Source organism: Magnolia sinica, chromosome 4 (assembly GCF_029962835.1).
Source record: "Magnolia sinica isolate HGM2019 chromosome 4, MsV1, whole genome shotgun sequence".
In the NCBI taxonomy this organism is placed as follows: domain Eukaryota; kingdom Viridiplantae; phylum Streptophyta; class Magnoliopsida; order Magnoliales; family Magnoliaceae; genus Magnolia; species Magnolia sinica.
In genome coordinates, this window is record NC_080576.1 from 83,566,024 (window position 1) to 83,638,112 (window position 72,089).

Sequence of the window (72,089 nt, forward strand, 5' to 3'; positions counted from 1 at the left end):
TTATTATCATTATTTTATTTATCATTATCATCATTGTTATCTTTATTATTATTATTATTATTATTAACTATACATTGCCATTTATTTATTTATCTGTCTTTATTTATTATATATGTTTGTAGGTTATGGGACCACTCGACGTGTGTAATTTAGCTACGTGTGTTACCACACACATGAAGGCTAATTTAGACCCACGTGGTGACACCCGAGTACTGAAAGTACGGGGTGTTACAATCTACCCCCCTTAACAGAAATCTCGTCCTGAGATTTGGTGACAAGGTGTACCTATTTCGTGTATTCCTATGTGTGAAACTTCAATGCTGTATTCCAATCTACCACAACCCTTAATTCTCCATCCTGGCAAACGTACTGATGCGTTTAGGTCCCACTAAATGTTAGAAATCATTTTAGTATTAACTGGAACTAGGGGATCTTACTAATGCTTGTCAACATTTGGATTTCTTATAGCACTTACTAAGATTTTAAGTTCATTTGGGTAGCTAATACTAATATCTTAGCTTTGCTTTTATCTTCCTTTACCTTTAATGATAATTCCCAACATGTGAAGTACAATACAATTTTCTGGTTTTAAGTGTTCGAGCTGTAACAGATAGATGGTCGTAGTGGGTTTGATCCCGATACCTCGATCCTTTGCCTACGTATAGCAGAGGATTTAAGTATCAATTCATAATCATGTTAGACCTCGGTCGTTTGCTTGATCAGGGCATTGGAATCGTTGAGATTTGTTAGGACTTAGAATTTGAGTCAAACTGCGCACACATCGCGTAAACATGATTTCATCAATCTGTGACCCCATTACTCTAGATTCCTGGAAATGTCATGAAACCTTATATTTTCACTATGATAAGCCTATGTGGCCCATTACACATCCGCTGCGCACTCTGATCATCTAAGCATTACTTGGAAACTTCAGGTCCAGGGTTCCTATGTGAAACCTAAGTTTAAATTTTCTTACGTCGTATTTGACTTCCTGAACCTGGCTCCCACATGCCTAGTCTAAGATTAATAATTCACCCAAAATTCTATAACTTCACATTTAGTTGATCCTAAGTGCTGAAATTTATGAGAATTATCGTTTTCCAATTAACGATAGGCATTAGGAAATTCAAGTTGTAACTTCTAATAAGTTTTTTTTTGGAAGTCAAGTATAAAAATGTTCTAGTTGGTCCTTTTATACATCATAGTGGGCATTTGTACATCCACAATAGTTAAGTTTAGTTCCAAATTTCGAATGACTAAACCTAAATTTTTTTAAGGGAACCTACACTCATTTCTAAGTCCTATAGTTATCAAAACAATCTTTTAGGGAGCCTAATCTTTTGAAGTATCTATGTTCTCAAAAATATAATTTTTGCAGGGAACTTTTCATAAGTTCAATGACTAAATGTTCTAAGGGTCCTAAGTTCATGTCTAAGTTCTTCAGTCATTCAAACAACTTTTCTAGGGGCCTAAAATTTTGAATCACTATGTTCTCAATTCCTCCTAATTTCAAATGGCTAACTTAATAGTTTCTAAGGATCTCTACATGAGTTTGAAGTCCAAAGGTCTAGTCCTAAAAATTTCAAGGGTCTAAAGTTTGAAGTACATATGTTCTCAAGTTGTCCTTAGTTAAGATGGAATTTCATCTGCCATCCAAATCACTTATAAGGGAACCTAAGTTCATTTCTAAATTCCATGGTTATCCAAACAACTGTTCAGGGGGCCTAACATTTTGATTTTCTACGTTCTCAATTCCTCTTAGCTACAGAGGAAATTTTCAATAGTTGCTCTAATAATTCTAAGGGAACCTAAGTTTGGGTCTTTACATTCCCAACCATTCTTCTAAGTCTAAGGGAAATTTTCCTAAGTTCAAATTTCTAATTTCAAACATCCTAACTCGAGACATGTAAGGCTTGTATAAGATCATTTTCAAAGGCCAAGTTTGTCCAAACTATCCTTTGATACCAACTGTAACGCCCTGACTTTTCAGGACCCGAGTATATGACCCGTGTCTCAAAAAACCGAGTGTTAACTTTAAAGGATGGTCAGAGACAATATTTTTCTTTTATCAGAGTTAACAGATGAGTATAGGATGGACAAATCAATATAAGGAAAAATTTCAAGTTTCATTTAGAGTATATAAGGGAGTGCCCATAATGACTTATACAAACCAATGTCTCCATTCTTATCAATACAAAATGAAATAACATTACATGTGAAACAAAGTAAATTGCAACAATCTTGAGCTGTGAAATCTTGTAGCAACCCTTAGCAATTATAATCATACACCATTGTCAACCATGGCCTGCTCCTCACCAGTATGAATGTGAACATCATCAGGGCCACATGTGCTACCTGTACGGTTGTATATTTGATGGATGAGTGGCCAACTCAGTGTGAATTTTTCTCAAGATTACACACCGCCGTATTAGGTAAGAAATTGTATAAAACATCTAGACAACCAAAACAAAGTAAATGCAGTCTTATTAGATGCATGGATGCGTGAATGCAATCAGTCTCGGATAAAACATCCAGACGGACATAGGGGTCATCACCCATGCAGTCATCGACCCGGATAAAACATCCAGACGGTCTGTGCCTCGGGTAAAACATCCAGATAGATAAATATGTACGATAACAACAGATGGTGGTTGGTGCCTCGGGTAAAACATCCAGACAGGTGAATTTGTATGTTATGTATGACAGCAATGTATGATAACAATAGATGATATTTGGTGCCTTGGGTAAAACATCCAGACAGGCGAATCTGTATGTTACGCATTTCAGCAATAGATGCTGGTCTGTGCTATGCATGCATGATTAGCCAATCCGTTATTAGTCCAATTGCAACCAGCCAATTTAAATAAGCTCAAAGGTCACTACGGGAAGTGTATAGCCCAGCGTAGGCCGACAGCTCGGGCATAGGTCCCATACTACCATCCCCGGCTCATGAGACTACCACCTTAGGATGTTTAATGGTATCCCGTCGACTAGTGGCCAATCATATTAAATATATGGGGCTTATCATCGCATGGTTGCACTATATAAAACATCGAATCCATCTAAGGCAAGTATCAAAATAAAACCACGTAGGGCAAGTATCAAAATATGCCACATAGGGCCAATATCAAAACCATACGATAAAGACCATCCTTAAAAACCATTGGGCACAACAACCCTAGATGGTAGGCCCACATCAATGATCCATCTAGACCATCACTTAATAACCACCAAGTTAAAGGTCCATTACAATCACAACTAGTCAAGTTACATCCCAAGTATGGGTGTACATTCATATGTGAAAATTTCCCACTAATGTACCAGTTTAAGTTTCATAAGCAATCCACGAAAAGAACACAAGCATGAACAATTATACAGGATAATCATAAAGCATGTAATACAACAATTTAATTTTCACCAGCTAACACATGTAATTATAAAGGGAGATATCAATTATGAATTTAAATAAAAACTATAACTTACGCTAATGAGAAGATGGAAAGCTCAAGGGGAAGAATTATCACCTTATACTTTGAATCGCATACCAGTGTTGCTAGAGAGTGTGAGTTTCCTTATAATCAAACCCTATCATGAATTGTAAAGTTATACAGTTAGGTCTAAGCTTACACGCTATTTAGGGTTAGGGTTTTAACCTAGGGTTTAGGCTTAGGCTAGATTTTTAGGTTTTGGTTATGGGATTTGAACCCCATTTTGTGTGGCCATTTATGATACTATCAATGGAAGAAATTAAATGGATAAAATTAATCAAGTGAATTGGTTATTAATTTTAGGAATATTAACAATGGCTACTATTATATTAAATTATCTAATACAACCCACGATGGATAATAATATTAATAATTCCAAAACAATTATTAATATTAATAATATACTTAACATTTAGCCAATGTGATACTAATAGTCATTTTGATGAAAATAAATTGTATGTTCTAACATTAATAATAATATTTTAAAAATGACAAGGCAAAGTATTAATATTTTAATAATGTATTAACTAATATCCGTATGAGAAAATTTACTAATGATTAATCATATTTAAATTTAATAATCCTAAAAACAATAATAACAATTAAAATGAAAAATTAAATCTGGGAAGAATGGGGATTCACTTAGGATGGGACTCAAACTCGACCCCAGCAAAGCCTGAGCGCGGCCCAAGCATGACTTCGCCTAGCTGGACTCGGTCCCAACCGTGACTCGGTTCCAGTTAGTTGACTCGGTGAGTCAAATAATCTTATCCTTCTCCTTTCTTCCTCATTTCTTCCTTTTCTTTTCTTTCTTTCTTTCTTACATTCCTTACTGGAATTACAACTCAGCCCGAGCATTGAGCCCAACTCAGACCAGGACTCGGCCCACCTTGAGTTCATGATTCGTCAGTGAGTCAGAAACACATATGGACTCGGTAAGCGTGGATCGACAACAACTCTCCCTTTGATCCCCTCCTTTCTTCTTCTTCTCTGATTCATGGCAGTCTAGACGCAGCCAGACTCGACCTAGACACACCCCAAAATCACCAGACCCGGTCCAATTGGGCGCACGACTTGGTGCAGCTTGAGTTTGGCTCTTGGAACCCAACTCCCAACAATAACTCCCTCCCTCTTTATCTACTCTCCTCTCTCTCTCTCTCTCTCTCTCTCTCTCTCTCTCTCTCTATTTTTCCCTTCTTTTCTTGCTTCCCTCTCTGCTGGAAACACCCAGTAAGGGACGCCCGTGTCACGCCCCAAACCCAATCGAATTCATATGAATTCCAATCGTCGAATCTGGTGCCGACAGCCTCTGTAGTACTCCATTCTCGGCTCCCAGCACCTATATGCCAGGTTCCGATCCTGGGATCCTACAAGGAGGATTTTCTAACATATATTTATCTCGTAAAAAGCATAACCACAAGTTTACCCAAATCACAAAGGCTCTATCATCATCACATATCCGCTAATATAATCATTTGAGTACAATGCTGAAAGGGAAATACAATATAGAAGTATTAAAGAAAAACTCCAGAAGCTCAACCGCACGCTCCTACCTCAGCTCGACTGCATCATAATGTCACCTGCACGCATCTATCGTGCATAAGCTTATAGAAAGCTTAGAGGATGGTGTAAGTGTGTGAGAAGTATATGCGTGCTCAGAATGTAATATAGGAGTAAATGGAGGTACTGATAAGTCCATGAACCATACAATATTAGAGTATGCAATACAACTCAACTATGCAAATGAGGAATTCAAGAGAGTCAAATACCAGATGCGAAGGATGCCATGCAACATACAATTTGAAAGAGCTAACGAATACCATCAGTCTCATCTAAGTCACATGTATACAGAAACATAGCACCCCAAAATGCCATATGCTGATGATGTAATGTAATATGCAATATGTGGTGCAAATGAAATGACCATGCTAGAGTGTGAAGTCGGGATGATAGTACATAATATCGCAGGCTATGGGGTCCATCACAAGGGACTTCTATCTAAACCAGTCCCATACCTAAATTTGGATAGTCAGACTCAATGTGGTAAACTCTTGATTTTAGGTTAGTCGTGCCCCAACCGAAATCCTGGCCATTACAAAGAAACACGTAACAAATAGTTGTACACCACCATCCCGAGTGGATAGTGAATGAATGAATGAATGAGTATGCAACTCCTGCCCAATACGTCCACATATCAGTACTATTCATCTCTGGGATCATCACCGGGGTCTAATACACTCTACACCAACTTGCCGCCCCATCAAGCGCACAACTGAGTAAGTGGAAAAGACCTCACTATTCACCTAGCCAGTAGTCGGCCGATATCTACCCAACACGTCGATAACGGACCCATTCACGAGCTAGTCAAACTCAGCCTAGCTATGCCCACTCCCTCAGGCGGGTAAGGCCACACCCCCTCCCAACCGACCACGATACAGTGAGAGACGCGGCCTATTGGTATACGGCCCTCATGCGCTCATATATATTTACTCAGTCTCGACGTTGGGGCGTCCTCTGGTACTAAAAGGGTTTAGGAATTTTCACCCAGGGCCATCTATGGCAGCCCGATGCTCGATCCAAACATTTTCGGTGTCCCATCTAGCCATCCACGATACAGGAGGCTACGGCCTTAATGTCGCTAGGGCGTACAGTAATCACAACATACAATACAAGATGCATGAGTCATACGATCCAGTCATGCATCAATCCTGCGCATACCATGTGCTCATGTAAGATAACCTCCACCCATCAGGGAGTCTCATAACAACTTGCCCAATGACATATGCAGTGGTCAACTACATCTCATAACAAACATGTAGATGATGCGTATGGGCATGTATCATGATGCTATGCTATCACATACTTGTAATCGGTATCAATAACTGGCATCAACAATTGCCTCGATAATGTGGACATTTAACCAACATTGCCCCCTTAGAATGACCCACATAGAGCCAAACATATAATGGGCCCACAGCCTCACACAAAGGCCTAATATACAATATGGCCACATATACACAACATGTGGGCCCTGCTCATGGGCCTCAAATACATGACATGTAGGCCCTACACATGGGTCTCAAATACATCAAATGGGCCATACATCATGGGCCTAATACATATCGCAATGGGCCTTACATATAGGCCACGAATACATCACAATGGGCCTTACCCATGGGCTTCAAATACATCACAATGGGCCCTATCATATAGACCTCCTATTCATCACCTTAGACCTTAAACACAGGCTGCATATACATCACATAGGCAAAATGCACATCACAATGCGTCTCAACTGCGGGTTACATATACATCATATAAGTCTCGACAATCGGACTTGGTAATTAAAATTGGCCTCGACAATCAAAATCGGCCTCAACAATCGGAATCGACCTCAATACTCAGCCTTGACAATCAGAATCAACCTATACAATCGGCCTCGACAAATTGAAATCGGCCTTGATAATCGGCTACGACAATTAGGATCGATCGATAATCAGAATCGGTAAATCGGTCACGTCAATCGGAATCGGCAATCGGTCATGACAATTGGAATCGATCGATAATTAGAATCAACAAATCGGTCACGTCAATCATAATTGGCAATCGACCACGACAATCAGGATCAATCGATAATCAGAATCGGTAAATCGGTCACATCAATCGAATCGACAATTGGTCACGACAATCAGAATCGATCGATAATTAGAATTAGCAAATCGGTCACGTCAATCGGAATTAGCAATCGGTCACGATAATCAGAATCGATCGATAATCAGAATCGGCATATCGGTCACGTCAATTAGAATCGGCAATCGGTTACGACAATCGAAATTGATCGATAATCAGAATTGGCAAATCGGTCACTTTAATCGAAATCGACAATCGGTCACGACAATCGGAATCGATCGATAATCAGAATTGGCAAATCGGTCATGATAATCGGGATCAGTAAGAATGGGCCTAACAAGGCCTAATGGAAGGTCACAATGTAGACATTCAACCATCATTGCCCATTAATGTGGACATTTAACCAACATTGCTCCCCAGGAGTGGCCCACATAGAGCCAAACGTATAATGGGCCCATGGCCTCACACAATGGTCTAATGTACATCACAATGGGCCCACTCAAGGGCCAAATACACATCACGACGGTTGAATACACGGGCCTAAAATACATTACCATGGGCCACGACCCATGGTCCTCAAATACATCATAATGGGCTACGACCCATGGGTCTCAATATACATCATAATGGGCCTCAAATACATCACATTGGGCCACAACCCATGGGCTTCAAATACACAATAGGTGGGCCCTACACATGGGCCTCATACACATCAAGTGGGCTGTATCAATGGGCCCCACTAATGGCCCATGAAACAAATACATCACGGTAGCCTTCAGAACTTGCTGACGTCTGCACAACAGCAATGGCTACTAGGCTAGCCATCAAATGGACGGCGTGGCTAAAACGCATGCATCAAGGTGGGCCATACATCCATCAAAATGGACAGACGGTGTGAATATAACACATTCATTAAGGCAGGCCTTGCATAATCAGGGTGCATCCATCTGCTGTGATGGATGGTGGATATAAAATAAATACAATCAAGGTGGGATCCACTCACAGACGGTGCAGATAAAACACTTACATTATGGTCAGCCTAAACAGCAGGTGGGCAATCTGGATATCACATTCCCCAGATCAGACCCACATAGCCAGCTGACGTTAATCACACCAGCCATGTATCGGATGTGAGATACACCATCCAATCTCCTCTCACGCATGTGGGTCCCACGAGGGCCCACCATAATATATATTAATATATTATAATATATATATTCTATCAGGTGGGTCACACCGTCCAGGAGATTGGACAGTGTGGAGAAAAATACATCATGTTGGGTATCCACGTCCTTCACCAGGGACGATGTGAATGTGTAATACATAAATCAAGGTGCGTCCCACCTGCCACACGTGTTACACGTGTGGGGTGGGTCCACCTTCTTAAACAGATGGACGACATGAATAATACACATACCTCATGGTGAGGATCCACCGTCCCAACCAGGGACGATGTGGATAAAACCATACATCACGGTGGTCCTCACAATAGCAGAGGATGGGTGGACGGTGCAGATAAAGCCCATACCTCGTGATGGGGCCCACAAGGCTTGTTGTATCAAAGCAGTAGATGCAACTACTTGCTACAGGCCCTTCAGAAAAAAATAATAATAAATAAAAAGGGATGGACGGCTTTGATAAAACACATGCATCACGGTGGATTTCCACAGTCCAGATGTCTGGACGGTGTGAATGTAACATATGCATTGAGGTGGGGTCCCACCGTCCATCAAATGGATGGTGTGGATAGCAGGTGAGACCCAGACCTTGCTATTTCAACATAGCAGCCGTGCAGCTGGTGCAGGGCACTCCAGCCAAACTACCATCTCAACAGGTGGGTCCCACGTGGGGCCCACCACTCATGATATATGTATATAATATATAAATATATTATTATATTATATTCCTCTTTTTTTGATAAATCGTCTAGACTCTGGACGTCCTTGATGGACGGACGACGTGGATATGAAATACATTCATCAGGTGGGTCCCACATGCCATGTATGGACGGTGGAGACCCTACACATGCACTTGGGTCCCACCGTCCAGCAATGGATGGACGGTGTAGTTTACAACACATTAAAAGGTGGGCTCCACCGTCCAGCTTGTATCAAGCTGATATTTGTGTTTCCACTTCACACAGTCCAGCAGTAGCTGTTGCTGGATGTCTTGAGGCAGGACGGTCTGGATCACCATCATCAAGGTGGGCCCATGAATCTGGCCAAAATGGATAGATGGTTAGGATATAACGCACACCTCATGATCAACTTACCGTCTGGGAATCTGGACGGTGTGGATCTGAAGCATTCATCTGGCGGGTCCCACAAAGGTGGATGGCATGGATTGACATCAAGGTGGGCCACAAAAGGAAGGGGAGAGAGAGAGAGAGAAAGAGAGAGAGAAAACGGTGTGATGAGGGACCCTACCACTATGGGTCCCTCTAGGATCTACAACACATACATCAAAATGGGTCCCACCACAAGTGGGTCTTACATCAAAATTTAAGATCAAATGCTTTGAACACCCACCTTTGATCTCTCTTTCCTTCTTCCACCAATGCATGTTAGAGCTCCAAAGGTACAATTTCAACGGTTGGGATCAATTTTGGAGGGTGGGATTGGGTGGTAGGGAGTGAGCCACACCTATTTCTCTCATGGAAGCCATGAACGTTGGAGTTGCTTGGGTTGCTTGGGAGAATGAGAGAGAGAATGAGAAGAGAGAGGTGATGTAGAGAGAGAGGGGAATGGGGTGTGATGGGTAAGAGATGGGTGATGGGTGATGGATGTGTACTTGGTTGTAAGGGAGAGTTGACCTTAGGTAAGAGAGGGATGGGTGTTGGTACTTGACATGATATGATATGGTAGTTGATTGATTGATTTGATTAATAGGACATTTCTTTTGGGATTGCAACATTCGATGTTTTTCCTCAAACTGAATGCGGGCCCACATCTCTTGGCCTAGGTATCGTCTCGACACGCGAGGCACGACATTGGAACCGCGGTGACGGTGCGGTCGTAAGGATACAAGATTCGAGTCGAGCCGACTCTGATATACGAGACACGACTCAATATCACGCGTAAACACTGATAGCAGATCGCGGGTTGCCGAAATTCGACTGGGAGGACTGCGGAGGCCTACAAAACGATACGGGCAGGATACAGGTCTTACAGCTCAACTCGTCCTATCTTAGGATAGACTTGGCAGCTTGGTGCGGTATGTCCCGCACTCGAACTCACGCTCCCCCCTTCTTCTCTTATTTCTCTCTTTTTTATCTGTTTCTTCTCTCTTTTCTTTCATGTTTTTCCTTTCTCTCTCTTTATCTGGACTAAGACAGCTCGAACGGTCGCACCAAAACGTGCTAACTGCGGTGGGGAAGATGACCGCTGTTAATGGCGGATTGTAAATGACAACTTCTTCCCCCAATCCGGTCCTTTCAGAAGATTCGTAAGGGTCTTAAGAAGCTTGTGGATAGGTTCTATCGAAGCTTTAAGAGGGTTTGCTTGGTGGGTTTGCTGGAGAAAGGAAACGGTGGATATTTCATGGTAGCTGCAACCAGAGGAGAAAACCTAGCTATTCTTCCCCCCTTTATAGCATCCCTAATGATCTAAGGTCTGTCAGATGCGAATGAAAGGCTGGGATTTGATCCCAGCGCCCAGCTTTTGATACTTGCCTTACGTGGTTTATTTTAATATCTGCCCTATGTGGCTTGTCTCGATATCGCCCTATGTGGCTTTGCTTTGGTATTTTTCCTATATGGGTTCAATGTTTTATTTTGTGCAACCATGCGATGGTAAGCCCCATGTACTGAATATGATTGGCCACTAGTCGATTGGGTCCCATTAAACATCCTAAGGTGGTAGCCTCATGAGCCAGGGATGGTGGAATGGGACACTATGCCTGAGCTGTCGACTTACACTAGGATCTGAGCTCCCCGTAGTGACCTTTGAGCTTTATTAAATTGCCTGGTTGTGAAATGGAATAATAATGGTTGGACTAATCATGCATTTTCATATATTATGGTCTTTTTCGGGTGATTAAATTCTCCTTGGGCGATCTACGTATTATGGTCTTTTTTGGGTGATTAAATTCTCATTGGGCGATCTATATATTATGGTCTTTTCCGGATAGTTGGTTCTCCTCGGGTGTACATTTGTGTATTTTTTCAGGTAGCTAGTTCTCTTAGGGCGACCCTTTATTTCAACAGCGGGATGTGCATTCCCAGGTCGATGATGCATTCACGCATCCATGCATTTAATAAGACTGCATCATGTATTGTTTTGTATGCTTCGCCATGTTTTTATAACTATGCTTACCTAATGCGACGGTATGTAATCTTGAGGGGAGTTCACACTGAGTTGGCCACTCATCCATCAAATAAATATAACCGTACAAGTAGCACAGGTGGCTTAAGTGATTTACAGGTTCAGATTGACGAGGAGCTGGGTACAAGTGCCAGAGATGCATGAATGTATTGTCAAAAGAAGCTGCGCGATCTTGCGACTTATGTTTAAATGCATTTTTTTTATATATACTTCTCATGTATTAAATTTTGTAATTCTTGTAATTGTTTCATCGAGACATTGGTTTGTATAAGTCATTATGGACAACTAATTTTATATCCTAAATGTAAATGAAGACTTTCCTTTATGTTGATTTGTCCATCCTACGTTCATCTGTTAACTCTGATAAATGGAAAAATATTATATATTGAATTTGACCATCCTTTAAGGTTAACACCCAGGTTTTTGGGAAACGAGTGTGTACTCGGGCCCTGAAAATTGGGGTGTTACATTAATTGAAATCCAACTTGTTCACAAGTTAACATAGACATGAAAGAAGGGAAAAAACAAATATCAGCTTGATCAAAAACTTTTGTGGCCTATTTAAGCTTTTAATGGTGGGCGTCACTCTCCCCACTGTTTTCTGTGGTGAGGTCTACTGGAGCTTTGGATTTGACTCATTCTCTGGATCTTTACGTAAAATTATATTTCCAAATGGATGGACGACATGGATAGAAAACATACATTATGATGGGGCACACATAACTTGGTGACGTAACTTCAGTAGCGAGTCTCGCTACTCAACCTGTTAGTATCCAATCCGCGTCCGCGGAAAAATATTGGCTACTCCCTTGCCACCTGCCAATGGCTGATGGTCGGTGCTATGTGGGCCCCACCATGCTGTATGTGTTTCATCCATGTCGTCCATCTATGTTTTTAGATCATTTTATGATATGAGACAAAAAATGAAGTATATCCCAATCTCAAGTGGACCACATTACAGGAAAACAGTGTTGAATGAATGTCGACCATTAAAAACTTTTTGGGGGCCATAAAACTTTTGGACCAAGCTAATCTTTGTTTTTTCCATTCATCTACGTCTATATGACCTAATCAACAAATTGGATGTCAAATAAATAGTACATTGGGCCTTAGGAGAATTTTAATAGTGGATATCCAATCACTATTGTTTTCTTGTGGTATGGTCCACCTGAGATTTATATTCCTCTCATTTTTTGTATCAAGCCCTAAAATTATCTTTAAAAATGGATGAATGAAATGGATGAAACACATACATCATGGTGGAGCATAAAGAAGTTTCGCAGGTTAAAAGTTGATTTTGTATTGCGCAAACAATTTAAAAGAAAAAAATATTGCCGTAGTAACTTGGAAAAGGGATAATTTTGAAAGCAAAAATTTTTGTTTAATGAAAATTCACTGAGTGCATTCCGCATTCACAATTAAGCCAGACTCTAATCACTGAAAGAATTAACTGGAAAACCACTTAGCGCTTTCCTTCTTCCGCATTAACGATGCATTAACAAACACCACTTAACACGGAACATTTTCCAAAAATTCAACCTTAACAAACAGGCCCTTAGATCAGCCTCAGTTTTGAGCTCAAGCCATAAAATAATTTTAAAAAAAATGAATGGACAATGTAGATGTAAGGCATGTATTATTATGAGGGCCACACTTGGTGACATCAACACACCGTGGAAGCAGTGGGTGCATCGCACACCATACAATCCCTTCTCGAGGATTCCGTCAGTCACCTCTGTGGGATCTGGTGGCCCGAAATGGGTAGGCTAAAGACAGACGGTCCTGTTTGGGGCTTTACGGATCGTGATGCATACAATTTATTTATGCCATCCATTTATTTTCTCAAATCATTTTAGAGCAAAAGGAGATAGATGGAAGGCTCAGGTGGACCGCACCTCCCGCTGTTGAAAAGTTCCCACAGCCCACGGTGATGTTTATTTTCCATCCAATCTTTTCTTAAGGTCTGATAGACGAAGGAGAAACATAAATATCAGCTTCGTCAAAACTTCAGTGGACCAAAAGGTTTTCAATGGAAGGCTTTAAATCCCTACTGTTTTGATTAATAGGGTGCACTTGAGCCTAAAATCTGCCTCTTTTTTGGCTCATGCCCAAAAATGATATGTCAATATGAATGTTCATGGATAAAACATACACATCATGCCCTAGAGAGCCCTTACTGGATCAACCGTCTCTAGCTACGCGGCAGTGGGATGCGGATTTCTTGGGAAAGCCTTTTGCAGGAAGCACCCCTGGTGGGGGAAGCGGATTGCGTACCGAGTAACTCGGTACAGTTACCGTACTGAGTAAACTTTGTGAGGTTCATCATGATTTATGTAATTTATCCACTCGGTTCATCCATTTTATGGGATAATTTTAGAATTCTAGATCAAAAACGAAGTATACCCAACACTCAAATGGGCCACACCACAGGAAACAATGTGAATTGAAGATCTATCGTTGAAAAATTCTTGGGAGCCACAGAAGTTTTGGATCAAGCTTATGTTTATGTTTTCCCTTCATCCATGTCTGTAAGATTGTTTGAACAGCTTGGATGAAAAATAAACATCACCGTGAGGCCTAACAAGGTTTCAACGGTGGAAATCATTATTCCCACTGTTTCCTGTAGTATGATATGCTTGATCTTTGGATATTCTTCAATTTTGGGCTCAACGCCTTAAATTATATGGAAAAACGGATGGACGGCGTGGATAGACTAAATACATTCACGGTGGGGCCAACTGAGTTTACTCAGTACGATAAGAGCATACTGAGTTACTCAGTACGCAATCCGATTCCCCTGCTGGGAACTTAGGTGGGGTCCATTTTGAATGTTTGTGAGAAATTCACTCTCTTTGTCCGTTTTGTGAGTTCAGTTGAGGACATAAGGTCAAATATGAGCCGATCCAATACTCAGGTAGCCGAAAACGTGAGGATTGAACATCATACCCTATGGGAATGAAGTTATGAACGGAATGTGGTCTCAGGGAGGTTTCAACGGTGGGAATTTCCTTAACCCCAATTTCCTTGAGTACGGATCACTTGAGCCTTGAATCCTTCTCAATTTCAGTCTCATAGCCTAAAATGAGTTCATGGAACGGATGATTGGTATGAATTTTTTAAATAACATCATGGTGAGTATGTTCCAGCTCAGAACTTACTGCTAAAGTTGAAATCGGCGTATCCGGGGAGGCGGATTTCCTGCCAAACCATTTCGCTGGAAGTTACCACCATATAAACTTAGGTGGGGCCACCATGATGTTAGTGAGGAATTTGCTCCGTTCATCCATTTTGGGAGCTCATTTTAACACTTGAGACCAAAAGTGAGCAGGATATAAGACTTAAGTGGGCCACATTAAATGAAAATGTGGGTAGGGAAGTTTCTACCTTTGAAACCTCCCTGGGTTGACATTGACATTTACATGGCATTCATACCGTTCATATCGGTGTGAACACAAATATTAGACTGATTCAAAACTTCCTGTGGCCCAATGAATATTTCAACTGTGGATGTTCACTCCTTACGTTTTTCAGCCCACTTGAGTCTTGGATTCGGCTCATTTTTTGCTACATGTATTAAAATGAGCTTAAAAAACAGGTGAACGGGTTGGATTTTTCACAAACATCACAGTGGGCCCCACCTAAGTTTCCGGCGGAGGAACTTCGTGCCAAAGGCTTTCCCTGTAAATCCGCGTCCCGTGGTGTGGTGGTAAGATATCTGCGCTCGAGATTTAGTTGGTGGGGCTGCATGTCGTCCCATATGGAAGCGGATTGCCGCACACCACCCACCTTGATGATGTGCTGACGTCACCATGCTTTTGTGAGCCCACCCTGATGCATGTGTTATATCTCAACTGTCCGTCCCTTTCTGGGAGATCATTATAAGGCATGGGCATCAAAGGTGAGGCAGATCCAAAGCTCAAGCGAACCACACTACAAAGAGCAATGGGGCAATGACATACACCATTGATACCTTTTTAGGGTCAAGTATGATGTTTTCTTTTACATCCAATCTGCTTATAAGGTCACACGGACCTGGATGAAAGGAAAACTCAAATATCAGCTTGATTCAAAACTTTTGTTGCCCAAAAATTTTCAATGTTAGGCATTCGATTTCCCCTACTTTATGTGGTGTGGTTTACCTGAGCTTTGGATCTGACTCATTTTCTAGCCCACGACCGGCACTGATCTCGCAAAATATATGGATAGTGTAGATATTACACATACCTTATATCTCCGACATCTTTTGGTGAGCTCCTCACCCCGCAATCCTATCATATCTTTTCGAGGGGTACCTTTGTATATCAATTTTAGACCAAAAAACTCTACTTAGATATCAATTTTACAATAAAATGCCTTTAAACAGTGTCTTTATTAAATAATGATTTCAGCTTCATATGTGAGGGTAAAAAGACATCCTTGCCTGGTTCATTCTCATCCATGGCCTCACCCATAAGTCTTTCCCCCCAATCGTGATACCGAGAGGGGTCGACCATATCGCGTGGGATCTGCTTAGAAAGAGTGTATAGGATGATACCTACCTTCAAAACTATTTCCCACAGTGTGGCCGACTTGAATCATATATTACTTTAAAAATTGGGCCCCCGGTTTAAATTATTTTATGGGATCTAATGTTTCCAGTGAATGTCACATGATTATCATGACATTCCCTATAAAAAGTTTATGATAAAGGTCTCTTCCAATTATTTCCTTTAATGTGGCATATCTAAATCACAAGTTTAATTGATTTTTTGGACATGGGCCTAAATTGGGATTAACGTTTAATGGTTGGAGTGTATTTCATACACACATCTCATGTGGTGTCTCATAATTTCTTTTAAACATAGAAGGAAATCTAGTTAAGGGATTCGGTGCATCCGTGAGTAAAATTCTTGCCATAAAAGGAGCAGATACACTGTGTTGTCATTAAATTTTATTTTATTTTATTTTTCCTCTCTACAAGGCCGTCCAACCTTTTTCATATTATTTTAAAGCACGATCTTAAAAAATGATACAAAACTAAACCTCAGGCATAATAAGCCACAAAAAATATTGCGAATTGAATGCCCACTGCTGAAAACTTATGTCATAGGTGTTTTTGATTGAGCTTCTATTTATGTCTTTCCTTCATTTAAGTCCGTGTGACCTTATAAACAGGTTGGATGGGAAATAAAACATCAAGATGGCCCTAGGAATCTCCTATGGTGCTTTCCCGCCATCATTTTGATTGAACACCCACAATGGAGATTTCTATGGTGCTTTCCTTAATGACTATGTGAAATCCACTCGAGCCCCAAAAAATCCAACCTTTTGGTCCACTAATTCCTTTTAGGGTCTGTTTGGGCGGTGGGATTAGAAGGGATTGGGTGGGATGGGATTCAAAAAACATAATTATTATCCCTGGCAGGGATTGTCCCTATTGCCATGGGATAAAATTAATGCCATGCTATGTTGATAATACGGGGGTACATTGAATTGATATACCCATAATCATTTGAAATTACATAGAATAACACAATTGTTATATCTAAACTGTTCATTTATTTTGAAACTTCATTTTATAGCATGGGGCTAAAAATGAGGTAGATCCAAAACTTATGTGGCCCTAAAGAAGTTTTCAATGGTAAGTATTTAATCCCCGTTGCTTTCTATGGAGGGGTCCACTCGAGCTTTAGATTTACCTGTTTTTTTGGTTCATGCTCTAAAATAATCTAGATAAATAGGTGGACGGTGTAGATATAGCCCACACATCATGGTGGGACCTACACAACTTCTCAAACATTGAGTGAAATTAGCACAAGACCCAATGCAATTCCATTTAATGTAATTCCAAGCTTTTCCATTCTTCCCAAACATGGAGCGGAATTGGCACAGGAGGATCAGATGAATCCCTTCCCACCTAATTGCATCGCCCAAACAGACCTTTGGGCAGTGGGATTAGAAGGGATTAGGTGGGATGGGATTCAGAAGACATAATTATTACCCATCGCAGGGATTGTCCCCTATTGCCATGGGATAAAATTAATGTCATGCTTTGTTGATAATACGATGGTGCATTGAATGGATATACCCACCATCATTTGAAATTACTTAGAATAACATACATGTGTTATATCTAAACTGTTCATTTGTTTTGTAATCTCATTTTATGGCATAGGCCTAAAAATGAGGTAGAACCAAAACTTACGTGGCCCCAAAGAAGTTTTCAATGGTAAATATTCAATTCCCATTGCTTTCTATGGTGGGGTCCACTTGAGCTTTAGATTTACTTGATTTTTTGGCCCATGCTCTAAAATAATCTCGATAAATGGGTGGACGGTGTGGATATAGCCCACACATCATGGTGGGACCCACACAACTTCCCAAACATTGAGTGAAATTGGCATGAGACCCAATGCAATTCCATTTAATGTAATTCCAAGCTTTTCCATTCTTCCCAAACATGGAGTGGAATTGGCACGGGACCAGATGAATCCCATCCCGCCTAATCCCTTCTAATCCCACTGCCCAAACAGACCCTTAGGAGTTAATTAAGCTTTTCGCCTGGGAGCGCAGGATATTGATTAGTAAGTGAAAGCACGTTTTTAGAATATCGTGTACTTGAGGAATTTTCGGGGTTACCCCTACCCCCTAAAAATAATAATAATAATAATTATTATTATTATTATTTTTTTCTTTATTTTTATTTTTTTAAAGCATGGAGTTTTATAAGTAGGGTGCACTGCTCATGCATGTGACTAGAAGACGTTTCCAGCGCAGGAACTCCACAGGAAAGGCTTTGGCGGGAAATCCACTCGAGCCATTAGATGCCCCCCAAAAAAATTTCAACCTAGGGGATCCAAAATTCAAGACAATCCTTAATTCAGGTAGGGTCCGTCGAGCGAAGCAGTTTGGACGGTGGACATCACCCTACATTGTATTCAATTGTATGGTTCACCTGAATCACAACAGATGAGGCTGGTTTTTGACACGCATAGATAAAATTGAATCAAGCGCCTACTGATCGGATTGGATTTCAAAAATAGAACTCATGTAGCATCCAGTTTTCAGTCCTAATTATCCTACACTTGCGCTGGCTTTTGGTCCACTAATCCTTTCAGGGGTAAATTAAACTTTTCACCAACCAAAAAGTAAGTCAAAGCACGTTTTTTGAATATCGTGTACTCGAGAAATTAAAACCCCCGAGTTTTACAAATAGGGTGCACTGCCCATACATGTGAATAGAACAAGAGCCACAAAACCGTCTTGTCCTTTCTTTTCTCATTCTTAAGCACTCTCCTCCATGGATGAGGCCCAATTGTTTGAATTCGTCGTCAAGGATGGTAATGGAGTCAAGGGTCTCGCCGACTCTGGTTTATCTTCCGTTCCCCAACGTTACGTGCAACCTCCCCAAGAACGAATCGATAGGAACGATGTGATCGATGGATCACCGTACCTAGGAAAGCCGATTGACTTGTCAGGATTGTATGGGGAGAAGAAGGATGAAACCATTGATGCTCTATGTGGAGCAGCCCAGAGGCTTGGGTTCTTCCAGGTGTTGAACCATGGAGTGGGACAAGAAGTGCTCGCACGTGCTAAGCACGCTGCGCATACTTTCTTTAACCAGTCACCGCAGAAGAAGGCACTTTACTTGAAAGACTTGACACCATGCCCAAGGGTCTTCTATGGCACGAGCTTTTCACCGGAGACCGAAAAGTCACTCGAGTGGAAGGATTACTTGAGTATGGGTTACATGAACGATGATGAAGCCATGCAGTTTTGGCCACAGGAGTGCCGGTTTGTTGCATTTCTTTTCATCACGTTTATTTTCTTTATCACAGGTTTCTCTTAATTATCTTTTAGTGGTCATTTGGACTTTCGATGCACGGTAACAATCACTTTGCATGAGATTTCCATCGAAAGTTGGCTACTCCCCCTGTCACGAGCCCGGTTGCCGGATTTCGGTGCTATGTGGTCCCTACCATGATGTATGTGTTTCATCATGCCATTCATCCATTTTTGCGTATTATTATAGGGCCTGAGCACACCTCAGGAAAACAATAGTGATGGGATATACACCATTAAAATCCTCCTAAGGCCCAATGTACTGTTTATTTGACATATAATCTGTTGATTATGTCATACGGACCTATACGAAGGGGAAAAAACAAAGATCAGCTTGATCCAAAACTTTTCTAGCCCGTAAAATGTTTTTAATGGTGGATGTTCATTCAACAATGTTTCCTTTCACATGGTCTACTTGAGGTTGGGATATAACTTATTTTTGGTCTCATTCCATAAAATGATGTAGGAAAATATATGGACAGCATGGATGAAACAAATACAACATGGTGAGGCCCACAGATCACCGACCCCATCGGCTGGTGGTGGCAGGGGAAGTAGCCAATCCATTTCCGAAAGTTAGAAGTTGTCGAGGGACGCGGATTGCATGTTGACACTGCTAGTAGAGAGACGGCTACTGGATAGAGTTGTATTCGCCCCACCATTATGTATATGTTTTAATCGACGCCTTTCATCTATTTTTTCATATCATTTATGGCATGAGCTAAAGAAATGAGAGAGATGCAAATTTCAAGTGATTACGGTATAAGGAAATATTGGTGATTGAACACCCATGGTTAAAATCTTCTTATGGCCCACTGTAATGTTTATTTAACATATACCCAGTTGGTTAGGTAACAAGGACCTTGAGGAAGGCAAAAGCAAAATTAACAGCTACATCCAAAACTTTTGTGCCCCAATAAAATTTTATCGGTGAATATTCAATCACCATTATTTCCTGTGGTGTGGAATGAATCCCAATCATTTTTGGGCCCATGTCCTAAAATGATCCATTTTTACTGATGAACAACGTGGATAAAGCACACACACTGTGGTTGGTCCCACAGATCACCGTCCAGTAGCTACTGGCATTGACTTAGGTGGGGCCCACCGTGATGTTTTTCAGGAATCCACTTCGTCCATCTGTTTTGTGAGCTCATTTAAAAAAATGAGACCCAAAGTGAGTAGGATCCAAGACTCGAGTGGGCCGTAATAAAGGAAAAGGTGATTAGGGAAATTCCTACAGTTGAAACCTTCCTAAGTTATACCATGAATGAACTGAAACAAAAATATTAGCATGATTCAAAACTTTTGTGGCCCCACCTATATTTCAAGTGTGGAGATTCAATTATCATGTTTCCGGCCAACTTGAGAGTTGGATACGGTTCATTTTTGGACTCATGAACAGAAATGAACTCAAAAAATGGATGAAAGGGGAAAATTTCTCACAAACATCACAGTCGACCCTACCTGTTCCCAGTACGGGAACTTCCTGCAGAAACCGAAATCCGCGTCGAACGGGTGCGGATTAGATACTCACAAGGTCAGTAGCCAAAATGCTACTGAAGTGACGTCACCAAGCTCTGTGGACCCCACCATGATGCATGTGTTGTATCCATACCGTCCAACCATTTGTAGATATTGTTTTATGGCATGAAAAAAAGAACGAGATAGATATAAAGTTAAGTGGACCCACCACAGAAAACCGTGGGATCAGTCACACCCACTGTTGAAACATTTGTAGGGCCCACCATGATTTATTTTTTAGATCCAACCTATTCAAAAGTTAACATAGAGATAGATGAAGTGAAAACAAAAATATAAACTTGATCGGAAACTTCTGTGGCCCCTAAGAAGTTTTAAATGGTGAATGTCACTATCCCCATTGTTTCCTATGGTGGGGTCCACTTGAATTTTAGATCTATCTCATTATTTTTTCTCATGCCATAAAACGATCTCTCCAAATAGATGGACGGTATGGATACAACACATGCATCATGGTGGGGTTTATAGAGCTCAGTGACGTCACTTCAGTAGAGATTTGGCTACTGACCTTGTGAGCATCTAATCCGCGCCCGTCTAAAGGCAGTAGGATGCGGATTGGCTGCTGTACCACACCCCCGACCTGGCCGATGTGTTGTCGTCCCCACGTTCTGTAGGTCCTGTCTTGAAGTATGAGTTATATCCAAACGGTCCCTCCACTTGGTGAGCTAGTCGTATGACTGGAGCTTAAAAATAAAACAGATCCAAAGATCAACTGGACCACACAGCAAAAACAAGTGAGGGGTTGAACGTTTACCATTGAAAACCTTATGGGGCTCACGGAAATTTCTGGTCTTTCATCCACGTTTTTTTGACTTATGAATAGATTGGATGGAAAATAAACATTATGGTGGGCCCTACAAATGTTTTAATGATGAGAATCATTTTTCCACTACTATTTGTGCTTTGGTCCACTTGAACTTTGGATATGACTCATTTTTTGAGATCAAGATCTAAAATGATCTCTCCAAATGAATGAAAGGTGTGGATATAATAAATACATCATTTTGGGCCATGTAACCTTATCTCCTTTAAATCGTCCGTACAACCCGGACGGTGTATGGTACACCTGCAAATCCACTTCTGATATCGAGTGCTTGACACATGAGCCTAATAACTGCTGTACTGCACATCAGCAACCTCGCTGGTGCATAAACGTTGCCCAGGCAGAAGAGCCCGGCAGTCATCAAGCCGGCCCGTGACAATACCGATGATGGAAAGAAGAGATTAAAGTTTCGTGACCACATCATGATGTATTTATTATATTTACACCAGTTATTCATTGGACAATATCATTTTAAGTCATGTGTTAAAGAAAATAAATCTCATCCAAAGCTCAAGTGAACGTACCACAAATAATAGCAGAGATAATGATATTCATCATTAAAATATTCGTAGGGCCCAACATAATGCTTTTTCTCCATTGGATGAAAAGAAAAAACAAATATGAGATTGTTCCAAAACTTCTGTGACCCCAAGAAGGTTTTAATGGTACAAATTCAATCTCCAACTTCTTTATATGGTGTAGCCCACTTGATCTTTGAATCTGTCTTATTTTTGGGTTCAACCCTTATAATGATTTCGAAAAATGGATGGACGGTTGGATATAACACCTACATCATGTAGGGCACACAGAACTTTGGTGACGTCAACACAACAGCACAGCTGGTGTGCGGTACACCAGCTACTCCACTTCCACTGCACGGACGCGTATCGCCTGCCAAAGGCTTCCAAAGAAGTTCCTTCGTGGAAGTTAGTTAAGCCCTCCGTTATCTTTGTAAGAAATCCAACCAGTTGATCCGTTTTGCAAGATCATTTTAGGACGTGAAACAAAAAATGAGGCAGATACAAAACTCAAGTGGTACACATGAAAGAAAATAATGAGAATTACTCAAGTGGGCCATATGAGAGAAATCAATGGAGATTGAATAACCACATATGAAACATTCATATGGCTACAAAAGTTGGATTTTTGTGTATTCAATTCATTCGAATGTACACTTGGGAAGATTTCAAGGATAAGAATTCCGAAGGATGAGAATCCAGACAGAGGCCCTACCTAACTTTCCAGCGCAGGAACTTCCTGCTAAAGCCGACCAAAACCACTTATACACGTTTGAACCTAGAGATTATTATGCGTTAGAGATATCCCTACTAAATAATGAGTTCATACTAACATTTATTATTTACTAGAGATCAAGATCTATAATAGATTATTACTATTAACTAAAATGAGATAAATTCACTTAGGCACCTGATTACTAACAGAAGTTTATTTATTTATTTATTTAACATCCTCTAATACGATGTTTTCCACCTGTTGTGACAATAAAACTATTAAAGATCTCACTTAAACTCATCCTAAAATAAAGGACAAGGTTGTAAATCTTTGTTGTAACTTTTCTAATTCCTTGTTGTAAACTCTAAATAGCCCATGCACAGCAATGAATCAAAACCAAGAAAGAATTCTCTATTTTAAAGTTTATTTCTTTATGGTGTCAAAGCTTCACAAGACTCCTCTTTCAAATCCAAACTTCACCATTACTTCACATTTGGCCCTGAGGAAGAATGACCAAATCAGGTGTTCTTTTTTATTCTCTTATTGATGTAGAGAGAGCGGCTCACAGACAGTTTCATGGCAAAGATGAACGAGAAGGCTCAATCGGAGGTGAAAATGATACAGACTGTCAAAACCTTAAAACAGCTGTATCTCACAAATCGGGATGAGTTTTTCGACATATCATTTATGATTTTAGGGTAGGAGAAGCTACTTTAGCCAACCAACCTTGCTTTGCAAGGTTGCCCATGCAGGATTTGCGAGATTCTACCAGGTCGATAGTCAAAAGTCCCATTTACTTTTGTTTTTACTATAAATAGTATGTTTTAGTTCCATTATAACTTTTGATCCTTTTAAGTTGTAGGAGTTGTGCCCAACATGAAAAGGGCTTAGAAAAATTATGAGAATAATGTGGTTTGTCCAAATTGGACACTTACTAATTTTGGTTGAAAACCATGAAGTCATAGTAAGTTTACTATTTATAGTAAGTCACATTTTTAGGGAGTTTGAGTGTCAAACTTCATCCTAGGATTGAGCTCATTATTTAAAGGATTGTAATTTTTATTTTTTTAGTTTTTATATCATCAATCAATTTATTTTTGAATTTATTAGAAATTATTTCTATTTTTATCCCTCATAGATTCAAGGAAGCTCTCTGAGGAGTCCAGAGAACTCATGGATTCGGAGTAATTATTCCCTGAGGAAGATAGTGATCAACCTCATCATGTCCCTCCCCACGTCACTTATTCTCCTTCTCCACTACACATCACATTTTCATTTCCACTGCAGCTTGAAAATTCGCCTGTGGTGTAATGGGATTACCATAGTTGCATGTGCAGAACCTGGTAGAGCTAAGGAATGAAGGCTATGTCCTAGGGGGATGATTAAGACCAATTAAAATTTTCTCTTTTAATACCCAATTGTGTACTTAAGCTAACATACAATTAAGCTAAACAAGGCAATTAACTCCTAAGGCTTTCAAGCCAATAGAGGGTATAATCACATAGACTACTAATAATATGTTAATTAAGCAACTATTATATAATCATAATAGTGTACATGTGTGTGTGGGATGTGAGAAATATAAACTCCTAGCATTCATCTAGTCATGCATATATAATTAAACATTCAATCACATAAGCATAATTAAATAAGTACGTAAATGACAATCTCAAACATAAGCATGTATAGTGGTTCGGTTTCCCTATTCCACTCCTAGCGGACGCACTCAACTCATGAGTAAAACAAATTTCACTATTAGAAGTTTTAAATCAGGTTAATCTCTAACATTTACAATACTACACAAGGAAGGAGTCCTGCAAGAGACTTTATGTGGTTAAACTTACCACAAACTTCAATCCGACATAAGAACCTACTGACGTACACACCCGTTAGAGGCTCCTACAAGAGACTTTAGTTGGTTTTTCGTAGGTTAAGCGACAACCATGGTCTTAGTCCAAAGACCTATGTTTACTCCCACCGGAAGCTCCCATGGAGACTAACATGTATGCACCCATATCTGATAGCCTATACAAGGACTTGATTTAGGCCATACGCAACAGTCAAGGGCTTACACAAGAACCTTAATTTAAGCCCAACAGAAGAGGTAAGGTCCTACACAAGAACCTAGATTTAGGCCCTATACAAGAGCCAAGGTCCAACACAAGAACCTGGATTTAGGCCTTACATAAGAGCCAATGTTCTACACAAGAACCTAGTCGAGTTTGTGTCACAAAGTCTTACCCTTAATCCTACATAAGAAAAAAGAGTATACAAACTTTAACACTTGACAAATTACTTGTCGGATTGAGCCCTTTTTATAGCATCTTCTCAGGTTGCTTGATCGATGCTCTTCCATTCTTCAATCAGTTTCCTTTTTCCTCCCCCGATCATGATGTCGATACTTTGCCAAGTCTCCAGCTCCAAGATAAAACACCTTTCATGTAATGCTCTTTTGAGGTAACCGAGGTGATGGGAGGTTGGTTGAATCTCTTACAACTAATGAAAAGTTGTATTTCTTAGGGGATTTACCTCGATGGGTCTTTTAGAGGATTTACATAATGGTATGTTTATAGAGGTTGAGTCTAATTTTTAGAAAATGGAAGAGTTCAAGCACATATTTAGGGTGGAGGTTGGAATCCTCATTCGAGTGTTAATCTCAAGGAAGATAACTTAGAACTCATTAACTTAGATGCTTGGGATGAGTGATATGATCGTGGATTCACTTAAGATTCTATTGTACCAAAAATTTATGAAAATGCCCAAGAATCGAATGTCCTTTATAAAAAGTTTGAGTTCCAGCGGTCAGAAAATGGGCATATAAAGGATTTGTCGATGCAATTGAGGTGACCTTTGGTGCAATCGAAGGGGACCTTCGATGCCATCGAAAGGTACCTTAATGCCATTAAGAAAATCAAATAATATGATTTGTTCTTGATGAACATATCTGAGTTACCTGTTTGATGTCATCGAGTGGTCTTCGATGCTATCGAAATGAACCTTCGATATTATTGACGGAGACGAAAATCAGATAAAATGTTCATTTCTTACTAGACATCTAACTCTCTATTCGATGCGAGGGGATCTTCAATGACATCGAAGATCTCTCGACGTCTGCTCGATGGGATCAAGCAACGCTTGAAAAATATTATTTTCTGCATATGTTTTTATAGTAACATCGTACCTCTTCTAGCCTTACTTATCAAGTTCCAATTAGATTTATAAGGCTCATGGATATCAACAAGGTTTACCTATTAAGTCAAGATCATTTAGAGGTTCAATGGTTGTTTTGGGTCAAGGGTTTTAGGGTCACCAAAGCATCTCATTTACTTGTTCTTTGCTCCTTGATGGTTTTATCATCTCATGTCTTCAATCTTCAACTTTTAAAGGCTCAACCGATTCATGACACATGGACTCACTTGATTGATAAATAAGATTCACAAATCAGCGTACTAACAATCTCCCCCTTTTGCTAATTATGTGACAAAAAATCTAACCCAGACCATGTCATGGTCTATACGAATGACATACCAAAACAACTCAAAGTATTATATGTCAAATATAAATAATTTACAACTCAATATACTAAGACATGTAATACTTGCATTGCTCCCCTATAATTGCTCCCCCTATCTCAACAATCCCTGCAATAATAAATAAATCCTGCAAGACAGAATTCATGTTTTGATGGGACTTGATCTTTCTCTTCATTTTTGTTAATATTTGACAAAGAGTTAGTTTCAATAAATATACCAATAAAAATATGTATGTAATAACTATATAAATCATAAATTTACAAATTATGAGGCACATACTAATAGGGGTTAAAGGGTGCATATAGTTATTAAAAATATGGAGCATGCTAATTATGGTCATTCAAAGGATATATCAATTTAAAATAAGAATGACCAATGATAGTCTAAGTTAAAAAAATATATGATACTAAAATTCTAGCAAATTTAAAGCTTAAACTATCAATGCAGCTGAGGCTTAATCCTCAAATTTACCATTATGCTTAATATGAAGATGAATCCTCTGATTTAACTATAGAGCTCTAAGATGAAGCTAGAATCCTTAGGTTTATCAATTGAGCTCAAGATGAGGCTTGATCATCTAATTTAACTATTCAGCTTAAAGACACATTCTAAGGTTACCTTTTAAAGGTGTTATGGTCTCCCAAATCTCTAAGGAGGGATGCTATGGTGCGAGCTGATAAGACAAGTAAGTGATTAAGGTCTTCCACACTAGAGGAATGTTTTGACGTGGATTCAGACACCTCCATATCATCCCATGTTGCTGTTATAGCCTTGCCTTTAGATCTTGTTTTGATAAAACAATCGGGGGCAAGATGTCCATAACTTTTACAGTTGTACCATTAGACTTGCTTAGATGGTTTGATAGATTTACCTTTACACGTGTCAACAATCTTATCCTTCTTGTCACAAGTCTTCCCTTTATTAAACTTGAGGAACTTCCTAAAAATTTTAGACAATTCCTCCTCATCATCACTATCACATTTAGATTTAATCTCTTTATGTTTATGTGAATGCCTATGAGATGTTTTGAGAACAACTAATATTTTTTTTGCTTTAGAATGGGTCTTAAATTTTGGTTCGAATGTTTATATGGAACTTAAGAGTTCTTCTACTTTTATTTATTTATTTATCATCCCCCTCAACTAGCAGTAATCCAATGCAATGCAAAAACTCTCTTGGACTTACAGAGATGCAACCCTTGAATACCTGAAGGCAGCCAACAAGATGATCTACGCAATTCTTAGCACCCTACTGAATGGGCTAGGCGTAGATATTGACGAGTCAGCATTAGATGACTACACAGAAGCTAAAATTGTGAACATGAACTACTACCCACCATGCCCAAATCCAGAGCTTACAGTTGGTGTTGGAAGGCATTCTGATGTAGGGCTCCTGACCATCCTTTTACAAGACGACATTGGAGGCCTATTTGTTAACGTGGAAAAGAAGGGATGGATAGAGATCCCACCCATTGAAGGCACGCTAGTTGTCAACTTGGGCGACACTCTGGAGGTGAGCTCTTCATTTCCATCTCGTCCTGCTATATTGCCATTGATTGTGTAGTCGAACCACAATTTAAAAATCTAAAATCCATCTTTTTTTTTTTACACTCTCACTCACACCCCACACACTCTCGGGCACTCCCACCACAAGGGATGCTCGAACCCATGACCTCGTGTTGAAACTTTAGAGAGTTTACCACTGAGGCAAGGTAAAAGATGCTGATCACATTGTCCAACAATGGTCCACAGCCTGAAAATTGTACTAACCTAATGATGCTAACCATTCAATCAATGTACCTTTCTAGTGAACCATGGGCCACACAAAGGCAATCACATTGTCTGACCATGGGCCATAGCCTGAAATTTGTACTAACCATTCAATCGAGGTACCTTTTAGTGGACCATCATCCACTACTGTTGGTCACCCATGAGTAGACTATTAGCAGGACACTCGGTAATAGTAGTTGTGGCCTACAGGTGGCTGATCTAATTATCTCTATCAATGGACCATATCCTCCAATTTACAAATTACGGTTGTGACATCAAAGGGATTTCAAAATCAGCTTGAGACCAATACATGACTCATGTAACCAAATAATCAACATTGATTTGGCAGATATTGAGCAATGGAAGGTATAAGAGTGCGGAGCATCGGGTAATGGCAAGCAGCACAAAAGCCCGAGTGTCGGTCCCGTTATTCGTGAGTCCCCAGCCACATACAATGATCGGCCCCTTCCCAGGGCTCCCAGAGAAGGATGGAAAGACTGTGTATAGGCAGCTCTTGTATGAAGAATACAAGGCTCATTTCTTCGGGACAGCTCACCAAGGCAAAAAGACTCTAGACCTCGCCAAATGTAGCTGACGAAATTCAGTTCACATTCATACCCATATGTGCATATGAGAATAAATAATGAAGGGAAGTTGTTTGTCACTTGTTTCCAAAATAGGGCCACATGGGTAATGTTTGGATACCACCCAATAAGTAATATTTTTAACTTTAAGTTGTTACTTTTTTAAATGTAGGGGCCATTGAGCATCTTTACCAATAAGACCTTATATACTTATTCCAAAAATTTAAGCTCTTTTAAAAAAATAAAAAAAATTAATAGACTGTTTGGTAAAACTCTGATTTTAGAGGGAGGTCACTTTTGTTTAGAGCTTATATGCTTAATCGTATAGACATTTGTGGTTAACTTTTAGACAAGTTTATTCTTGAACATTTTAAGTAATTCCTATCTTACCCTCCTCTCTTTTCTTTACAATCTAAGGTGGACCCACATGATTAGCAACCCATATTAAAGGTAGGGATCCACATGATAAATGGTTCACATCAACGCGGGCTCACATAATGCACGACCAAATCAAAGGTGGGACCCACATGATGGATGGTGAATGTAAAAGGTTGGTTTCACATGATGGACGGTCCATAGCAAAGGTGGGACCCACATGATGGATGGTGAATGTCAAAGGTGGGTCCCACATGATGAATGACCCATATCAAAATGTAGCCCCACATAATAGACTATCTACATCAAGTGGGCCCCATATGATGAACGATCCATAGCAAAGGTGGGACCTACATGATGAACGATCCATAGCAAAGGTGGGACCCACATGATGGATGGTGGACATCAAAGGTGGGCCCGTAAGATGAACAACCCTATATCGAAGGTGACGCCACATGATGAATGGTCCACATCAAGCTGGCCCACATAATGCACAGAGTGGGCCACACATGATGGATGACCCACATCAAAGTGTGGTCTCTCGTGATGGACAATCCACATTAAGTGGGCCCTACATAATGGACGGTTCACATCCTAGGTGTCTCATGATGGATAGATCATATCCAAAGTGTCCCAACATGATGGATGATCTACATAGAAGGTGAACCCCACACAATGGATGGTGAACATCAAAAGTGGGCCCCAAATTGACAACCCTTCGAAGGTGGGGCCCACATGATACACACATCAAATGTGGATTTCACGTGGTGGGTAGTGGACATTGATGTAAGAGAGTTATTGTAATCTTTAAAAATGACGTCAACTATGAAATTTCAGTTTTACCACTACAAGTAAAGCTTGGATATATGACTAATGTCCTAAATTTGGGCAAATAGGACTTTTAAAATTTGGACTAAAACATCAATCACTCGCCTCTAATTACTTATGCAAATCAATAAAAATAAGGAGTGAATAAATCAAATCTACAATAGTGAAACATAATATAGGCATTTTGTCAACATGTTTGCTACAATGAGGATAGTCATTTGTATTATTTAGCAAAATAGAGCAGTTAAAAAGAAAAATCATTCAACCTATTGCACATGATATATAGTGGTTCGGCTACGTGCCTACTTCACTCTCGGTTGTCTCCCTCTTTCCTAGAGTATACTGGATTTTACTATCAAAATAATTTTAAATCAGGTTTACCATAAACCTTTATAACCTACACAAGGTCTACACAGTTTGCATCCGTCGATGGCCTATATAAGGTCTTAGTGAGTTTGGATCTCAAACTCAAACAAGACACCCTACACAAGGACGACAAACATATTCTCCCATCAGAGGCCTACACAAGGACTTGGTGCATTCGAATGTTCAAACTCTAACACATTAAAATGCCTTTGTTAAAGATCTTCCTTAACATGAAAGCATATTAAGCTCCCTTAAACTGTAACTTTGATGTTATATGCCTTTAGTATACCGAGGTACGAGTAAAGGGTAGGTGAATACTAACTCACAATGATGGGTCTTTAAGAATAGGGTTAGGATTCCTTAAGGCAAACATTCAATGTGTAACGCCCCGTGTTTTCAGGACCCGAGTATATGACTCGTTTCCCAAAAACCCGAGTGTTAATCTTAAAGAATGGTCAAATTCACGTATTTTTTTCCTTTATCAGAGTAAGCAAATGAGCGTAGAATGGACAAGTAAGTTAAAAGGAAAGTTTCAATTTTCATTTAGAATATACAAGTGGTTGCCCATAATGACTTATACAAACCAATGTCCCCATTCTTACGAATACAAAATGACATAATATTACATGTGAAACAAGATAAACTACAACAATCTTGAACTGTAAAATCATGTAGCAACCCTTAGCAAATAGAATCATGCACCCTTGTCAACCATAGCCTGCTCCTTACCAATATACGGGGCCACCTGCACTACCTATATGGTTGTATATTGGATAGATGAGTGGCCAGCTCAGTGTGAATTTTCCTCAAGATTACACACCGCCGCATTAGATAAGCATAGTTATAAAACAACAAAGCAATCAAAACAATACATGATGCAATCTTTTTAAATGCATAGATGCATGAATGCACATCAGCCTGGGGATGCACATCCAGCTGGACTTGGGCTCGTCACCCATGTAAATCATCGACCTGGAAAAATCATCCAGTCGGACAGGAGTCGATAATCGGTGGTCTGGGAGCTAGCGAAACGATACCTCGAAGATCCTAAGGGCACGTGCTACAGCATCCAGATTAGCCACCCGTCATCGCCAACATGCTATGGATGCATGATTAGCCAAACCGTATTGCAACCAGCCAATTTAAGTAAGCTCAAGGTCACTACGGGGAGCTCAGAGCCCAGCGTAGGCTGACAGCTCGGGCATAGTGTCCCATTACCACCATCCCTGGCTCATGAGGCTACCACCTTAGGATGTTTAATGGAAAACCGTTGACTAGTGGTCAATCATATTACAACATATGGGGCTCCCATCGCATGGTTGCATAGTATAAAAACATCGAGCCCATATAGGGAAAATATCAGGACAAGGACACATACAGTGATATCAAAGCAAGACACATTAGACAAATATCAAAATAAGCCACATAGGGCGAGTATCAAAATCATGCGATAGAAGACCAATTTGAAAACTGTTAGACACAACAACCCTAGATGGTAGGCTGACATCACTGGTTAATTTAAACTACCATTCAATAACCACTAAGCCGAAGGTCCATTACTATCACAACCAGTCGGGTTACATCCCAAGTATGGGTGTACACATATAGGTGGGGGTTTCCCACTGGTGTACCAATTCAAGTTCCATAAGCAATCTGCAAATAATCTATGAACAATCATACAAGATGAACATTAAGTAGGCAATATAGCAATTCAATTCCCACCAGCTAACACATGTGATTATAAGAGAGAGATATCAAATATAAATTTAAATAAAAACTATAACTTAAGCTAATGAGAAGATGGAAAGCTCAAGGGAAATAATCATCACCTTATACTTTGAATCGCCTACCAGTGTCGCTAAGTGCTTGGGCCCTTAGAACCGAACCCTACCATGAATTATAAGGTTATACAATTAGATCCAAGCCTTATACATTGTTTATGGTTAGGATTTTAACCTAGGGTTGGGATCACTTAGGTTTAAGGTTTCACCCTAAGGTTTAGGCTTAGGCTAGATTTGTAGGTTTTGTATATAGGATTTGAACTCTTATTTTGTATGGTCATGGATGATATTATCCAAGGGAATAATAAGTGAATAAGATTAGTCAAATAAATTGGTTATTAATTTAGAAATATTAACCATGGCTACTATTATATTAATTTACCTAACAACAGCCACGATGGATCATATTGCTAATAATTCCAAAACTATTAGTAATATTAACAATATCCTTAACATTTAGCCAATGTGGCACTAATAGTCATTCTGATGAAAATAAATAGTGTGATCTAGAGTTAATAATAATATTTTACGAATGACAAGGTAAAATTTTAACATTTTAATAATGAAGATTTTTATATGAATCAACTAATACCCATATGAATAATCTTCTAATGGTAAGTCATATCTAATTTTAATAACCCAAAAAAAAATGGTAATAACAATAGCGATGATAATTAAAATAAATTAAATCTGGACAAAAAGATGTGGGCTCACCTAGTCAACTTAGTTCTAGTTGAGTTGACTCGGCTCGACACAACTGTCCATCTCCTCTCCTTCTCTCTTTCTTTCTTCTTGCCATTTTCTTCCTCTGTTGCAACCAGCCAGCCCCGATCCGACTCGCACCCTTGGACTCAGGGAGTTCAACCGAGTCGACTCAGCGGTGGCTCTCTCTCTCTCTCTTCCTCTACCTGTATCTTCTTCCTCTCTCCTCCTACTTCTCTCTTATTTATTTATTTATTTTTTTCTCTTCTCTCTTTCTCTCCATCTCTCTTTTCTCTCTGTTTCTTCTCTCTCACTCTCCCTCTTTTCTTTCCTTCTTATCTGCTAGCCGTCCAGCAGTGCTAAATGCGGACAGGGCTTGAGCAACGGGTCGAGCTGAGATGGTGTGGTGCAACAGCCGCGCCACTCCATCTTTCTCTTTCTCCTTTCTTCCATCTTCTCTCTTTCTTTTCCAGTCAGAAATGTCCCATTGAGGATGCCAATCCGGCCAGATTCGACTCGGTTTGGGTTGCCGGGTGCGGTGGATTGGTGAGGAAGAAGATGACGCCATTAATGGTGGATCTCGAATGGAGGCTTCTTCCTCCGATTTGACAGCATGGGATGGTTCATATGAACCCTAGGGAGCTTATGGATAAGCTCATTTGAAGCTTTAGGATGATTTGGGTGGTGGGTTCGCTGGTGGAAGGGAAACGGTCATTTTCTGCTCGAGCAACAGTAAGAGGTGGAGAGCAGCTGCGGCTACTCGATCCTCTTCATTTATGGAAAAATCCTAGCTCTCTAGGGCCATTGGATGAGAATTGGATGGCCCGGATTGAATACAGCCGTTCAGTTTTCTCAAAACCGTGGGAGGGATAGGCGTTGGTTTTGCATAGAAAACTTAGCACGTGATTAGCGCGTGAATGGTTTGGGTACGTCCGAAACAAGGGCATGTGATTAGAGGAGAAGCCCTCACATGGATCGCCAGCGTGAAAGAAAACCAGGCTTTCCATTTTTTGGGAAAGAAAGAAACACAAATGGCTCTCTTGCGTTGGAAATTGCAACCCTGTATGGGAGCTTCAAGGTGAGTGACCAATAGGGTTGTGGTCAAAATCTCACCCTCTACAAGATGAACCGATTGGATCATGAAATCGGGTCCACCCTCATGGGCCATGATCATAGACACGGACGGTTGTCCGTCTGCTGTTGAAAACCGGAGGGAGAGAGAGAAATCTCTCAGTTCGAGAGAGGGCGCGGGTCAGCACTGGTCGGCTTGCCTGGCACGTCTGATGCACACCAGGTGCACTACACCATGGTGTACGTGCACAGAAATATAGGGTTCACCGGGGTGTTTGTGACTAATCCACGCCGTTCATCATCTTGGCCAGATCATGTAGTCTTATGGGTTCAGATATGGAAAGGACCTAAGCATTTTAGTGGGACACAACATATTTGAACAGCAGATATTGCCCAACGTCTAATTGCCTCTGGAACCACTCTCATGATTGGCTGTGGCATCGTGTAGGGTCCCTCTTAATGTCGCTTAGGCAAATCCTCTCCCTTCATTTGCTTTATATGATAATGTTAGGCCATGGGCCAAAATATGGGGTAGATCCGAGTTTTGGATGAGCCACACCACTAGTCAACATGTGGTGATAATTCCGTCACTTTCCTTTTTCGTCCGCTTTTACAACATGCAGCAGTTTCTTTCCTTTTTTGTTGTTCAAAATAGATGGGGGTTCACCTGTGATGATCTTCCGGAAGATCAACTCCATTCACCGTCTTTGGCACACCGTGCTAACCTATGGTCCAAAATTTGAAATACATCCAAACTTTAGGTAAGCTGCACGATCCGTTAATGCATTAAATGGTATTTACCGTCAAATCCCATGCACGTAGAAATTTGAATGAATTGAGATATTTTATGGGAAGTCTACTTTACTACTTGTAGTTGTACGATCCGCTCTGTTCATTGTGTTTAACATGCCCTGCTAGGATTAGGGTCCAAAAATGGGGCAGATCTGTTGATTGGGTGGGCCGTACGGTATGTTTTAGCTTCAACGGTAGTGTAGTATGTAATGACATTCATGAATATTTACGATCTTGTCATTCATTTCTCAATCAGCTTCCGACGTCCATTACGTCGAAGTGCGCCGCCCGAATTTCTTGAATTTTGGCGGACATTGTTTATTTTTCGTGCTCTTTCTCTTGGTCCAGTTTGGGCCCCGATCTCCCAAGGATGTCCAAGATGCTCCTTTAGTGGCTTGCACACTCTGTAATTCAAAATAACATTTGTACACCTCCGATTGACAAGTTACCAGGTAGTTGGGACTAAAACCCAAAGATCTTCACAATGACCGATTCATCCTGATATTCGGATGACCAATTTGGCAGATCCAAACCTGATGGACGGTCAGGTGACTTGTTAAAAATAAGGAAGCTTTATGGTTAGCACTCTAACCATGCATATGGGTGGATGTATGGTCAGTTTTGTGAATAGGTAAACACAAAATGGGTTTCCGGAGTGATTATGGGTAAGACTTATATAACGTTAGATTCAAGTAACTTTCTTATTCATGAAAGTTTCTCAGATTCTGATTCTAATAGTGGGTTAAGCATATTCATATGGTGTGAATAAGATGGACAGATTAGAATCTTGATCTGATAAGTGTACGAATGGATGTAGAGGTCAAGTAGTTGATTTACTGTGATCTAAGGCTTGAAATTCGACGTGTATGGTTAATTTTTGGTAATTAGGCATGGTATAAAATTTTACATTAAACGGATAGTGAAAACCACGTGATCTAGAATCAAGTGGCCTAGGCAATGGTGTTTTCGTAATTATTATTAATATAAGGGTTTTCTGAAATCTAATGGCTCCACATGGTTTTAGGCGTGCTTCTAAGCAATGCTTAGAAAATAATGTATATCTAAATTGTTATGGATAGGGAGTTATTTGTCAATTCCTTTAAGGGAAGACACGTACGGTAGATCTCATGATAGAGAGTCTTACCTTGAAGTTTACGGTCAGATGGCTTGATCTATGAAAGAAGATCATTTCCAATGGTTCAATTTTTGTTGGGGAATGGATGTAGGTATAGGATAGCTAAGTTGGTGTCGTATACATGCATGTATCAAGTTAAACTTCATGGTAACACTCGAGGACTTTCAATACTCGGGTATTGAAAAGATCGGGGTGTTACACAATGCCTTTTAACACAAGAAATTTTTTATTAAAGATGAGTGTTAGGGCATTAATGAATGTTGGAGTTCATATTTCAATTTGATCTTTGAATGTCCAATAAATGTGCTTTATCACACGGATTGAATGATGAACTCTATGAGGGAAAGATCTTGGGAGAGGGGTTTTTGGCTAAGGAATCATACACTCACGAGGCTATTTCTATTTCTCACCGATTTACAAAGAAACCCAAGAATCAGATTTATAGAATGATTGCAATGGGTGAAAAATGGTCAAAAATGGCTAGTTGTCGGTGGCAATGAATTTCCCTATAGTGGCATCGAAATAAGTTTGGAAATCAGCTCTAGCCGCTGGATAATTTTTGGCACCTTCGGTGGTACCAAAGGTGCCTTTTGGTCGGACCAAATTAGGGATCAACTGGAGTTGAATTTATATGTCTTGCACGCTGTCTTGATTTTGCAATGTTCAGTGTCACCTTCGGTGGGACTGAAGGTGCCTTCGATGGCACCGGATTTAGCATTCGGTTGTAACCGAATTAGGCCTTTTGGTTGCTGTCTCATTGAGGCTAAGTTCGGTGTCATCGAGTGTCACTTTCGGTGGCACCGAAGGTGCACTTGGTGGGACCGAATTTCCCATTCAGTTGCAGTAGAATTAGGCTCTTTGCTTGCTGTCAAGTTTAAGCATACTTCAGAGGCACTGAATGTATGTTCAGTGAGACCGAATACCCTTGAAATATACTTCTTTAACTCATTTCTTCCTTAGTCTTTAGGATATAGTCTCTTAAAGTTTTCCTATAGGTTTTGGGGCTTTTTGAGGTTTTAAGGGTTAGTACCAGGACACAACTATCTTTACCTTTCTTTAGCCTTTTATGCTTTGCTTTTTTTCAAGTTTTAAAGTCTTCATTCTTCAGAGGGCTCATCCATACTTGACATATGTAACTGACAAACTAATTATGGCATTTAATGTGCATGGCTAGGACTGGTCGACCAAGGATGACAGGAATTTGAGTGCTAACATCAATGTCGGGCTATGTATCCAAAATAATAAAATCCATTAGATAGTAAAATTTATCGACTTGGACTATCACATCCTCAATCATCCCTCTTAGTATACGAACTGAATGTTTAATAAGTTTTTTTTTTTTTAATTCACCTAAGCTGATCTGTTCATAGACCGACTATGTGATCATATTCATACTTGCCCCAAATCAAGCAGTGCATGTTTAATCCAGTGCTCTCTAATCATAAAAGAGATGGTTGGGCTACCAGGATCGTATTATTTTTGGGGAAATTCTTATTTGATGATAGCACTCAATTTTTCTATCAAAAATACTTTTTTCTGGATATTGTGTTGTAAGACACGTTTTCCTAGTCCATACCATTCTGTTGGCTTCCACGGTCCTTTCGGTCGAATTCCGGCAATCATCTACCCGTATCGACGTTTGCGCGTGATCCTAAGACGAGTCTTGCATACCAAGGTCAGCTCGATTCGAAACTTGTATCTTAGCGACCGCGCCATCGCCGAAGTTCTAATACCACGACTTGTGCATCGAACCGATACCCAGGTCAGAAGATGTGGGCCTGCGTTCATTCCGAAGAAATGCCACACGTTGCGAACTTCGAGGAAATCTTGACGACATGTCACATCAAATCAAGTCAAGTACACCACCTTACCTCAATGCCACCTCACCCAACAACAAGTACAAGTGGTCTCTCTCTCTTTTCTCACAAGTCAACCCTCTCTCTCCCCTCATCACTCTTTTACAAGTTTTCAAACAAACCCATCACTCTTTACAAAAATTTCAAACCAAACCATACCCCTCCATCTCCTTTCCTTACAACCACCACATCATCCCATCCATATCATCCCATCTTCTCTCTCTCTCTCTCTCTCTCTCTCTCTCTCTCTCTCTCATTTCTCAAATCTCCTAAGCAACCCCACACGTCCAAGATCCTCTCTCCCAAGCCAAGTGTAGCCCACCCTCTCATCTCTTATCGCCGCCATCGAAACTCCATCACCCACTGTTGGAAGTTAATCATAGGAGCTAAGGAGGCTAAGGAAGCAAGGAGAAGGCCGATAGGTGGGTGATCCACCGTTAATTCTCCTTTTAAGGGGCCCACTTATGATGGGACCCACTTGATGTATGTGTTTGTGATTAAAGAGGGGCCCATAGTGGCGGGGTCCCTCCACTCTACCGATCTCTCTCTATTTCTCTCACTCACTCTCTCTTTTCATTGTGATGGTGTGGATCCCACCAATATGTGTTATATCTACCCTGTTCATCAACATCAGACGGTGTGGCCCACCCTATTGCAGGTGATGATCTACACCATCCACTGTTTAGATGGATCCAATACCTTTCTTTTTATAATATATATATATATATATAATATAAGATATATATCATATTCATATATACATGCATGGTGGGCCACGTCCATGTGGGACCCACCATGATGCCTGTGATATTCCACACCGTCCAGCGTCCAGAGACGCTGGACGTGGCTCAACAGGGGAGTGTGAACTGACGTTGGGGTGTACTCTCCCACTAAGCTTGGGGGTGGGCCACTCATGCAAGCCCCACCTTGATGCATGTACTTAATCCAAGCCGTCCATCCTTTTCTTCAGATCATTTTAGGCGTTGAGCCGAAAAATAAACTCAATCTGATTCCCTGGCAACCCATAACATTGAGAATAATATTCTTTGCCGTTGAAATACACTTGGATACTTCTGTACACCGAAATATACCCAATATTGGGCTTGATAGGTTTATATGGAGCCATGGAAACCAACGGCCGGGTCCGATTTCCCTGATGCGGGCCCTACCTAGGGAGTTCTTCAAAAATTCACGTTTTCAAAAAAAATAAAAATAAAAAGGGGTGCAGTAGCTGACGCTGCTGCTGCAGAACACAAGCAGGCAGCGCCTACGCCTGACGGACGGACGGCCTGGCAGGGACCCACGGTCCCAGCCGTGGGCCCCACCATGATGAGTGTCGATCATCGACACCGTGCATTTGATAGGTCCCCTTCGGGACAGTGGGCCCCCCAAAAATCAGCTGTATATAACACTCAGGCGACCCACGCCACTAGAAACAGTGAGGATTGACGCCTACCATTGGGACCCTTTTTGGGGTTAGAAGTTTTGGATCAATACGAAATTTGTTTTTCCTCCTCAATCCAGGTCCACGTGACCTTATCAACAGATTGGAGGAAAATAACCATTTTGGTGGGCCCCTAGTCCGTGTGACCTCATAAACAGGTTGGATGCAAATAAACATTATGGTGGGCCCCTGGTCCGTGTGACCTCTTAAACAGGTTGGGTGTAAATAAACATTTCCATGGGCCCCAGGTCTGTGTGACCTTATCCACAGGATGGGTGGAAAATAAACACTATGGTGGGCCCCACATGGGACCCACTGATGTATGTATTTTAATCCACGTCTTCCATCAGTGTGGGCCCCACCATGAGGTATGTACCTCATCTATGTCGTCCATCCTTTCCATCCCTTTGGGATCCACCATGATGCATGTGTTTCATCCAAACCGTCCAATCATTTTGGAAATTATTTTAAGGCTGTGATGGAATAATATATATATATATATAAAGACAGATCTAGGATCAGGTGGACCACATTATGGAGAACAGAGGGTTTGAACGTCCACCATTAAACCCTTAGGAATTCTAATGGTGGAAATCCTTATCAGCACTTATATTTGAGTGTGGCTCATTTGATATACATGTGGCCCATGTGGTGTGGCCCACTTACCATATTTATGGCCCATTGTTGGGGCCCACCTTAATTTGTATGAGGCCCGTTGTTGAGGCCACCTTAATAAGATATGAGGCCCATGTTATAAGGCCCATTGTGACGTATGCAAGGCCCATGTGATTAGGCCCGACTTGATGTATTTGTGGTCCCACCCATTGAGGCCCATTTTGATATATATCAGACCCATGGTATGAGGCCCATTTGACGTATTGGAGGCCCATGGGTCGAGGTCCAATGGGATGTACATAAGGCCCATTGTAATGTGTTTCCACCGTGGTTTAAGTGATGATCTCGATGGCGAGTTATGCCTTGGGAGCAATGATGGTTTGACGTCCACATTGTATGGATGATGTTGGTTAAATGTTCACATTATCACTCTCTCTAAGGCCCATTGATAGGCCCATACTTGTAGTGTGTAGGCAGTCTAGGTCCATCTTCGTTATGATCAAAACCCATCACCATATAACATGTTTAGTATAGATCCATGATTCATGATCATAAGCATCATATGTATGCTTGATATGAGAAATGATTGATCATAACATATGCCTTTGGGCAGATTATTTATGGGCTCCCTGATAGACGGAGTTACCCTTCATGAGCGTGCGGTACGCGTAAGATTGATGCATGACTGGTAGTGTAATTCATGCACTTTGCATTTGTATGGCATAATTTCTATATGCCCTAGTGACATCAGGGTTATGACCTCCACAGACACATCGTGGATGGCAGGATCAAATACCGGAAATATTAATACTAAGCATTAGGGCGCCATAGATGTCCCTAGGTGAAAATTTCTAAACCCGATGGTACTAGAGGATGAGTCCAACGTCGAGACCGAGTAGATATATGAGCGCACGAGGGCCGAATACCAGGAGGTCACGTTTCCCACTATGTCATGGTCGGTTAGAAAGGGGTGTGGCCTTACTCGTCCGAGAGTAGGGGGTAATATAGGTTGAGTTTGACCAGCTCGTGAATGGGTCCGCTATCGACATGCCAAATAGGTATTGGCAGACTATTGGCCAGGTGGATAGTGAGGTTTCTTACGCTCACTTGGACTGTGCGGCTAGGAGAGCGGCGGTACAATTTGGAGTGTACTAAACCCCAGTGATTATCGAATGAGAACTGTACTGATATATGATGAGGATTGGCATGCTTGAGTTGCATCTCGTATCGCATGGCCGTATTATGGTCGATAACATTCAAATCTTGCATCGCATAGCCTTGGTACGGCTGATTGCATTCATGTACTCATCACCATGATTTCACATTACTCTGACCTTGCATTCTGAGCATGCTTATATTGCGCACACACTTACACCTCCCTCTAAGCTTTCTATAAGCTTATGCATGATCGATGCGTGCAGGTGACGCCAAGACACAACTGTAGCCTCGTCAGAGTTAGAGCATGCAGTCGAGCTTTTAGAGTTTCTGTTATTATCACTATTTTATATTTCCCTTTCATATGCCTTCTACTTAAATTTTTTTTATCATAGTGGATTTTGTGATGGTGTTCTTGTGGTTATTGTTAATGGGTTATGCTTATGGTTATGCTTGTACAGAATCAAAATCATGTTTGAAATCCTCCTTGTAGGATCCCAGGATCGGAACCTGGTGTATGGGTGCCGGAAGCCGAGATTGGGATACTATGAAGGCTGTCAGCGCCAGATTCAGTGATAAAAATTTTTGTAAGTCCGGTTCCCGAGTTTGGGGCATGACAGAAGTTGGTATTAGAGCATAACTTGGGAATAACCGAGAACAACATCACATGTTTGCTATGAGTCTAGGTTCCAAGTGCATAACCTTCCGATTGAATTCCCTAATGTGCGATTCTCAAGGTTGATCGGTGTCCTTATTATTTTTATAGGTCATGTCACGTAGGAGAGTTACCTGATCGACTCCCGCTCCACCACCCGACACTCCTGTTTTACCACCTGCACCTCTCGTTCCACCGCCAGAGATCCCTGTTCCCCTGCCTGAGGATGACATTCCTCCACTTGTGGCCGGTGCAAATTCGACCGTACCTGTGAGTGCCTCCCAGTTATAGCAGATGTTACAGGCTGTGACAGCTGCACTTCAGGGACAGGGTAGGCGTCCAGTTGTTTCTCCAGCCCAGGTAGAGTAAGAGCGCGCAAGCGCCCTTCTTCGAGAGTCTAAACAGCTTGATCCTCCGCGTTTCCAGGGTGAGCCAGATCCGACAACAACTGAGAGGTGGCGCTCCGATGTGGAGAAGATCTTTGATACTATGGCATGTACGACCCAGCAGTGAGTCCGGTTGGCTGTATTCCTTCTCCAGGGTGAGGCAGAGCACTGGTGGACCTCCGTTACCCGCATCGCAGGACCTGATTATGTCTGGACATGGGAGGACTTTATCGACCGATTCGAGGAGCAGTACTTCCCTGACCACATTCGACGTCAGAGAGCACTGGAGTTCGAGACTCTGGTGTAGGGGGGCATAACCGTGACGCAGTATGCGGCCCGTTTTGTGGCGTTATTGAGGTTCGCGCCATATATAGTTGATGATGAGGAGCGAAAGGCCTGTCGTTTTGAGAATGACTTACGTTACGGTCTTCGAGGCCGTATTATTGGGCACGAGCTCCTGACCTTTCAGGTGGTAGTACGGAGGGTCCAGGATTTATGAGACTGACTGGGCTGGTGGGCAGAGCGATCGAGATTAGAGGAGGGGTCGAAAGAGGTAGGCCCCCTCTAGTAGCTCCCGACAGTATTTGGAGGGGAGAGCTATAAGACCCGTGTCCTAGTCCATACTGTTCCGTTGGCTTCCACGGTCCTTTCGGTTGAATTCCAGCAATCCTTGACTCATATCCGACGTTTGTGCACGATCCTAAGCTGTGTCCTGCATACCAAGGTCATCTTGATTCGAAACTTGTATCTTAGCGACCGCGCTGTCGTCGCAGTTCTAACGCCGTGACTTGCGCATCGAACCGATACCCAGGTCAGAAGATGTGGGCCTGCGTTCATTTAGAAGAAACGCCTCGCCTTACGAACTTCGAGAGAATCTCTACGACATATCACATCAAATCAAGTCAAGTACACCACCTTACCTCCATGCCACCTCACCCAACAACAAGTACAAGTGGCCTCTCTCTCTTTTCCCACAAGTCAACCCTCCCTCTCCCGTCATCACTCCTCTTTTACAAGTTTTCAAACAAACCCATCCCTCTTTACAAAATTTTCAAACCAAACCATACCCCTCCATCTCCTTTCCTTACAACCACTACATCATCCCATCCATATCATCCCATCTTCTCTCTCTCTCTCTCTCTCTCATTTCTCAAATCTCCTAAGCAACCCCATACATCTAAGCTCCTCTCTCCTAAGCCAAGTGTGGATCACCCTCTCATCTCTCATCTCCGCCATTGAAACTCCATCATCCATCATTGGAAGTTGATCATAGGAGCTAAGGAGGCTAAAGAAGTAAGGAGAAGGCCAATAGGTGGGTGATCCACCGTTAATTCTCCTTTTAAGGGGCCCACTTATGATGGGACCCAATTGATGTATTTGTGGGCAGTCTAGGTCCATCTTCGTTATGATCAGAGCCCATCACCATATAACATGTTTAGTATAGATCCATGATTCATGATCATACGCATCATATGTATGCTTGATATGAGGAATGATTGATCATAGCATATGCCTTCGGGCAGATTGTTTATGGGCTCCCTGATAGGCGGAGTTACCCTTCATGAGCGCGCGGTACGCGCAAGATTGATGCATGACTGGTAGTGTAATTCATGCACTTTGCATTTGTATGACATGATTTCTATACGCCCTAGCAACATCAGGGTTATGACCTCCACAAACACATCGTGGATGGTAGGATCGGATACTGAAAATATTGTTACTAGCATTGGGGCGCCATAGATGTCCCTGGGTGAAAATCTCTAAACCTGATGGTACTAGATGATGAGTCCAACGTCGAGACCGAGTGAATATATGAGCGCATGAGGGCCGAATACCGGGAGGCCGCGTCTCCCATTGTGTCGTGGTCGGTTGGAAAGGGGTGTAGCCTTACTCGCCCGAGAGTAGGGGGCAATACTAGGCTGAGTTTGACTAGCTCATGAATGGGTCTGCGATCGACGTGCCGAATAGGTATTGGCAGACTATTGGCCAGGTGGATAGTGAGGTTTCTTACGCTCACTTGGACTGTATGGCTAGGAGAGCGACAGTGCCATTTGGAGTGTACTAAACCCCGGTGATTATCCAGAATGAGAACTGTACTGATATATGATGAGGATTGGCATGCTTGAGTTGCATCTCGTATCGCATGGCCGTGTTATGGCCGATAGCATTCATATCTTGCACCGCATAGCCTTGGTACGGCTGATTACATTCATATACTCATCACCATAATTTCTCATTACTCTGACCTTGAATTCTGAGCACGCTTATATTGTGCACACACTTTCACCACCCTCTAAGCTTTCTATAAGCTTATGCATGATCGATGCCTGCAGGTGACACTAGGACGCAGCCGTAGCCTAGTCAGAGTTGGAGCGTACAGTCGAGCTTTTGGTGTTTCTGTTATTATCACTATCTTATATTTCCCTTTCATACACCTTCTACTTAAAGTTTTTTATCATAGTGAATTTTGTGATGGTGTTCTTGTGGTTATTATTAATGGGTTATGCTTATGGTTATGCTTGTATAGAATTAAAATCATGTTTGAAATCCTCCTTGTAGGATCCCAAGATCGGAACCTAGTGTATGGGTGCCGGGAGCCGAGATTGGGGTACTATGGAGGCTATCAGCGCCAGATTCGGCGATCGTAAATTTTGTGAGCCCAGTTTCCGAGTTTGGGGCGTGATGCTATCTCTTGGCCATACATAGATATATTAGGAATTTGGCATATGACAGGAATTTTTTTATGGCATCCAACAGAGGATGTTGATTTTCACCCATTCTAGAACCTCTAAGATATCATGAGTGTTTGGCAGAGGTTTGGTGAAGTCAACCTTTGTGGGAACAGAGCAACTGACTTATACCCCTTTTCCGGTTCTTTTCCTTGTATAGCGTTGCTAGGCCCATCATCACTCTTAGATTCTTCCGAGTCTTTTGGCTTTTTAGCCATCATTGAGATGTTTTTATCAATTATTTTTCCACTTCTAAGAGCGGTGATGGATTTTGTTTGCTCCACATAGTGATTCGAAGAGCTTGGGTCACTTATTTTGCATTGTTGTTTTAGGTCAGGTAGAGGTCGGGTGGGAAGAGTCTCTTTCTCCCTAACAACAAGTTGTGACTCTATTCTTTGAATAGACGATGCAAACACTCTCAAGGATATTTTAATATCCTAGAATGCTTGCAACGTATTTTGATTGAACTGGTCTTGATTCTGGATAAATTGTAACATCCCAAATTTTCACTTCTAGAGTTTATACTCATGCTCGAGAAAACTGAGTGTTAATAATGGAATAAATTGGATGCTTTTAAAAATTGCACCTTATTATTATTATTTTCATTTAGATCTCATCTAGATACATTCATAAAGGTAATATTTACGATAATAAAATCGATTGTATTAATTATTTCATCAGAGTAAAAGAATTCAGTAAATAATCAAATGCCCTCTCAATGGGAGCTTAATTACATTATCGAGTTCGCAGCGGAAGTATAAAACTAAATCATAAAACTATCTTCTTATTCTTTCAGTATAATCTTTTATAAGGAGATGGTCCTCTAGGTCTTCAATATGTATATCACCTGCATCATCTGTACGGTTGGAGAGGGTCAATGCCCTACTCATAGTGATGGTTATCCTTTAAGATTAACAATAATTCAAGAGATTCATAGAAGTAATGTAAGGGTTTTGATATGTCCTGTACTCCACAACTACGAGAGGTATCAATATGCGCAAGCAACCTACATGAGATGCATGCCTAGTAAAGTATATGCAGTTCATGACACTTAGCGATCACATGATGTGGAAAATGATTTAGAATTATCCTGCTCGCCCCATGTCCCATTCTACAGAGATTTGCTAGTGTGTCCCAAGTTTAACATGGATTTACATGGTTATTCTGAGACAGCGCAAGACATGACTGGATGAATTATCTGACACAATTTGTTCATGGAGCGACTATTTGTGACATCCAATCTTGGAGGTGATGTAACACGCATTACGAATTACTTACATTGATTTGTGCGCCACTACCCATGATACATGGAATTACTTGTCGCCCTAGGGGTCGCTACTGAAAACGCATTACATCCACGATATTTATTTGATTGCTAGAAGGGGGATTTTTAATATAGTACTTCCACCAAAGAGAGAAATCCATTAAATTATGAGAGCTTTGGAATTCCAAGACACATGCCCAAGCCATAAAGGTAAATAGCACAGGTTAACATAATAAAGGAGATGAGTAGCAATGGCTAACTTAACAAAGAGGAGAGTGAAAATGACTAACTCAACAAAGAGGAGAGTGGTAATGGCCAACTCAACAAAGAGGAGAGTAGTAATGGCTAACTTAACAAAGAGGAGAGTGACAATGACCAACTCAATAAAAGGAGAGTAGTAAGGGCTAACTTAACAAAATTGGTAAAGGCAAGGGCAAGACTTGTATCCATCGCCCCACATAAAAATAATGAAGATCGCTCATAATCATTATACCATAATCCCAAAGGGTAAATAATTGTAGATGGTAAATTAAATGATTGCGGAGAGATAATCATAGAAACATGAGAATATGTAAATGGCAAGATAATCATATCAACTTAAATTAAGGTAAGCTTAGAAGAAAAAAGCTCTCACCTCAGGTGGTGGTGTAGTCTCTTACTAAGTTAAATGATCAGAGGCGTACAATCAAGTTCTACTATAATCCGCCTGGTTTAAATTGATTTAGATGTTAGATTTAGAGTTGAGGAAAAATCGACCTAAACCATTCCTAAGCCGATAAGTTTTCAACTTACCATGTTTAGGCCCTTTTTGTCATTGACTTGATTTAGTTTTAATGTAAACAGAATTTCATTGTTAAGGGATAAATTAAATTTGGAAAGGGAAGAGGAGGATAGAAAGAAAAGAAAGTTAGGAGTCGAACCATGCCTCGGTGATAGCTCGGCGTGCAACTATCCTGACCTTCATGTTTTCTTCTTCTTCTTCTTCTTCTTCTTCTCTCTCTCTCTCTCTCTCTCTCTCTCTCTCTTTCTTTTCTTTTCTTTTCTTTTCCCTCTTTCTCTTTCTTTTCTTTTCTTTCTTTTTTTTTCTTTCTCTTCTTTCTCTTTCTCTTTCTTTCTTTCTTTCTTTTTTTTCCCTCTTTATCCTTGCTTTTCTTTCTTCTCCTCTCTTTCTTTCTCTTTCTATCTTTCTCTCTATTCCTTGGGCTTATGAGTGGAGAGGGGAACGCATGCCCCCTTTTTAAAAGGTAGTGGGCGTGTGAAAGGGTGTATTTCACATCTCACTTGGATTGAGTTTCTCCAATTTTCCCTTTTCTGATGATATTTCTTTAAATCTAATTTATTTATTATGTCATGGTCATCGAATAGGGACATGGTATATGATTTTCTTGGTGATCCGAAATTTAAATTGGCCTATCTTGAAAATTCTCCTAACGGGTGCCAAAACAAACTTGATCTCAATTAATGATCCACACTTAATAATCAGGGCCCAATTTTGGGAGAAATGTGTAGTCAGGATAGGCATACGGTTGAACAAAATTTGGTGGTTGATCGATGGTAGAAAAATCCTAAATTTAAAATTTTACCTTTTGTAACAAAAAGAAGGAACTGGTTTTCACGTTCAACGATGTAGGATCATAAATTGGGCTCTAAATTTTGTATGATATCGTAGTCATGTGAGGCTAAGGAGTGGTCCAAATTTTAGTTATGATGGACGAAAGGAAGTGGTTAAATCGGAAGATCTAAATTTATAAGAAGTTGACAGGCCTTGACCGGATAACTTCGCGCCTAAGGAAAAACCTACCAAAGTGGGGTCTTCATAGTTCACACTTGGTCCATATTATGGGCAATCCAAGTCATTCATATGAAGGAAAATATCCTACTACGACTACCCATAACCTTTCTTCACTCGATGGACACCAAAATCAACGGTTAAGGGGCCGATTTGTCAATTGTGCCACTTTTATAATAATCTAACGGCTGAAATTCGACATGTATGGTTAATTTATGATGCATAGGTATGGTATAAAATTTTATATGAAACAGATCATGAGAACCATGTGATCTAGGATTTAGGGTATAGGTTAATGGCATTTTCATAATTATTGCTGATATGAGAGTTTTGAGAAATCTAATGGTTCTACATGGTTATAGGCATGTTTCTAAGTAATTTTTACAAAAGAACTTATATCTAAGTCATTATGAAAAAAATTATTCACCAAATTAACTAAGGGAACGTACATATATTAACCAACATACTGATGGTCAGATGACGTGTTAAAATATGAAGACTTGATGGTTAGTACTCTAACAGTATATATATGTATATGTATGATTGGTTTTGTAAGCAGAAGAACAACAAAGTGGGTTTTTAAAGTGATTAGGGGGTGGAACTTGTGTATGTTAGATACGAGTGTCTTGTTCACATTTGTAAGTTTCTCAGATTGTAGTTCTGATGGTGGGTTAAGCATATTCATAGGTGATGAACAAGATGAACAGATCAAAATCTCAACTTGATGTGTATACGAGTGGATGTAGAGATCAAGTAGCTAGTTTACTACGATCGGGTGGTCTAAAATCAAAGTGGATGATTAAATGTCTCTATCTAGCAGTACATATTTGACTAAGCGGTTGGTTATGATGGACAAGTGAGGATATTTAGGTATATGATGATCCTATCTTAAAATCAATGGTCAGATAGCTTGATCTATGAATGGAGATTATTCCCAATAATAAGATTCGTGTTGGAGAATAGATGTAAGGTCAGGATAGCTAGATTGGTATCGTACACATGTACATAATAAGTTAAATTTCATAGTAACACTCGAAAACTTTCAATACTCGGATATTAAAAAGTTCGGGGTGTTATATAAATTTTTGAACCGGATCATCTTGGGGTCTTTTCTGATTTAATAATGGATTGAAGATCAAAAGAAGAGCCCCTTGAGGATCTTTGTTTGTATTACCCGTTTGCCCATTCCTCCAACTGAAGTTCGAATGATTCCGTCAACTAGAATTATACGTGTTTGAGATGGGAGCATTGAACGACCTTTAATGATTATTTATGGTATTGGACTGCTCATGTAACAACTCTTGGAACACAGAAATTGTAGGACACTCCTGTGTTAAGTGTTTATTACTAACACAAATACCACAAACGACTTCGATGGTTTCGTTGGGTTTGAGTGTCTCTACTTTTTTCAGTTCCATCGCCTCGACCTTTCTTGTGAGGTTAGCCACCCTAGCATTAATGTTGTCTTCCTCCCTTAGTACGTAAATTCCTCTATTCTCCTTGGACTGAACTGATTTGAGGTTCGTAGGTTTGGATGAAGTATCCCATGAATGTATGTTTTCAACAAGCATATCAAAACAGTCCCACGCATCCTCAAGATTTTTGTTCATGAATTCCCCATTCCACATCATCTCTATGAATTGGCGCATGGGCAAAGTCAGTCCATCATAATAAGAAAAAACTTATGACCCACTAATGTTCATAGCCATGATGTGGGCACACATTTAGAATTTCCTTCAACTTTTTCTAGCATTGGAAAAAGATTTTTTTCCTCTTTCTCTGAAAAACTCATGATAGTCCTTTGACAGGTGTTAGTTTTATGAATCGAGAAGAACTTTTTAAGGAGCCTACGTTTAGTTGATCTTTGCCTCAAAGAGTGAAGCCATGATTGCCTTTCTCCTTCAAAGAGAAAGGGAATAATTTTAATCTAAGGGTGTCATCCGACACATTATTGAAGTGTAGGGTTGCTACAATCTCATTAAAATCCATGAGATGTAGGTATGGACTCTTAGAATCTAGTCCATGAAACTTTGGAAGTAGTTGGATCACTCCCGGTTTGAAATCCATCATTTCCCGCATTATGTGGAAAGACCATGGAGGAAGGTGTATTCATCCTTGCTGGTTGTAAATAGTCACATAGCGTTCCAGGTGGAGGAACATTGTGTACATCATTATCGTCTTGTTGCTCTTCAACAGGATGATGAGGTTGATTTTCATCCATGTTCTCAACCAACTCAGAGGGTCATACATGTCTATCCAAGCTTATGAACACGTTAGATGGCATTAGGGAGTCCTCTGTTCCAGGCAAGATGCAGAAGAATGGAGGTTCTAGCCTCTTCGTAGGCAATATCACGGTCAACACCTCAGAGGTCGATTTAGATCGGATCTTCGACAAATATGGCAAAATCTCCTATGTTTACACCCCTTGAGATGGAAAGCTTCGTCACCACCGAGGTTTCGCCTTCGTCCGATTCCACCATCCTACAAATGCTTATGCGGCAATGAGCATTCTCAATGGGAGGAGAGTAGATGGTCGGACTCTCACGGTAGCTCTGGCAAACCCTAGGAAGGCCTCCCCCTCTCGCAAACCCATCTCATTAGAGCACCTGACACAAACCCCAAATTCCTAACCTCGATTAGGGAAGGCTACGGAAGCAGGTACCACGTTCCACCCTTCGACCATTTGGGGCAACGGTCTCACAGCGGACAAACCCCTAATTGCTATAACGACGTCCCCAAATAGAGTTGCCTCAATCAACTTCACGGTGGACTGTAAAGAAGTAGAACAGAAAAAAAAAGCAACTGGCACTAGCCCTTATGGGCCATGCCGTTCACAAGGATGTCCCCCTCATCCGTCTCCTTTAGGCTCTGCATGACTCTCAATATGCTACCTCAGCAATCGACATCTCCCGTATCGCTAAGGACCGCTTCCTCATTATTTTTAAAAGCAAGATAGAACTCATCTCCTTTTACTCCGACCTCTCGCTGCATTCTAAGATAGGCATTTCCAAAGTTGAAGCATGGAGCCCAGCTTCGATGACTACTGCCAAAGGCATTTGAATTTCTCTCTATGGGATACCCACGCACTCCTTGCTAGAGTCAGTGTTCGTCAGACTGGGAAGCACATTCGTCAGAGTTGTCAAAGTGGTGAGATGCTTGACTCTGGGTTTTGTCCAAATCAAGGCCAAGGTGAAGGTTACCCCCCAACCAGGGATGGACACATAAAAGATAGGGAAACTGATAATTGATGGAGCAGAATACCCGATCCGGGCTGCATTTGATTTATACTCGAGTCTACCTGGAGATGAATTTCAAGCCCAACCTTAATCAAGATCACCTGTTATCTCTACCAAACAATGGGTGGAGAGAGTTTTCACCACCCTGTACGGCCCCCAGATCCTCCTCAAGTGGCTCCAGAGATTCAGGATCACTCAGCCCAAGGTAACAAAATCTCCTCCCCTATATATGTTTGTACTAATGCCACAAAGAATAGCCCCACTCTCCACCCTATAGGTGCTTGCTCTAATTCCCCAGAGATGATTCCTGCATTGCACCCACAACCTGTTTGTGTAAATGCCCCTGTGCCACTGGCCCCTCTAGCACATGATTATACTCCTGCTAACGCCCCTGTGCCTCCCCACATTTTGCCCTCTTCATTAAGCATGCCTGCGGACTAGGCCCTACCTGGCTATCCCACTCTATTGAACCCCGAAGACTCGTAAGTGGATACTATCATCCCCGATTCACTTCCTTAACATCAGGGCACTCCACTCCTATACAGGGGAATGAGATGCTTGGGGAGCAATCATAGAGCCCTATCAGAAGGGTACAACCCTCTTAAAGCAGACAACCTTCTTGAGGAAACTTCAGCTGATGCTGCGTTACAGGCATGGAATTCACACCCCCTCAGAGCTTCCCATAGAGGTGAAGCTTTTTGAGACATACAACTCTCAGTCAAGCTATCCCCCATTTTCCACAACCTTCCAAAGATAACTCAATTGCTAGCCCCTAGGCATCCCCACAATCTATAGAATGCATGAACTAGAAGCCCCTTATTGGATGATCCGACCCCTACACCTGAATGTCTCTGTGAGCCTGCTTAGACAGGGGATTCGATAGTTCCCAAGAGCGGCTCTTAAATTCAATCTTTTGAGGCTGTCAGGATTGCCACACCCTCTGAGGAGTATAGGCGTAAAGAGATGAGTCCTGCAGAATTGGGCTCACACGTAGAACAACTAAGATTCAGCAACAAAAGAAAGAACATAGGAAGACAGCCATGAAAAAACATTCCCCAAATTAAAAGTCTTAATAGAGGATGGAATGGAAGACTCGGACAACCAAAACGCCAAGGTATTTTACCTGACAAACTATCCTATGGATAGTTGGCTCATCTGGAATGCTCGTGGGGAGGGTAACACTGCCACTATAAGATCTCTGAAGCGTCTCATCCGTTAGTCCAAACCAGCCATTGTGGCTATCCTAGAACACATGTGAGTACAGGACCGAAACTTGTATTTCATTCCTCCCTATCAAATGTGGCGGAAGGTGGAAAAGTTTGGATCTTTCACATTCCTACAGTCTCAATTGACCTAGTCTCTGCCTCTGATCAACCGATTGCAGTTGTTATTGGATTCCAGGGTCGAGCAGAGCTGTCTTTAACATCTTTTGTCTATGCGAAATGCTTTAGAACTCTTCATAGATCTCTGTGGGACCAGTTGGAAAGGCTAGCCAGTGGTTGTTCCATATCATGGCTGGTGGCTGGTAACTTTAATGTGATGCTCAATTCCATGGAAAGAAGAGGATCCAGCTTTTTCGACACTTATAGCTCAGTGGAATTCGAAGAAGGGCTGAATAGAGCTGGTCTTATTGATGTTGGGTTCTTAGGCAACAGGTTTACGTGGTGTAACAACCAGCAGGGTCAAGCCAGAGTTTGGGCCAAGCTTGATAGAGTTTGCGGCAATGATGCCTGAATGATCTCATTCTTGTCCTTCCAGGTGATTCACCTCCCCAGATTGCACTCTGACCATGCTCCCCTCCTATCTTTCCCAAATCAATCTAGATCTGTCTCGAAATAATTTAGATTTCAACGTATGTGGTGTCTTCGTGAGTCATTCCAAGATTTGGTTAGAAGGGCATGGATTTCTGATATAGTGGGGGAATCTAATGCTGGTTCTACTAAACAAAATGAAAAACATTAAAGCAACCTTGAGAATATGGAATAGAGATACATTCGGAAACATTTTTTATAACCTGAAAAGGGCAAAATTTGATCTAGCAACAACTGAAGCTGCAATGCAGGACAATAACGATCCTGACAGCTTACAACATCTACATTAGGCCAAGGAGAGGCTGACCCACTTAGAGCTCTATGAGGAAATATTTTGGAAGTAGAAATTCAGAAATTAATGGCTCAAGGAGGGCAATCGTAATACAAAATTTTTCCAAACCTTAGCCTCGAACCGAGCTAGAAGATCAATCATTAGCAAGATCAAGCTGGAGGGAGGGTCTGTTTTGACAGACCAGGATTCTATCAAGCAGATTTCTACTCGTCCCTCTTGAAAGCCGAGGCTCTGACAACCGTAAGTGAAATCCTGGATGTCATCCCTGCTTCTTTCTCAGAGGAAGACAATAGGGCTCTTCTTCTTAAACCATCCATGGAGGAGGTGCTGGCAGCAGTCAAAGACATTCCAGCAGATGGTGCTCCAGGCCCAAATGGTTTTTCAAGGGTCCTTTTTCAGGAATGTTGGGATATTGTGGGCCACGATATCCTCAAGGCTATGCGCTAGTTCTTCCAAGGCAGAGCCCTCCCTAAGGCCCTCACATCAACTTTCATCTGTCTTATTCCAAAATCACCATCTCCAGATAAATTCTCCGATTTCCACTCTATTAGTCTACGTAGCTATGTGTATAATTTTTTTCCAAATTAATTGCTGACGGGCTTGGTAGAATTCTTCCTAAAATCATTTCTGCAGAATAGGGAGCGTTCGTCAAAGGGAGATCCATAATGAAAAATTACGCACTGGCACAAGAAACCTTCCGCAACATTGATGGAAAAGTGAGAGGTGGGAATATCCTAATCATGCCTGACATGTAAAAAGCTTATGATAAGCTCGATTGGAGCTTTCTCAAGGCAGTCCTTAGTAGATTTGGCTTCAGTGCTACATGGATTGTATTGGTTGAAAAATATCGAAATAACTCATGGTTCTCAATACTCATTAATGGAGAACCTATTGGGTTCTTCAAGTCCTTCTGTGGTCTTCGTCAGGGTGATCCTATTTCTCCGGGCCTCTTCATTAGAGCAGCAAAGGTTTTAAGCATAGGCTATAGGCGCTTGATCGACAGAGGTATCTGTCGTTCGTTCCAAACTCACAAGAATTGTCCCATCGTGTCTCACCTGCTGTTTGCAGACGACACGATTCTTCTTACAAATGGGTCTTGCGACTCTACCTCCAGCACATCCTGGAGAGAATTTCCCATAGAATTTCGGGTTGGAAAAGCCAAGTCCTATCTCAAGCAGGCCACCTTACTCTGATTAATCATGTATTAACCAACATTCCAGTCCATACCATGGCAGCAGCGGAGATCCCTTCGGGCCGGTTAGGTGAGCTAGCAAAAACATTCTCTGATTTCTTTTGGGGCTGGGAGGGAAGTCTTTAATGTTGCCACTAGGTTAATAAGAAAACTATTGTTACCCCAAAATCCAATGAAGCCCTGGGGGTGAAACGCTTGAGCAGTGTCATGAAGGCATTCAGACTAAAGATGGCTTGGACGATCTTGTGCAGGAGAAAGAATAGCTGCTAGGCAGCGTTCATGGAAAAGAAATACCCCATTGATGTGGTTGAGCCAGGGGAAGCAAGTCGATCTACAGTTGCATCCCCATTGTGGGAAAAAATATGTAACCTCTTTCTTGTTATTACTGCCCACACGCCTTAGCTGATCTGTAGGGGTGATTACAATTTCTGGAACGATGACTGGATAGTGCTGGGTCCCCTTAAGGTCTGGAATCTCCTGCCTTTGCCACAACAGCCACAATGAGTTCGGGATTGGCTTGGTCCTGACGGGTGGCATGATCCATCTTCTGTACAAACTCATCTCCCTCAGGTAGTCCTTAACCAAATCGCTGATGAGGGTTTTTGTACATCCTTGTTGGAAGATAGGCGAGTTTGGATCAACACCACCATAAGCAAATTCAGCATCGGCTCAGCATGGATGTGTAGCAGACCAGTTGGAATGAGATTGGCCTGGTCCAAATGGGTGTGGCACCTGAACCTCTCACCTAAAATCTCATTTCTCGCCTGTAAAATCATTCGAAAGGCAATCCCTGTGGATGATAGAACGCAGGCCAAAGGTATTCCCTTGGCATCCAAGTGCACTTGTTGCCCCTTCCCCCTATCTCCCGGCATCAAGACAATCGATCACCTGTTATCTTCTGGCACGCTGGCTATGAAGGTGTGGACTATTTTGTTCCAAGTTTTAGCATTCCCTCTGGGTCCCAATGCTCGACTCTTTAGAGGGCTTCCATTTGGTGGTCAACAGTGTCTGTGTCTGACCGGCTTCTATCTGTTAGGGGTATCACCCCATCTCTTATATTTTAGGAGATCTAGCTGGCCAGGAATGCAGCTCGGATGAAGGGTCACGCAATCTCGTCTAAGAAAGTTATCTATGGAGTTAACCGTTGGATCCAAAGGCTCGCCCCCTTCTTTCTTCTCCTGAGAGTTATTAGGTGTACCATAACATATGCCCTTGTCAGCTTGGGCCTCAATGGGGTGGCAATGATCCCAAGGCAAGTCTGTATGGTTTGATGGGTTCATCCTCATTTAGGCTAGGTTAAAGTCAATGTGGATGGCTCTGCATTGGGTAATTCGGGCAACTCCGGGGGTGGTGGTATTGGAAGGGACAGCGCCAAGAATTTCACCTTTGCTTTCTCTTCGGGCTATGGTTTCGGTTCAAACGGGTGGGCCAAAGCTAAAGTGATATGGGAGGGCCTGCCTCATAGCAGGGAGTTGGGCTTCACTAAGGTGGAGCTAGTTAGTGACTCCAAAGTATTGGTGGATGCCCTCAACAGGCAGGACGCTCATTCTTGGGCCTTATGGTACGGGTGGATTAGAATCAGAGCCCTCATGGCCAACATGGACGTTTCTATCTCCTACTCCCCTAGAGAGGCAAACGTGGTGGTAGATGGTCTTGCTCGCTAGGGTAGTAATAGCCAGATCCACTATTTTTTCCGTTCCCTGGTTGAGCTACCTAGCCTCATCAGAGGCCTTATTTTCCTGGATAGAGTCGGTTTAGGTTATTTGAGAGAAACTTAGAGGGGTTTTGTCAGCTCCTTCCATTTTGTGGACCTGTTTCTCCTTTTTGTCAGCATGTCCACCCATACTGTGTATAGTTCTAATTCATATATATATATATATATGAATGAAAGGTACATTTCTTTAAAAAATAAAAATAAAAAATTTTTGGTGATGGATAGGCTAACCTTTAAGTAATCCTCCTTCATTTAAGAGACATAGAGTTTTTTCATGAACCAACTTGGGCATGAAACACTCTCAATCTTAATTCTAAACCTAAGCCTACTTCTAGTAAAAATAAAAATTATAAAAAAAATAAGAAATTTGAATCAAAGTAAGAAGGTTGGAAGGATAATACCCGATTGACAATTCTAGGTTGGGTTCTACAAAATAGAAGAAAAAAATATTAGTATCTAAAAATTTAGAAACCCTAATATAGAAACGCAGTGAAATTACCCTTTTTTTTAAACGCACGCACGCACACCCCCACACACTCACGCCATAGTGGAATTTCATCACCTATGGGTACTCGAACCCTTGACCCGGTGTTGAAACTCTTGAGAGTCTACCACCGGAGCAAGAGTCCTACGCTAATTCTAATATTAACGTATTTCAGAAAAAGTAGCCAAAGTCCCCAACAATTGTAACAAAAACTAATTCAGACAACCCTAAGTGCAGGGTAATAACTTGGTGAGACCGAGGTTATACCCATAGGGACTTATGATTGTGTAATTTTTGGAATACTTCAAATTTAGAATTAGAACTAAACTAGCTAATGGAATTTACTTTAATGAATAATTGTAAGAGAAATTATTAAGGATAAAACACTAGAGTGCCAAGGATCAACTTATAGCTATATCTTAATGTTAATTTACTTGATTCAATTGGATCACTCAATTGGAATCGAAGTCCTATCATATCTAGTCGGATAATGGAGAGATTAAATCATCATTCATATATCAAAATAGATTTGAACTTCAATTGAATTGGTTCCCACATTAAGCATAAAAGTATTGATCATAAGGAATTCAAAGCATCTATCAGGCCCGTAGTCTATGATAGATCAATAGATTTTACAGATTAATTCCTTGCAAAATAGATAAGATAACTCTTAGCCTTCCTAAGCATCTAATGTGCCCAGAGTCAATAATGGATCAAAGTAAACTTGAAATAAATCTTTATTCAAAGCAAATGTCAATGAATTGTTCAACATTCAAATCAAATACTTGAATCAAAGTAAACTAAGACATTAATAATAATTACAAGCTTCAACTTTTACCCATAGTTAAGAGATTAGCCAATCAAAGACATGATTGAACTAAAAAAAAAACATAAAAATCAACTAGAACCGAAGGATTTGAGGAGGACTCCATAAAGGCTCTAAAACTCCTTGCTCTTCCTCTTCTACCCTAATTTAGATATAAGAAAGCTTAAAACATCCCTCTAAATAGGAAAAATACATACCTTCTTAAAACCAACCTCAATTTATGCACTTCTGTTACGCTTCTAGTACAACCGATGATACACTTCAATCGCACTGTATATAGCCTTTGGTCGCACCGAATTAACTCTCTGTTGCAGCTGAATTTCCTTGATTTTCATATGAAGTCTTTATCTTCCTTAGGTCATACCAAACATCACTTCAATGCACCAAACCTGACTTCAAATTACTGTGAAAAATCACAGTTTGTTGCTAGACTGTTATATGCAGATTCGATCCGACCGAACCAAACTTAAGTGGCATCAAATAGTCTATTTATTCTGTTGTAGTACTTCGTAAGTTCGCCGGTATTTTCTCTCCTTTGTACTTGGTTTTCTCAGATCTTTGGCACTTGAATTCTTTATTAATCACCTCCAAATCTCCATCTCCTGTTTTGATTATTCTTTGAGCATTAAATCTCCTCTTTAATCGTTCTTTTCCTCTTAGCTCTCCAAATCACCTCACATAGGAAAACATACATAATTGGATCGATTAAGTGCATCTATGCACATAAAACTAATGCAAAATAAGGGGGAAATATATAATATTTCACGCTTAACACAATACAATATCGCATTTATACTACTACTTAATTTCATGGATAAACCCAACTAACCAAGAAATATTGAAGTGGATATCGAGGAAACCGGGGAAATTAGGGCACAAGAAAGATCGATAATCCTGAACCTAACAAAGCCAAAAGATACTCCTACTATTACTATTGAGCCAGGTACGCATTCAAAAAAAGGTTGTTTTTTTATAAACCTACTTACGCGATGTATCAAAATCTCAAACCTTTGCATATATCATCACACATGGACAGATGTCTGATTACTCGCATCATGGTCGATGTTGATATACTAAAATATTACATATTTATCATCTCTTATGCATTATTTCCCTTGCATTCAAGTGTTTAATTGATCTAATTTGAAAGGTTTTCTACATCCAGGATCATTTTAAAACCAAAGTTGAATACATGTTTAAAACTTGAATTCAAGGCTCAAAAGAAACCGCTTTGAAAAGTTAAATATTTAGAGCTACAACTGAAGACTTGAAGTGCCAAAGAACCAAAGAAAATCAAGTATTGAGGCTGAGAAAAGTGATGAAAGACATGTGCGTTGAATGAAGAATTTACAAAGTATCGATCGATCGAACTCAGGGCCCGATCGATTGAGGAATCGTTAATCCATCTTAATTGATCGAGGGAATACATAGAAATAATTCAGAATTCCTTCTGGAACAAGTGCGATCGATTGAAGTCTAGGGGTCGATTGATTGACAACGTAATTGATTTTTGAATTAGATCGCTAAATGTTTTTAGGAATTATCGATCGATAGATCAATCGATCAACGGTTTGCGCCACTATGTAAATTTTAAGTCAGTTCGGTAATTTCTTATATCAGAAGTCAGTTTTAGGCTTTTTGTGACACAAATTAGGTTGATGGGAGATGTCAAGTGAAGACAAAACTCTTCCGGCACTGTTCTTCTTCTTCAATCCTTCTTAGTTTGTTTTTCTTTATTTTTGTTTAAGATGTTTCCCATGTTAGGTTAATCTCTTAGTAAAGCCAAAGGGATGAACATGTTGATGAATTTTTTATTTAATTTATTTTTAATTCAAGTATTATTGATTTTGAATGTTGAATTGTGATTGGTGTTATTGAATTTGTATATTAGAGAAGCAATTGATCTGTAAAATCGATTGATCTATTGTGAAGTCCGTGTAAAATAAACGCTCTTAATTCCATGCAATCAATTTCCTAGATCTTCATGAGAGATCAATTTATCTTGATTCATATATCTTGTTAGATGTTTGTGATTGAATTTACAAAGTTATTTTTATATTAGAATGGATTGGAATTCAGTTCTAGTTAAGTTATTGACTTGAAGAAGACAAATTAAGTAGAATTTGTTAAGAGTGGATTCCTGGATCCTTAGTAGTTTTTACTTATAGTTTAAATGTAACACCCCGAACTTTTCAATACCCAAGTATTGAAAGTTCTCGAGTGTTACCAAGAAATTTAACATAATATGTACAAGTGTACGATACCAAACTAACTATCCTAACCTTACACCTATTCTTTAACACGAATCTAACTGTTGGAAATGATCTCTATTCATAGATCAAGCCATCTGTGTAATACCCTTAACCTCAGTGTCTGTTTTGTTCTGTTAGGTCCCGCAGTCCTACCGGTCAAATTCCAGTGACCTGTGACCTGTATATTTCATTTAAGATCATTCTTAAGACCCATTATGTAAACCCGACCCGGATCGACCCGAAACCTATACCGTTGCGACTATATCGATACCATGGTTCCAACGCCGCATCCTATGTGTCAATCTGAGGTGTAGATCTAAAGTTATGGCCCACACCATTTTTGGACCCTTAATCATGATGTGGGACCCACTTTACCCATGTGCATGTTTTTCCATGCGGGCCCACTCTAGTGTTTCACATTTCCCATGCAAGCTACTCCCTAGCATGATGTCATCCTAGAGCATGCCTTGCTTCATGATTACAAGCATGCTCTCCCTCTCCCAAGACTCATCATTTCCCATCATTTCATCCTAGCTCTCATTGCCCCTTACCTTCTCTCTCTTTTCTCTCATTCTCATCTCTTCTCTAGCCTTGGATGTCCATGGGAGAAGCTCTCCTTTCTTCAGCCCCTTGCACCTAAAAATCCACCTAATCTAACCATCTAAAACCCATCATTACCATTAAAAACTCAACATTGGAGCTATAACACTTATGACAAGAAGAAGAAGGGAGATCTTAGAGGTGGGTGTACTTCTAGGATTAGTTTTCTGATTTCTTTCTTCATGTAATCTTGTTTTTCATTCTTGGGAGCTTGTAGGACCCAACAATCAATGGTGGAGATCCTACATGACTCGATGTATGTGGCTAGTGGCCCACTTCATACATGCATGTTGCCATGATGGGGCCATTCTCCATGGACCCCATCATGATGATATCCACTTGGGGCATCTAGACCTGAGATTGCATGGTGGGGATGACATCCCTACCTCAGATTTTCTTTGGATGTAAGAATTCATGTATGCATGGACCTATGATGTAAGGTTTGGATTGTTGGAGGACTCATAGTGGCGGAGTCCTCCCATGGCCGTGATTCTCTCTCTCTCTCTCTCTCTCTCTCTCTCTCTCTCTCTCTCTCTCTCTCTCTCCTTCCCTCTTTGTCCCTGATGTATGTGGTCCACCTGATGTGTCCAAATATCTCCAGACCGTCCAGATTTTTGGGACGTCCAGGCCCACCATGCTGGACATCCAGGCCCATCTTGGTTGTATGTGTTTAATGGCCATGATGGCCTGATTTCTTGGAAATTTTGTAAGGGGCTTGGGTCTAGAATATTTGTGGACCATCTAGGTGGAACCCACTTGTTTAATCTAAGTCGTAATCCCTCTATTTATTTTACTATGGGCAGGAAATGGACAACACATGTTGCTGTCCAGATTTCAAGCCCATTGTTGCATAGTCTTGGACATTGTTGTAAGGCCTGTTTAACAAGGCTTTTCTTCCTAACTTTTTTTAGTATTCTCTGAGATGTGGACTCCATTTTGATGTAGGATGGAACCCACAACTTCCACCCTTGATTTGAGCCCCATGGAGTAGTCCCAAGAGGGCTGGACGGTCCAAATTTTCTGGACTATCTAGCAGTCCTGCATGTAGAAAATGCACTTATATTAGCCTAGTTTTAGGGATAATTGAAAAGGCCAAGCTATATGTCCTAGAGGGGGGTGAATAGGACAATGCCAAATAAAACTTATAACAGCGGAATTAAATAGAATATGATAGCCAAAGTAAATCACAATGCAAGAAAGTAAAATAACCTCAAAATTCAGATCTTGAGAGGTTGATACAAATGTTGTTCTAAGGACAACCTTATACCAAAAACCAGAGTTTATGGTAGGACAACCTTATTTCTAGAAAGATCTTTGTATCAAATCTCAAATTGAAGAGGAATACAGAAATAAATACAAACTGAATTAAAATAAATTGAATCACAAATGTATTGTTCTAGGGACAGCCATACACCATAAAAATGGCAGGGCAACCTTGCTGGAACAACTTTTAAAGGAAATTGAATATTAAGCTGATAAAGGAATAGCAGAAAATAAATTCTAAACTATTACAAAATTCTCACAATGCTTGAATTAAATGATTACAACATTCACCACCATACATACATCCCACAAAAGAATAATAAAAGATCAGAAGTATAAATCATTCAACCACAACACAAGGGATTATAGTGGTTCGCCTGTGTGTTCACCAACTGTTAAACAACAGCCACACAGAATGCTACTCCACTCCTAATATCCTCACACAGGGGATATTAGCGTTCACTAACAAAATAGGTTTTCCCAGGTTCACCCAAAACCTTTACAATTGTGTCTTTGTCGTGGGCTTACACAATTAAAAAACCCCACTTCGAGTTTTCCTGGCTCTCCTCGGATAACCAATACAATAAGATTTTTCGGCAAATCTTGAAAGAAACCAAAACAGAAAGGAATTTACAATTAAATGTAAAATACGATTATCTCCTTCGTTGTAGCGGCCCGGTAAACTAAGTCGAGTAGATGATTGAATGTCCAAGTTCAATGTCCAGTACTCAATTACAATGGTTCTAATTCTAATAGATTTTAAATTAAACCAAATAGGGCTTGCCTTAATTGATTTTGATTCCAAAGAAAGGGAATAACAATTCCTCTTATCAAATTAGATTGGAATAACAGAAACAAAATCAATTAAATAAAGCTAAGGAAAGAGAATATTAAATAAGCACACTTAGCTTAGATGGAGCACAGAATTATCTCTCAGAAGTTCGACGAAGATTGGCTTGAATGGATTAATTAATTCAATGATTTCTTCTGAGATTCGTGCACTATTTATAGGTGAGCAGATCGCGTCTTCGACTGGTCTAGGGAGCTCTTCGACTAGTCGAAGCAATAACAGATATTTGAAAGATCCGGCGGGATAAGCTCTGACTGTTCTACGACTGGTCGAAGGTCACCTTCGACTAGTCGTAGGTCACCTACGACTGGTCGTAGGTTTCCTTCGACTAGTCGAAGAACCTATAAAACATCGCTGGATTTCGAGTCAAAGATGTTCGACAGGTCGAAGATGCAGTCGACACTGTTCCTTCGACTAGTCGAACAGATTCTTGGACTAGTCGAAGCCTAACAGATTTCATCCGAAATTTGTAACAAACTCACGACTGATCGAGGAATTTCTTAGAATGGTCGAAGCAACTCTAGGACTAGTCGAAGAAGGCCTAGGACTAGTCGAAGTATAGACCAAACTTATGTAAAATAAACATTCGACTTATGTATCTAAAGTGACCTACTTCTAAGGTCAACCTATGGTCAGTCAAACCTCAATCATGAAGTAAGTACATTGAAACATTAGGAACTAGTGACCTTGAAGTATGAGCCTTGAAGTCTTGATGTAGTTGAAATCTTGATGTAGCTCAATCTTGAAAGTGTCTTGAGTTCTTTACAAACTGCCTTGTACTCTTCTTGAAGTCTTGCAGCTTGAGTCTTGTCTTGTGAGTAGTTCTTGCATTCAAGATTGATCCTTGTACTTGTGAGCTTTGCTTGATTATGAATGTTGATCCTTGAGAGAGCTTCACTTATGCAAGTTATATATAACAGTGATTTTGGCACCACAAATTTGACAACAGACAGGGATATAAACTATAGCACTTACAATCTCCTCCTTTGTCAAATTAGTGACAAAACACATAAACAAGATAAACATAAAGTAAAACAACTGGTTAAAGAGTTATGAACCAGGTCATATCAACTGGCTTACCTGCAAATCAATATTCAATATTCAACATTCAACTAGTTTCATTCAACTAGTTCAAACATACTCCCCCTGAGTAACATAATCAATGCTACTCCTCTCACAATCACATCGTTAAGAACAATCCATTCTCCCCCTTTTTGTCACAATATGACAAAGGAGAACTAAAGAAAGGAATATATGAGAGTAAACATGAGGAGTTAAGAGAGTATAGCAAAATAGTGATAGAGATACTCAGCATACATAGAATAAATATCCAACCTAAAGCATAGATAGTATCCAACTCAAAATCAGTCAACCAAGTGCTAAGTTATAAAGTTATTACAGACCAGAAGTCTCATATAAACTAGTCAGAACCAGAACCAGATGATGGAGCAGGAATAGAGGGATCAAGTTGGTGCATGCCTTTGTTCAAGCGCCTAAGATATTTGCGCATGTACTTGAATTGCAAATCATGAGCAACAGACATGTTTTCCATTTTTACATTTATATTCTCAACTTTATCCTTTAATGCTCTCAGACGAGCATCAACATCAGATGGTTCAAAATCTGGATCATTTGTTGAGTCAGAATCCAGTTCCTCAAAAATGTCATCCATATTAATGTCATCACCAGCTTCTTCATGACCACCACCACCACCACCACCTTGTTCAGGAAGTAGATCCAGCTTCATCTTATTGATATTAGTATTGTTGAAGATCAGATGATGGATTGGTGCCTCATCAACTGGCATATCGACTAACATATGTGTAGCCAATACAGTCATTAAATAGGCAAAAGGAATGTCACTATGACCAGGATAGAGTCTAAACTGAAGAATAAAATGACAGATTAAGGATGGTAAATAAATCTGAGTACCATTGGAAATAGCATGGATAACATGAACCATAAACGAAGTCAAGTCAGATTTATTACCCGAACGAGGATACAGATTAGACACAAAGATTTTGTGGAGAATTCTGTACTTGGGTAACAAATACCTTGCGGGAAGCGCATTCCCTTTTTAAGTCCATTGAACATCCATGTTGCACAAGTCTCTAGTGAGCATGCGTTTTTCAGACATTGAGGGTTTATCAGTTAAGTTATGGATAGGAATACCCTTATCATTCACAGGAATGTCCATAAGGGCTGAAATTAGATGACGATCAGCGTCAAAAGGCCCTTCTCTAGTAGATATTTTAAAAGTTAAATTATCCTGTGAGAAAGCACTAATACATGTAAACATGGATTGGGTAATGGACCGGTATGCAGGCCCACCCCAATGTAATAAGTTAACCCAACCTACAGCTTCAAGCATAGGAAGGATGTCAAAAGGTGCAATATGATTAACATCAACAGGATGTTCAACAATAACATTACGTAATCTAATGTCCCTAACATATGATGGATCATCATTGGGAATAAGAAGATGACGTTTAGAGATAGCGGTCGATCTGGAGGAAGAAGAGGGACCACGGGAAGTAGTTTTTCTACCTCTAGAAGCCGTTTGCAACAAGGATATCAAGGAAATAAGAAGTTGCAAAGGATTGAGAAGTGGGTTTACTCAAAATAGATTTTTTAAAATCCAAACCCCAAATCTCAATGAAATTCAAAATAGAAAGCTTAAAGCTTGAAAAGAAAGCAATCTAGACACAAATCTGCAATAAAAATGTGATTTGGAAAACTAACCTTGAAGAACAAGAAAGATGGGTTCGACAAGTCGAAGCACGGCTCTAAAGAGAAGAAAAGTAAAATGAGGAAGAAAGCAAAAATCTCTAAATTTAAGTGATTCCCGAGTTCTACGACTGGTCGTGGGTATCTACGACCGGTCGTATGACGACTGGTTGAGTATACTCATGACAGGTCGAAGAATGCTCAAAAAATTCATATTACTTGCAAATTATACAAAAATTAGAATTCAATCTAGCAAATATATACACTATAATACAAGTAGGCATAAATAATCAATTTAAAATGCACATGCCAAGATCAAATTTTATCTTTTTGAACCTGCTTTTATCGAGAGGTTTTGTAAAAATGTCAGCTCGTTGATCTTCAGTAGGAATATATTCTAGAGATATAACTTTTTCTTCTACTAATTCCCTTATATAATGAAATCTAATGTCAATGTGCTTAGTACGAGAATGCCGAATAGGATTTTTGAAATATTTATCGCACTGGAATTATCACAATGTAATAACATAGAATCCTGTTTAATTCCATAATCACTTAGCATTCGTTGCATCCAAACAAGCTGTGTACATGCATTACCAGCTGCGATATACTCAGCTTCAGCTGTTGAAAGTGATATAGAAATTTGTTTCTTACTAAACCAAGAAACTAGACAATTTCCAATGTAAAAACAACCACCACTGGTTGATTTTCTATCATCTAGATTACCAGCCTAGTCAGCATCTGAGTACCCAGCTAATTGGACACTAGTCTCATGAGGATACCAGAGACTGAGATTTACAGTACTTGCGACATATCTAATAATTCGCTTGACAACAATCAAGTGAGATTCTTTTGGATCAGATTGATATCTTGCGCAAATACCAACACTTAGAGAAATATCAGGTCTACTAGCAGTTAAATATAACAAACTACCAATCATACTCCGATAAAGTTTTGAGTCAACATTTTTACCATTAGAGTCTTTTGAGAGTTTCAGGGTAGTACTCATAGGAGTATCGAAATTCTTGCCATTCTCAAATCCAAATCTCTTGATTAGATTCAAAGCATACTTAGATTGAGAAATGAATATTCCTTCAGGTTGTTGCTTTACTTGCAATCTAAGGAAATAAGTCAATTCCCCAACCATGCTCATTTCGAACTGTGATTTCATCAAATCTGCAAACTCAGTATTCAAGTCAGTACAAGTTGATCCATAAATGATATCATTAACATAAATCTGCACCATTAAGATATGATCATTATGTTTTTTAACAAACAGAGTTTTATCAACAGAACCCATTTGAAAATTATGACTTAAAAGAAATTTAGTTAGTTTCTCATACCATGCCCTAGGTGCTTGTTTTAATCCATAAAGTGCCTTTTTAAGCCGATATACATAATCAGTATTTTTGGAATCTTCAAAACCCATTGGCTGTTCAACATAAACTTCTTCATGTAAATCGCCATTTACAAAAGCACTTTTCACATCCATCTGATAGATCTTTATCTTTTTAAAACATGCAATGGATATAAATAGTCTGATAGATTCAAGACGTGCTACTAGTGCAAAAGTTTCATCAAAATCAATCCCTTCAATTTGAGTATAACCTTGTACCACTAGTCTAGCCTTGTTTTTAATTATATTTCCACATTCGTCAGACTTATTTTTGAAAATTCATTTTGTTCCAATGATGTGTTTATCTTTAGGTCTTGGTACGAGATACCAAACATCATTTCTTACGAATTGGTTGAGTTCTTCTTGCATCGCAACAATCCAGTTCTCATTAGCAAGAGCTTCTTTTACGTTAGATGGTTCTATTTGGGATGTAAAACATACATAATTACATATATCCTCAATTTGTCTACGGGTGCGAACACCGGTGAGAGGGTTTCCAAGAATTTGTGTGATTGGATGATCTTTAACAGTCCTCAACTCAGAATCAGTTTGATTCGATGAAGTATTAGGTTTATCAATAATTAGTACTTCATCATTATCTGTATTAGAAATTGGCGTGTTTAAGTGATCATCAATGACAACATTAATGGATTCTTGAATCACACCAGTCCTTTTGTTCAGAACCCTATAAGCTCGACTGTTTAAGGAATATCCTAGAAAAATACCTTCATCACTCTTCGTATCGAATTTTCCCAAATTTTCACGATCACGTAAAATATAGCACTTGCTACCAAAAATTCAAAAGTATTTAATAGTAGGCTTTTTATTGAACCACAATTCATAAGCTGTTTTATTATTATCTTTGCTAGTGTAGACTCGGTTAATAATATAGCAAGCTGTGTTGACTGCTTCAGCCCAAAGATTTTTAGAGAGCTTCATGCTATTCAACATGACATTAGCCATTTCTTGAAGGACCCTATTCTTTCTTTCAACAATTCCATTTTATTGTGGAGTTTTGGGAGCAGAGAATTCATGTAATATTCCTTGGTCGGTATAGAACTTCTCAAAATTGCTATTCTCAAATTCAGATCCATGATCACTGCGAATTTTACTGATTTGAGAAGATTTTTCAGTTTGAATCCTTTTGAAAACTTTTCTTACTTCTTCAAGGGTTTCAGATTTATCCCTTAAGAAGACTACCCAAGTGAATCTGGTAAAGTCATCAACTATTACCAGGATATACTTTTTCCCACCATGACTTTCTGTTCTGGTAGGTCCTATCAGATCCATGTGGAGAAGTTCGAATGGTCTTGATGTGGTATTTGAATTCACCTTTTTGTGTGAGTTCTTTGTTTGTTTGCCTATCTGGCACTCACGACATATTTTATCTAATTTCTGAAGTTTGGGTAAACCTCTTATAAGTTCTTGTTTGCTCAATCTATATAGATTTCGATAATGTACATGTCCAAGACGTTTGTGCCATAAATCAGTCTCGTCTGTATGGACCATGTAACATGTTTGATTAGATGAGTTGGATTCGCTAATAATATAGCAATTTTCAGACGTTCTACGTCCAGTTAATATTACAGAACCCTTATTGTTTAGTATCTCACAGCTTTGATTAGAAAACCGAACACTATGGTTATTATCACATATTTGAGATATACTAAGCAAGTTATGTTTTAAGCCTTCAACATATAAAACATTTTTAAACACAGGAAGATTAAAAAGTTGAACCGTACCTTGGCCTATAATCTTGCAGTTGCTACCATCACCAAATGTGACTGAACCATCAGTCATATCTTTCAGATCCGTGAATAAAGCTTTGTCACCTGTCATATGCAAGTTTTTGAATTTCTAGAAAAATCTTGATAAATACTTTTCCCTTTTGAGTTTGAGGACTCTCCTTTAACAAACATAGGAGGAGTATACTTTTGTTTAGGAGGTAGATTTTTATCATAGCCCAACCCGGATCGATAGCCACATTTTCTTGATCCGGATAAAAGTTTCTCTAACTTTGGATCACCTTGGGCATATTTCCATGTGTCCTTTAGACTCAGAAGAGAAGATACTTCAGTTTTAAGTTTTCAATTTCAGATTTTAAATCAATAATTAGGGAGTTTTTGAATTCCAAATCACATTTAGATTTTTCAAAACAATCTGAAATTTGTGATTTTTCTAAGACAAGTGATTCAAAACAATTTTTGAGTTTAGAAAACTTTTCTTTTTGAAGTTTAAGTTTGACCGCAATTTTACAACTTTCCTTATATAGGGCATTGTAAGCGTCTTGAAGATCATCTTCATTTTCACATTCACTATTCAGATTTTCTTCACTTGTTGAGTCATTATCCGAAAATGTGAATTTGGCTAGAGTCATAAGAGCTTTAACCTCATTGCCCGACTCAGTTTCAGAATCTTCTGATTCAAAAGAACCTTCAGAATCAGATGATTCATCCCATGTAGCCAATATACCCTTCTTCTTGGGTTTGTCCCTTTTAGGACATCTATTTGGTAAGTGCTCATATTCTTGACAGTTGTAACATTGACTATCTTTCAAAGATTTTCAAGATTTGGGTTTAAACTTCTTTTTATCATTTGATTTTTAAAAATCAACCATTTTCTTGCTTTTGAAAATCTTGTAAAATTTCTTAGCTAAAAGAGCCATATCATCTTCTAAATCAGAATTTTCTTCTGAATTACATTTAGAAGATTTTAGTGCGATAGATTTACCTTTAGGAGCTTTAAAGTCTAACTCGTAGGTTTGTAGAGAACTAACTAGTTCTTCTACCCTCATATTATCCGTATCACGAAGTTCCTGGATCACGGTTACTTTAGAATTGAACCGTTCAGGAAGTGAGCGTAATATTTTTGCACACACTTTACTTTCTGGGATTTTATCGCCAAGACCCCACATTGAGTTTACAATGTCATTCAATCTAGTGTAAAAGTCCATAAACATTTCATTTTCCTCCATATGAATTTCTTCAAATCTGGTTGTGAGGAGTTGGACTTTAGATTTTTTGACAATTGTAGTACACTTGTGTGTCATTTCTAATATATCCCAAGCTTGCTTTGCAGTATCACAGAAAATGATTCTTTTGAACTCATCCGGTGATAGTGCGCAAGTAATTGCATTTAGTGCTTTAGCATTTGCACTACTCTCACTTTTCTGAAGAGTGGTCCATTGGTAATATGGTGTGACTTTCATAGATTTTGAACCATCAACCCCAGTAACTTCCATGACAGGAGGTTTCCATTCAGTTGCTGTGGCTTGCCACACACTCTCATCCATTGATTTGAGGAAGATCCTCATTTTGGCTTTCCAATAGGCATAGTTGGAGCCATCAAAGGGTGGAGGCCTAGTGACTGAAAGGCTATCAAAATTTGACATCTTAAATAGCTTAAATCGTTAGCTCAAGAATTAAATCCAAGAATTAAAAAAGAGCTATTAGGCTCTAATACCACTTGAAAAGGCCAAGCTATATGTCCTAGAGGGGGGGGGGGGGGGGGGGTGAGTAGGACAATGCCAAATAAAACTTATAACAGCGGAATTAAATAGAATATGATAGCCAAAGTAAATCACACTCAAAATTTAGATCTTGAGAGGTTGATACAAACGTTGTTCTAAGGACAACCTTACACCAAAAACAGAGTTTATGGTAGGACAACCTTATTCCTAGAAAGATCTTTGTATCACGTATCAAGTCGAAGAGGAAAACAATAATAAAAATAAACTGAATTGAAATAACTTGTAATTAAAATGTATCGTTCTAGGGACGGCCATACACCATAAAAATGGCAGGGCAACCTTGCTGGAACAACTTTCAAATGAAATTGAAAATCAAGCGATAAAGGAATAGCAGAAAATAAATTCTAAGCTATTACAACATTCTCACAAAGCTTGAATTAAATGATTACAACATTCACCACCATACATACATCCCACAAAAGAATAATTGAAAAATAGAAGAATAAATCAATCAAACACAAGGGTTTATAGTGGTTCGCCTGTGTGTTCACCAACTGTTAAACAACAGCCACACAAAAAGCTACTCCACTCCTAATATCCTCACACAGGGGATATTAGCGTTCACTAAAAATAGGTTTTCCCAAGTTCACCCAAAACCCTTACAATTGTGTCTTTGTATGTGGGCTTACACAATTAAAAAAACCCCACTTCTGAGTTTTCCTGGCTTTCCTCAGATAACCAATATAACAAGATTTTTCTGGCAAATCTTGAAAGAAACCAAAATAATAGAAAGGAATTTACAATATGTTAAATACCTGAATATCTCCTTCGTTGTAGCTGCCCGGTAGAACCAAATCAAAGTAGATGATTGAATGTCCAAGTTTAATGTCCAGTACTCGATTACAATGGTTCTAATTCTAATTGATTTTAAATTAAACCAAATAGGGCTTGCCTTAATTGATTTTGATTCCAAAGAAAGGGAATAATAATTCCTCTTTATCAAATCGGATTGAATATAGGAAACAAAATCAATTAAAATAAAGCTAAGGAAAGAGAATATTAAATAAGCACACTTAGCTTAGATGGAGCACAGAATTATCTCTCAGAAGTTCGACGAAGATTGACTTGAATACTTTAATTAATTCGATGATTTCTTCTGAGATTCGTGCACTATTTATAAGTGAGAAGATCGGGTCTTTGACTGGTCTAGAGTGCTCTTCGACTAGTCGAAGCAACAACAAATATTTGAAAAATTCGGCGGGATATGCTACGTTCTACGATGTCGAAGCTCTCCTACGTCGTCGTAGTCACCTATGAGGGTCGTAGGTTCCCTTCAATGTCGTAGGTCATGAAAATCTTGGACTTGAGTCGAAGATTGTACGACTGGTCAAAGCGACATTATCTTTTAAATTCACTTGATTCTGGACTAGTCGAAGGTGACACTTGTATCCCAAATTTGTAACAAACTCACGACTGGTCGAGGAATTTCTTAGACTGGTCGAAGCAAGTCTAGGACTAGTCGAAGAAGGCCAAGGACTAGTCGAAGAACAGACCAATCACATGTAAAATGAACATTCGGTTTATGTATCCAAAATGACCTACTTCTAAGGTCAACCTATGGTCAATCAAACCTCAACAATGAAGTATGGACATTGAAACATTAGGAACAAGAGACCTTGAAGTCTTGACGTAGATCAAACCTTGATGTAGCTCAATCTTGAAAGTGTACAAACTTCCTTGAACTCTTCTTGAAGTCTTGCAGCTTGAGTCTTGTCTTGTGAGCAGTTCTTTCATTCAAGATCTAGCGTCTTGTCTTGTGAGCAGTTCTTTCATTCAAGATTGATCCTTGTACTTGTGAGCTTAGCTTGTTCATGAATGTTGATCCTTGAAAGAGCTTCACTTAAGCAAGTTATATATAACATAACAGTGATTTTGTCATCACAAATTTGACAACAGATAGGGATATAAACTATAACACTTATAGTTTGTTAATTTCCTCTTGAGCATCCATGAATTTCTGAATTGACTCCTCTTAAATTGTTTCTGGCTCAATCTCATAAGTAGGGGATCCAAGGGAGTAGTCATTAGAATCGATTGTTGGTTCATCTATCTAATGTTGATGTTTCCACTGATCATAGTCATATGGGTCATATGCAGGAGGGTTTGATGGTTGTTGGTATGCATTATTACCCTTAATGTAATCACACATTGTTTTCTTCTTGCCGGATGGGTGATAATTGTTCTCACTCCAATAACCACGTAATGATTTCTTAATCTGTGAAGTGTAAC

General features: G+C 40.1%; 1 protein-coding gene and 1 long non-coding RNA gene across 2 annotated transcripts; one reads left to right on the forward strand and one right to left on the reverse strand.

Moving 5' to 3' along the window:
* Positions 1-2,115: 2,115 nt before the first annotated feature.
* LOC131243294 (uncharacterized) lies at positions 2,116-32,327 on the reverse strand. Its single transcript, XR_009170001.1, has 2 exons — positions 32,271-32,327; positions 2,116-3,653 (listed from the first exon to the last, which is right to left on the reverse strand). It is a non-coding gene; the product is annotated as an uncharacterized LOC131243294 (long non-coding RNA).
* On the forward strand, positions 18,679-28,914 carry LOC131243293 (scopoletin 8-hydroxylase-like). The gene is made up of 3 exons (XM_058242528.1): positions 18,679-19,213; positions 27,580-27,904; positions 28,511-28,914. The coding sequence occupies exons 1-3, from the start codon at positions 18,720-18,722 to the stop codon at positions 28,754-28,756; spliced, it is 1,065 nt and encodes a 354-aa protein (XP_058098511.1). The 5' UTR covers positions 18,679-18,719; the 3' UTR covers positions 28,757-28,914.
* Positions 32,328-72,089: the final 39,762 nt, after the last annotated feature.

What these genes read in the sequence shown, in the direction of transcription:
- LOC131243293 (XM_058242528.1), top strand. Translation starts at nt 18,720, where the DNA reads ATGGATGAGGCCCAATTGTTTGAATTCGTCGTCAAGGATGGTAATGGA. An exon ending in TTTTGGCCACAGGAGTGCCG is followed by an intron (nt 19,214 to 27,579) that starts GTTTGTTGCATT and finishes TTGGACTTACAG; the next exon opens with AGATGCAACCCTTGAATACC. An exon ending in ACTTGGGCGACACTCTGGAG is followed by an intron (nt 27,905 to 28,510) that starts GTGAGCTCTTCA and finishes TTGATTTGGCAG; the next exon opens with ATATTGAGCAATGGAAGGTA.